The 72,089-nt window shown below is 37.2% G+C and overlaps 3 protein-coding genes across 5 annotated transcripts; 2 read left to right on the top strand and 1 right to left on the bottom strand.

The window, feature by feature from the left end:
* The first annotated feature begins 15,284 nt into the window (after positions 1 to 15,284).
* Positions 15,285 to 24,280, top strand: C4H2orf69 (chromosome 4 C2orf69 homolog). Its single transcript, XM_048345017.1, has 2 exons — positions 15,285 to 15,721; positions 21,201 to 24,280. The coding sequence occupies exons 1-2, from the start codon at positions 15,386 to 15,388 to the stop codon at positions 22,020 to 22,022; spliced, it is 1,158 nt and encodes a 385-aa protein (XP_048200974.1). The 5' UTR covers positions 15,285 to 15,385; the 3' UTR covers positions 22,023 to 24,280.
* Positions 24,281 to 26,554: 2,274 nt separating this feature from the next.
* Positions 26,555 to 49,688, bottom strand: Tyw5 (tRNA-yW synthesizing protein 5). Of its 3 annotated transcripts, none has more exons than XM_048345018.1 (8): positions 49,473 to 49,688; positions 43,205 to 43,359; positions 38,209 to 38,278; positions 35,106 to 35,150; positions 33,738 to 33,875; positions 31,765 to 31,852; positions 31,037 to 31,153; positions 26,555 to 27,794 (listed from the first exon to the last, which is right to left on the bottom strand). In XM_048345018.1, the coding sequence occupies exons 1-8, from the start codon at positions 49,548 to 49,550 to the stop codon at positions 27,538 to 27,540; spliced, it is 948 nt and encodes a 315-aa protein (XP_048200975.1). In that variant the 5' UTR covers positions 49,551 to 49,688; the 3' UTR covers positions 26,555 to 27,537. The 3 variants fall into 3 exon arrangements, with proteins under 3 accessions (XP_048200975.1, XP_048200977.1, XP_048200976.1); XM_048345020.1 differs by having other exon boundaries at positions 43,267 to 43,359; positions 49,473 to 49,489; XM_048345019.1 differs by lacking the exon at positions 49,473 to 49,688 and having other exon boundaries at positions 43,224 to 43,358.
* A 53-nt stretch (positions 49,689 to 49,741) lies between these two features.
* On the top strand, positions 49,742 to 58,652 carry Maip1 (matrix AAA peptidase interacting protein 1). Its single transcript, XM_048345021.1, has 5 exons — positions 49,742 to 50,341; positions 54,034 to 54,105; positions 54,468 to 54,594; positions 56,660 to 56,807; positions 58,397 to 58,652. Exons 1-5 carry the CDS (start codon positions 49,892 to 49,894, stop codon positions 58,473 to 58,475), a joined length of 876 nt encoding a protein of 291 aa, XP_048200978.1. The 5' UTR covers positions 49,742 to 49,891; the 3' UTR covers positions 58,476 to 58,652.
* Positions 58,653 to 72,089: the final 13,437 nt, after the last annotated feature.

Here is a 72,089-nt window from a genome sequence, read left to right as displayed (position 1 = left end):
ATCAACTAAATCACTATGATACAGAACAAGTTTACAAACATACCAGTTGTCAAAAAACGGTGTAAAATATCTCTAATTCAACCAACAGGCCTAGAGTCTGGCAATAATATGAAGAAGTATGTCGATATAATACAGTCTATGTAGATATAATGCAGTTTTCCACTGAAATGTAACGCATATTTTTATCATTTTTTTTCCAGTCCTGGGCCTTGAACTCAGGGCCTGAGCACTGTCCCTGGCCTCTTTTTGCTCAAGGCTAGCACTCTGTCACTTGAGCCACAATGCCACTTCTGGCCATTTTCTATATATGTGATGCTGAGGAATCGAACTCAGTGCTTCATGTACACGAAGCAAGCACTCTTGCTGCTAGGCCATATTCCCAGCCCCCTCATTCTTGACATATATTTTATCAACATGCATCAAAATAGCCAAATAAAATTTAATCATTTTATAAGCATATTTAAAAAATAACAGTGCTTACTAGTTGAAATTGAATACTTTGAAAACTATAGGAATATGTTTGAAATATGAAAGTTAGAAATATGGTAGTATTATTCCATCCTCCTTTGATGTTCCTACATCATTCTCCACTTGGATGTCTTGACGAACCATGAAATCTAAAAGTTAGTTGGAAGTAAAGAGGAAAGTCATATGTTCTGTACAGAAAGAATAAACTGATCTACACACCAAATTTCGGGAGAACATAGATTTATAATATAACATTTTCACAGAAGGTGTTCCATATATTTTATGTAGTGCATTTAAAGTATGAAAAATTTTATTAAATTTCATATTCAATATAAGACAAAGAAAACTCAAGTTTGCTTTATATGATTATGACACTAGCAAGTAGCATTGTTTTGACATTTAGAAAAGCCTGATTGGGCCTAAATAATAGTAGATACAGTAACAGTGCTTTATTTTTTTTTCATCTGTGAGACTGAGAGCACAGAATGAGAGTATATTATTGACTGCCTTGCTACAGGGAAATTAGCTTTATATAGAGAAAACAAATTAAATATCAGTTTGTAACCCATATTCTAAATTGTATATATTTTAATAAAATATATCATTACAATCTACCAGACTCACTTGCTTGAGTTAAATAATTTTTGTTTCCTAATTTGTAATACATTTTGTGATGAATGTAATCCCATATATAGTAGTGCTTATTATAGCTAATTTCTATTCCTGCTAATATTTAAAACATTTGCCATGACATAGTTCTTAAAATCCAGGATGGTAAAAGTCAGATTGATACTCTTTCAAACCGTCTCTTCTAGTAACTAACTCAGTGATCCCGGAAAGTTTCCTTACTCAAACTTCATTTTTTCTTCCATATGATATATAAAGAGCCTATACCAATGGATTTTTTTTGTTTGTTTTTTGCCAGTCCTAGGGCTTGAACTCGGGGCCTGAGCACAATCCCTGGCTTCTTTTGCTCAAGGCAAGCACTTTACCACTTGAGTCACCCAATGGATTTTTATAGAATAAAATCAACTAACCATGTACATGTCAGAGTAAAATAGAGCACTTTTTGTGTATATACATAGTTAATTTACCACAAACACACAAAAAAGATCAATTCCTTCACTATCTTAGAAAGCAGAGTTAGACTGTGACTTTCCATTCTTTACTGTCCCTGTGAATAACTTTGGAAACTGTTTTAAGAAATGAGGATTCCTTTGTCTCATCTCCTAAATCTGTAAGTCCATGGGTCTGGAATAGCAAAGTGCTAAGATACCCTCTGACATGGATGGTCCTTGGATCCTTATTCAAAAACAGCTGGCCTAGGTGATGAGGCACTATGCTCTGGCAGACACAAGGCTGGTAGTTCTCTGCTCTAGTTTGCCTATCTAATGGATGTTTTCAGGCTTTGTTACTTTGTATATCTTTGTTGGCCAACTGTAAAATGTGAATAATAATTAACTCTTTCTTACCATTAAATACTAAATGAGAATGCGGACAGCAAGTCGACTGTCTTTCCCAAGTGACATTTTCGTAACAGATGATCAAAAGAAAAAAATAATAAAATGCAGAGCCAAAGTTTAAAAAGAAAACTAAGAAAGAATGTGACTGGCAAGAAGCATAAAGTTATGTTCAGAATAAGTTGGAAGGTACTAGAGACAGGAAAGCAAAGGTGCAGCAGAAATATAGGGCAGAAAGTCAGACAAATACAAAATGTCATGTTTATTTCAGGAACTAGATGATGAATAATAGTTTACACTCAGAAAAGGGAAAGAGTTAAAAGAAAGAGGACTTGAGAGTAAAAGCCAGAAGAGCAACACCGTTAAATTCAGGAAAAGGAAGGCAAACACAAAGTTCTGGAATTTGTATCTTACCTAATGGCTCCCTTAAGATCCACAAGCAATCTAAGCAAAACTAAGTAGAATTTCTGAAGGAAAAGCAGCAAACCCAGAACCTAAGGAGCAATTTGTACTCGGGAGATTTTTCTTTTAAGGCAGAAAATACAGAAGGATTTTGTTAAGAGAAATTTGATTATAGAGTCACTCAGGATGATTGAAGACTTTTTCTTTGACTCAGATACCAGGATGAAAGATTGATTATCAGGAATAAACCAATTCAAAACAAGCTTTAAACAAATATATATGAGGGAAGAAAGTGTTCTATTAGTGCTATTAAAATAGAGCACGAAGTTTTAAGATGAACATATATTTATAGTGAACTAATAAAAAGACATCATGTAAGCTAAGAAAACTCCGAAAAAGTTGAATATGGAAAGAAAATTTATAAAACTATAAGAAAATAAGTACAGTAGGCTAGTTTCTGCTGTTTCCCCCTATTTCCCCGTATATTTCTCTCCCACCATTTCAATCAGGCAGTCAGACTTTGAATTCTATTAGTTAAGTCATGTACCTTACATAACATAAAAGTAAAAGTTGCTTTCACTCCACAAATTCTTTTTGCAAAAGCCAGAATTCATCAGACATATTATAGTAGGAGCCCCTAGTGGGGAAAGGAGGAAGGCCATCCAGAAAGAGGTATCCATTATGTCAGTTTTCAGATTTGTTCTTTTCCTTGTGCTGGTCCTGGGAGCTGTTTTCTTGCTTAAGGTTATCAGTCTATCACTTGACCCACAGCTCCACTTCTGGCTTTTTATAGTTTACTGGAGATAAGAGTCTCACAAACTTTCCTGCTCAGTCTGTCTTCAAATAGTGATCTTCAGATCCCAGCCTCCTGAGTAGCTAGGATTATAAGCATGAACCATCATTGCCCAGCTCAGTTGTTCTTTTTTTTTTTTTTGGCCAGTCCTGGGGCTTGGACTCAGGGCCTGAGCACTGTCCCTGGCTTCCTTTTGCTCAAGGCTAGCACTCTGCCACATGAGCCACAGCGCCACTTCTGGCCATTTTCTGTATATGTGGTGCTGGGGAATCGAACCCAGGGCCTCATGTATATGAGGCAGGCACTCTTGCCACTAGGCCATATCCCCAGCCTGAGGCTCAGTTGTTCTTAAAGGCTTGCAAAGGTAAAAAGTAGTGCCTGTAGTTTTAATAACATCTTATTTATTCAAGTTGTAAATGTCGAATTGATTTTTTTCCTTAAGCCATTAAACATCATTTCAAAATGCAATAAATCTATTTGTTTTATTATAGATTTTTTAAATTATAAAAAAATTCACACTTATAAAAGAATATTTGCTTTGTATTACACACACATACATATATACATATTAATTATATGTATAAAGCTGGGTGCTGGTGGCTCAGGAGGCTAAGATATGAATATTGTAGTTAAAAGACAGCTTGGGGGCTGGGAATATGGCCTAGTGGCAAGAGTGCTTGCCTCATATACATGAGGCCCTAGGTTCGATTCCCCAGCACCACATATATAGAAAATGGCCAGAAGTGGCGCTGTGGCTCAAGTGGCTGAGTGCTAGCCTTGAGCAGGAAGAAGCCAGGGATGGTGCTCAGGCCCTGAGTCCAAGGCCCAGGACTGGCAACACACACACACACACACACACACACACACACACACACACACACACACACACACACACGAAAAGACAGCTTGGCCAGAAAAGTCTGTGAAACTTTCCAATTAACAAACAAACAAAAAAAAAAACCACAACAGTTGTAGGCTGGGATGTAGCTCACTGGCCAAGAGCTTGCCTATTAAGTTCAACACCTTGGGTTTGATCACAGTACCAAAAAAAAAAAAAAAAGACAAAACAGTTGTAAATGGAGCTCTGGGTGAGAGTGGAAGAGCCATAGCCTTGAGCATAAAAGCTCAGGGACAGCTCCCAGTCTCTGAGTTCAAGCCCCAGGACTGAAATGATGTATGTAACTATTGGATTCAAAGAAAAATTGAAACAAAGAGAAACTGGGAAAAGAAATAATGTGTTTATGTGTTCAGTTAGGAAGACAGAGAAGTGTTGTTTACATCTAGCAGGACAGACACCATTGGTAACTGATAAGAGCAATGGCCATGGAATGATGAGTATAGTAATAGGTATTTGACTAGAATGAGTCAAAGAATTAATAAGTGAGAGACATGTTAACTATTTATGAGCTTTGTTGGGAAAAGATTCAGGCAAACAATGGTAGAAGATATGTGGTTGTGGAAACGAGAGAACAGGGAAGTTCTAACTGAGAAGGTTTAGTCCTTAAGAAAGAGAAACACAACCCAAGGCCTGACATATGAAACTGTAACCTCTCTGTACATCATCACTTTGACAATAAATAAGAAACAAAAAGAAAGAGAAACACAGAAGATAATTGGTGGGGAGAACACAAATAATGTAAGTATTAGGGGAGGGAAAGAAAAATGACATATGTGATTAGGTTTACAAATTAGTGGTGTGAAAATAAGGGTACTTCTATCTTATGAATTACATTTTCTCTAATGACATATGAGATATTGTCATCTATTGAGAGGGAAGGAAGGCAGGAAACAAGTGATTAAGAAACTAAACTTGTAGTTTAAAATAATACTAACCAGGACTATTTCCAAGACAAGCAACAGATTGCCTCAACTGAATGTTGTATTTATGCATTTAATATGAAAAATTATTATTCCTTAGTTACACTTACATAATCAGAGATATTATATATAATAATTGCAACTGTATATTGTTTGTATTATCCAGTGGCAGAAAACCAAGATGTTCAGTAATAAAGGGGTAATTACATCTTAAAAGCACAATTAAAAAATTAAATACTATGTATCTATTAAAAGAACTAAGTCAATCTATAGGGGATATGGAAAAAATGCTAAGTATTATTGAGTGAGAAGAATAAGGAGCATAAAATGCAACTAATATTGTTCATTTTATAATAACCATAGAGAGGATAGTGGATAGAAATTCATAATTTTTTAGATCTTTAAGGAAACCAAACAGATTGGTATTTTCTTACTTGTTAGTTTAGAATGGAGAAATAAGAAGCCAAATTATCACCTTGATTAAGCTGATATAGAAATAGCTGCACTTTATATGAGTAGATAATCTCCTAACCTTGAATCCCACATTCACCTGTCCACTGTGTGGCACTAGGATAGATAATAGGGAAGTGTGTACTCTAGAATTCGATTCTGAGAAGTTTGGGAAGTGGCTAAAGGAGTGTGCCTAGAATGCAATGGGGAAAATGGTGTCAGAGGTGAGAGAAGATCAGGAACTGAAAACACAGGTATAGAATAGGTTACCCACATGGAGAACAAAACTTGAAGGATAGTGAACAACTAGTAGGAAAAAAACCACCTGTAAATCTTCAGTATATGGGAGAGGAGAAAGGATGCTAAATATTAGCAATGAGGGGAGAAAAAAGGGACTTGTTATCTGGTAAAACAAACATATTACCTTTGTACATGGGTTCAAAAATCTATGTTTTAAATACAGAGAGAAGCCATTAAAGAAATGTGAAATGGTATGAAAGCAGAGACAGGACACAACTATATTCCACCATTTAGCCCTGAAGTATTTTGAGCACGAGAAGGGGAAAAGAACACAAATTAATCTAACTTCCACCGGGAAAGGCTATAAGAAAAGCAAGGCTACTAAAGCACAGGTAGATTTCAGTTAATGTAAGGAGCCATTTAGAAAACAGGTTTAGGTCATAGGGCAATTTGCCAGTCACTAAATGAGGCATTCTGGGGGATGTTTTGAAATGATTGTGAAAAGAGTTGGAAGCTAGCAAGGGGGTAAACAGGGAATCACTCACCTGTACCGTATGTCTATGTCTCCCAGCAATCTAATGACTTTTAAGAGCAGTTCATACAGAAGGCACAGAGAGCTCCTTTGGGTTCCTCAACATGAGAGCCCTAGAGGCAGTAATCAGAGTAAAATGAGCATGGGAATTTTAGAGAAGCTTGTCCCAAACAGATAAACAGGAAAAACAAAATGCAAGATATTAGAGAACTATTCTGTAGAGTCTCTTAAGGAAGAGATGAATTTTGATTCTAATTTTAAGTTTTCATTATGTTGGTTTGTGGACAAGATAACTGGGGAAAACAGTTACCCTGACCTTTTCAAGGTCTTTGTCAAGAAGTACTAAGTCCTGAGATTTGGAGTTGAGGGTGTAGCTTAGCGACTGAATACTTGCCCAGCATGCTTAATACCCTGGATTTGATCCCAGCACTGCAAAATAAAAAGTCTTGAAAACTCTTTAGGTTTTCATTATTTAGTTAATTGTCTCCTCCTCCTCTTCACTACTAATACGTCTGTTCTAGACAGATCTTCTTTTCCCTAGGCTTTTGCAGAAAGCTGACATCATCAGTTCTGCAACCTACTACACCCCTCTTTTCCATTTACAGGGCATCTTCTACCCTTCCCAAACTTTCTCATCTTCACATATCTTTGTACATGGTCCCTGCTTCTGCATTATCATGTTGACCAGGTCATAACTAATCTTATGCATCTAAGTCTCAATTTGACTGCCATTTTTAAATGTCTTTAATGACAATCTCAACTGTTTTTGGCTTCACAAACATTACAGTACAACAATTTATTGCTCTGATTAGGCCAAGAGTTATTTTTTATACATGTGTCTCCATAGTGCTCTGTAAACATAAAGTTCTCACAAAGAGTATGTTGAATGAAAGATGTAATATATCAAATGACAAGTGCATCTGTATATATTTTTTATCAAGAAAGTATCTCTCCATTTTCCTCTTATTACTATATGAAAGGAATATAGTCCTCCAATTTCGTCCCATGATCCCTCACAAAGCTCTTATAAGTTTCAAGATGTTTTACCCATGCAAGGGACTTTATCATTTCCTTATTTATCTCATTTTCTCTTGTCCACTGTTTCAATCCTTCTGCTATCCAGTAAATTCAGGTTTTAAGTACTCATCCCCTACCTCACCACCTTGAAACTGCTGCTCCTTGTAGACACTTGATAATTTGTGCAAGGCCTCACATCAACCATCAACATGAGATACAAAAGTATCTTGTTCTGATTTAAGAGGTAAACAGGTGGCACAGATACATGCATGCATATGTGTACACACACACACACACACACACAAACAGAAAAAAGCCTTTCAAAAGGAAAGCATATATATACATATATGTATATATATTAACATTTCTTGATTTTGCAAGATAACCACATCAATCACAGTCCACAGTTAAGAAATTACCACTTGTTTGGGCCCTCTTATATTTTAATCAAAGGTAATTTTCCTTCTCAAGCTGTGATTTGTAGCAAGTTTTCATTCTTCCAGTCACATTGTTGATATGCAGAACATATAGTTGTTAATTTTTTAATAATAATCTTTGAAAAACTGGTGAAAAGTAAATGATCCCTTATTGTAGAGAAGTGCACATTGTCACTTTTGCTTAATTTCAAAGGCTGGTGTATCATAAGGCCCAATCAAGGATTAGAATTTTTAAGTCTTCCAATTTAAAATTTTAGCTATTTTTAGAAGTGGCTTAAAGAATTACTCTATGCTGGTACATATTCTAATTTTCCTTAAATAAAAACTGATTGTATATTTTTTCAGAAACAATATTCTATAGGATATGTTTAGAGAATCTTGTAAAATAAATCTATTATGTGGCAAATTTATCAAAAAATTACTTACATTGGATTGGAAATTATTATGACACAAGACACTCAGTTTTCTCATCTGCAGAATGGAGTAATTAATATTAATCACTCATTATGCTGTGTAGATAAATACTTGCAAAACTGTTATGAATGGTGAATTTTCTATGACCCCTCTGGGTAGCCTGTTATTGAAGTTGTCATTTTCTTCCTTACTTGTGAAGCAGAAATAATGCCACAGCTGTTTCTTCAGCTATTTTGTTTTCTGGGAGAGAACACCTGCTTAGAATGTACCTAAGGAGTTATTTCTTTGTTTTTTGATAATTAAGGCCCTGTTATGGTGATGGCTGACATCTGGATTTACTTTTAAAGACTTCACTGTGTTTTTCTGGCTCCTGGGAGGCTCGTGAAGTCTAATGCATTCGATGGAAATCTGGTGATGTGCTTCACTTTACAATAGCAATTTTACTTCTGCTTTGTTTTTTCCCCCATAGCTATGAGTAAGAGCTGCCACTCTGTAGCCACGGCTAGGAGATTAGGGGAGTTGAGTTGAGCTCAAGAAATTTAATAGGCCATACAATGCTTGATTAATTTTGATGCTGGCTTTGACTTGAATGCACAAAACTCACTAGGGACTGCTGTGAAGAATCAATATCCAGGGACTAAACTTTATTTTTTAAAACCAGTTTAAAAAACCAGTTTCATGGGCTCTGTGAATGTCTCGAGTCTCTTAATTATTTCTAATATTAAAAGAAGAAGAGAAACTTGGAAATGCATTCTAATATTACACATAATTTCCTTAGAAGCTATATCCCTCTGTTTGCACTTGGTAACAGCTCACTAAACATTCATAAAGTGTGCTTTCCAGCATGATGTCCCTTTGTTTAGGCTGGTTTTTCTTAGTCTGTTATAGGTACCAAGCAATATATAAAAGAGCCTGGTTCTGTGTGAGCCGAAATTTATTTAAACAACATGAGAAAACTCAAGAGAATACCTAGAAGTCTAGAGACGACAGGCAAGGGACCAAGACTCCAGGAACAAAGTTTAAAACTAAAAGCTTTAAAAGACACTGTCACTACTCATTACTTACTACTACTGAATAACTGCTACTCTAAGGGTAACAGCTGTTACTCCTGATGCTCAGCAAGGCCACCATCACACTGGAGATTTAATATTCTAAGTACTGCTACTGACAATGTTAGATGCCTTTATTTGCAACGGCTTCCTTTTCCCAGCTACTAACTTCCAAATCCACATCATCTGTTCAAAGTGGAATGTAGGTCACAGGTCTGTGCCTTTGCTTTGAATGTCTGGAAACATTTGCAGAGTTTACACTGGAGAACCAGTACTTACTGTGTAAAATTGGAAATTCCCTAAACAAAGCAAATATATTTTAAAATTTCCCAGGCTAGTAGCAAATATGAAAATGCTTTTTATAGGAAAGAATTGGTTTTGGTTAATAGTGTTAAACGCTGGTGATTTACACTAGATTATTGGCTCCCTGCCAAAATAGATATTTTAACTACTTTAATGAGAAATAGAAATAAGAGAACACAGATTTGTATTCAGACCCCCATTCTAAAAGATCAAACAAAAAAAACAAATGTAATTACCCTTAAGTTTTACATGACACAGAAATGTTCAGAAATGAAGATTTGGAGAAAAGGCATAAACCTGTATTATGCTGCCTGATGAAGTGGAGAGTAGTGGGAAAGTATTATTAGACAAGATAAGTGTAATATAGTAGTAACAAACTGGAAAACTTAACTTTTCTGTTCAGGTACTACTCTGTGACTGTGTCTTTAGAGCTAAGGATATTCTTTTTGTCTTTTTGTCCGGGAATCGAGGGTATATTTTGTATAAAGGATTTGCTTTAGGGTATTACGGTAGTCTTCAGGGAGAAGAAGAATCAAGGAAAAGCAGGAAAAGTCAGAGTGGTCTTCTTTGCTTCTGCTGTTGTATCAAATGCCAAGGTGCCATGTTGGGGTGTGTCCAAAACTTCATTATTAAGGAAAATGGGAGTAATTGCAGTCAGGTGGGTTATAATAATTATTCACATGGCCATAATTCCCTATGCTAGTCTTTATTTGTATACTTTGCAATTTGATGCTTCAGTTTCTCCCATTAAAAGGTATAATCTAATTCTATATGCCCTGAATTGGGCTGACTTTTGTTTCTGCTCTAGCTTATAGAATGGCCAAAGTGATAACAGGCAACTCCAACCCTAGGCCTTACTTTCCCTGACTCTCTTAGGTATGTCACAAAGTTAACAAGCCCAGGTCTCCGTGTGATAAGAGAAATACATCATATCCTCAACCGGATTACTTTAAGTAATAGCCAGTCACCAGACATGAAAATGAAGCTATAAATGAGCCAGGCTCTACTTCCAGATAAATAAAGGAATGGGTAAAGATAAGTTGACATTGGCCAAGATCAGCTAACTGCCCAGAAAACCGACAGACTTATGGGGGTAATGATAAACCCCTAGTTTATCATTATTTTAGTGTTTTTTTTAAACAGTATTTTTGGGATAATAGATATTTATGGAGTAGTAAAACATGCTCACTGGCTTTGCTTGATCCTGTTTCTGCTCTCTTTAACTCTCTTCTCCATACTATTATAACAATTCTATTTCTAGAGAGAAAATATGATTGTTTCTTTATTTAAAATTATTCAGTGGCTCCACCATTCTTCTAGGATAAGGGTCAATTCATACAATAATTTAGACTTAGACAAGCTTACTTCACCTCTTATTTTATTTGCCTTATTTATCTATTGATCAGTGGATGGTCGTGGATTATTTATACTTTGAGGACATGAATAACAATAAGCAATTTGCTGCACTGATTTGTTTTCATTCTCAAATGTATACCTAGTAGATAACATTTTAAGGCTTTTAGTATATCATTTCATCATCTTTCACTAAATTTATTCCTGCTATTGCAAATGCTGTTTTTTTCTTAATTTTTTTGGATTACTCATTGACAGCTTGCAGAAATATAATTTATTGGTATATATTGTTTTGTATCTTCCAACTTGCCAAAATAATTTATTATATCTAATAGTTTTTGAGTAGATACCTCAAGATTTTCTAAACACATTATGCTATTGTCTGCAATGGTTTTACCTTTTCCTGTCCAATCTGGATGTCTTTTGCCCTAGAACCTCTTTTACAATGTTGAGTAGAATTGGCAAATAGACATCTTTATCTTGTTCCCATTTTAGGAAAAAAAGTTCTGTCTTCTAACCACTAAAAATGATGTCAAATGTAGATTAATTCCATCTATTAGACTGAGGGCTTTTTTTCCTATCACTAGTTTGTTTAGAGTTTTTACCAGGAAAGGATGCTAGATCTTATCAGATTTTTTTCCCCTGTGTCTTTTCAAGTGATTAAACTACTTTTAGTTTTTATGTTCTTGGTATGGCATATAATATTAGATGATTTTTAGATGTAAAAATCAATCACATACCTTGAAAAGCAAGCTCCACTTGGTTACAGTAATGGTATATAATTTGTTTTATATGCTGCTACATTTGGCTTGCTACTATTTCACTGAGGATTAAATTTTTGTTTTTTTTGTTCATGGGGCTTGAAGTCAGGGTGTAGGGGCTGTCCCTGAGCTTTTTCTATCAAGGCTAGCACTATACAACTTTGACCCAAAGATCCACTTCCAGTGTTCTGTGGTGATTGGGAGAAGTATCACAGACTTTGCTGCCTGGGCCGGCTTCAAACCCTGATTCTCTGATCTCAGCCTCCTGATTAGCTAGGATCACAGGTGTGAGTCATTGGCACCCAGCAAGTTTTTAAACTCTGTTTTTCCTACACTTTAATAGCAAGTAAAGTAAAATGGATGCAAGAGCTCTTAATCATCACAGTTGAGGATTCACTGAATGCTAATGATAATCTATAATAACATTCAGGGAATTGTATTTTGCTAAAGTATGTGTTTAAATCACAGGGCACAAGAACAGTATAAAGGATATTATCTAGCTAGTGGAATTATCAAAAAAAAATCATCCTTCAAATCGTAATGGCTTTAATCTCTAATTTTTGTTTATCAAGCATGTTTGGGACAAAATTATATGCTAGATTTGCATACCTCTTTTGAGGTACACTTGTTCCTCCTAATGCTCAGTTTTAGAATAAAGGCCCATTAAACCACACACACACACACACACACACACACACACACACACACGTAAAAATCAGGAATCATCGAAGAATTAAAGTAGTTGGTGGAATCTCTTAGCAAATATCAACATGCAATTCAAATTCTCTGGAAGAACTTAAAACTAGATTCCCACAGTCTCTCACTTTACCTATGGTCATATGGAAAATTTGACTATTTATGATAAAGACTTGGATCTCTGTTAGTATTGGGATTTGTGGTTTTAATGTTGTCTTTTCCAGAATAAACGAGTCTTTCTCAGATTTCTTCCAAATTTGCAACTTTTTCTATCTATTATACTGAATAGCATCACAAAATGCAGCAGGAAACCCATGAGAACTGTCAAGAAGAAAGACATGAGCTGCAGCCTTTTGGAAAAGATAAACAATAAAATCAGTTCAGATATTCTAATCAGCAAAGAAAGGGAAAATTTCACTCAACTGGTTACAGAAACTTTGCACAGGTACGAAGCTTGTACACATACAAGTATATACATCTTGCTGGGATGGAAATTCTAGCTCTGCAAGAGGATAAAAGATATTCCATCTGTGCCCTTGTTCCTGGGAAAAGAGAGATTAAACAATACTGGTCTCATGGAAGAAGCCTGAGGAGACTGACAAATACCATACCTTGGTAATATCAAGTTTATCCATGAGAAAAAATTGCAGTGTCAATAACATACAGTATATAACACATCTCAAACGATGACAAGAGAGTGCTGTTACTCTGTGAAACACCTTCTCTAAAGTTGTACAAAATTTCGACTGGAGCAAAAATTCTTTACCAACTTATTAGTCTGTTTTTTATTGTTGTTTTGCTCTGCCCTTGAAATCTTTCCAAACACAAGAACTACCCCCCTCCTCAAAACAAAGAGATTTCATGAAAACAAGACCTGAAAACTCAAACGTTGCTTTAACAATATATGTACATGCTTGAACTTTTAGGACTCTTCTGCCTAATGAAGGAAAGTAACATGTACCAAAAACAAGTGAAAGCTGGTGGCTTAATGTGATTATATTCTCATTATTGTTCAATTATCTTTGATTTCTTTTTAGCCTGTTAATAAAGCAGCAGATCTACTTAGTAAAAGTAACTGAACAATTCTTATTGGTTACACTAGTATATCAGATGGAATTCAATAATTTAGATCAGAGCAGATTTGCATATTATGCATCTATGAATGCATTAAGAAAATATAGAAAGCAATTACATTTATTATTTGCTTATTTGCATTCCTTCTCAAAGTTGTTTATATTTATGTAAAGAAAACAGCATGTAGGACTAAATACTTATGAGTCACTGAATATAAAAGGCTTAGATTTGTAACCTGTAGTAAACGCTCAACCAATCTTGGCTTTAATTTTTCGAATTGTAATGTTTTCTCCCAAGAGTTTCTTACTAATGCCTTGTCTTTTAAAACTCTTAAGGTCAGAATAGTGGATCCTCCTTGCCTTCCCTCTCTGTAAAATATATTCTGTTCCTACATAACTAGTCAATAAGACAGTTCTTGAATATCTATTACTTTTCTATGCTGCTCACATTTGTTTTGGGAACCCTGAAATGGCCAATTCCATTGCTGCACACATCATGAAGAGCAAATGTGATGACAAGTTATGCCTTGCCCCATCTTTTCTGTCCTAGGTCATGTACTCTGCCAATCAGGGCCAACCATTACCTAACAAGAATATAGAAATCTGTACTTGTAATTGTTCTTGGGAAACTAAAGGTAAGAGAATCATGTAGAATATTTCTTATGGGTTTCTCTACAGAAAATAATCATTCATGTCTTTAGATGGGGGTAAGTAGAAAAATGAACCTACTTAAATGGAAATTCTCCTTGTACATTCAAAACTTTATTCAGTATGGGATAATTGTGAGGAAGAATAGCATGGGAAACAGGAGCCAGTTATTTAGGGACAAATGAGTGGGCTGATTAAAAACACTTAAAAAAACTTAATTCTCACACTCCTGCAACAATAATAAAAGAAAAAAGAGAGTAGCTCTCTTTTCTGAACTTGTCTGCTTGACTAAATAATCAATGTAATTTGGGAGGTGAACAAGAATAGCCAAAACAAAAAAAGTCATCTTTAAAATGTCTTGAAAAAATAACTACTAAAAAAAATATCTACTTTAGCATGAAAAGTATTTACAAATGAAAATATCTATCTCAAGGATTGACACCTATCCTTAAGGGAGTATCTGGAAAAGCCATCCTTTGTTTAAAGGTATGCTCAAACACCCACGTCACAATTACCCAGTTTGACCAACAGGAGTATCTCTGGGGCTCAATTGACAAAACAGTGTAGTCCGGTACTGGTGACTCATTCCTCTAATCCTAGCTACTCAGGAGATTGAGATAGGAGGGCTGAGGCTCCAAAGAAGCATAAAAACTCTTATCTCCAATTAACCAGCAAAAAACCAAGCCAGATATGGAGGCACAGCTTAAGTCGTAGAACACCAAGAAGTAGGATCGCCAACACACACACACACACGCACACACCAACAGAAAAATAAAAATTTCTTAGGAAAATTTGCATCCAAGCCCAGTCTTTATTCACCACAAATACTCTTCACAATTGTCGTAAGACCTGCCTGCACCCATTGATTATATATACGTATATATGTATATATGTAAATATATGTGCATGTGTGTATATATATTACCTTTTATCTTAACTCACTAAACATTCTTGGTCTTTACCTCAATATGTCTTAAAATTATTTTTCTGGCCACTTCACACATTCACTACTGAAGAGCCAAGTGGGGACCTCTTCCTTGGAGTATCGCAGACCCTAATCGTCGACTCCGCCAGGGCCAGCGTCATCAATTCTGCTAACAACCTGGCAGCCACATTGGGCTTGAACCACTTTCTCTACACGTGCGCCAAAATCTGCCACTCGTTTTGGACCGAGCCTTAGGTTCTTTCCCGGGCCTCTTCCCAGACTTCCTCTGTTCTAACTTCCCGGGCGTGTGTGAATCCACCAATCAGGAACGTTTCTCCTAGGCCCCGCCCCCCACCCGGAACCCGAGGGTGAGTGCGTGCTCCCCCTCCCTCTCCTTACGTACGCGGCGCGCAGACGTCGGTCCGTGGTGCGGCCGTCCCCGGGCGCCGGCTCCCGCCCGGGCCATTTCCGCGGGCCGTTGGGCTGCGGGCCCGAGTCCCGCCCTCCGCCCCTACCCTCTCCGAGCCGCTCTGGCTGCGGACACCCATGTGTGGCTTCGGTCTTCTGCGGTCCCCGCCGCTGCTGCTCCTGCTGCACCGGCTCGGGACCGGAAACACCTCGTTCTGCCTGCAAGCCCAAACCATGAACCCGGGGGGCAGCGGCGGGGCGGGGTGCGCCCCGACGGCGGAGGAACGCCGCCCGCGGTGCCTGCGGCTGTCCTCGGTGCCCGGATCGGACCCGCAGCGCGGCAACGACCTGCTGCTGCTGCCGCCGGCGGCGGGGGAGGGACCGGAGCCGCGGGGCCTCCTCGTGGACCTGGCCACCGAGGAGCTGCCTCCGGCGCCCCAGCATCACGTCCTCTATTTCCCCGGGGATGTGCAGGTAACCCGGGGCCTGCCTGGGCGCCGGGTCCCTCTAGGTGCTCACGCTAGATCCTCGCCCCGTTGAACACACCCACACGGCGCCCCTGGACTCCCACACAGTGCTCGTGGCTCCCTTTTCTCCATAGAAGCCCTCAGAGGTGTTTTGCCTGAAAAGAGCCAGCTGTCAAGCCAGGCGTGTAGGGTGGAGAATTGGAGACTTGGGGTGGGGTGTGAGGGGTAGGGGGCCGATGAGATGGCTTTCAGTCCCAAACATAGCAAACGCGGACAGTAATTTAATTTAAAAAAAAATCAAGGTATGATATTCTCAGTATCCTTAGAAAAACAGTGGTGCTGATGCTTGTGATTGCTAACCATGCCCATATTTTGATGCCCCACCCAATGTACTTTTTATGAGTTGGGAAGTTGTTTGTTGCTTTTTTTTAAATAGCTGCAGGTATATTATTAATAGCTGCAGGCAAATATCTATGATTATATTGTCCTGGAAGCTGGGTTTTCATCCACAACTGCACTGTGACGTGTTAGCCATTAGCCATATGAGACAATCTAAAGGAGTTAGAATTCAGGAATAGTAAAAATCCGGCTTCTCTGTTGTACAAGCTGTATTCCAAGTGTCCAGTCACTGAGATGGTGCATGTGAACACTCTTACTCTGACATCTTTCCTGGAAACATTTCTGTCCTCACAGGAAGTTCTGTTAGACAGTTAAACTATAACTCGTTCCCTCTGCATTCTCTTAGGTTTTTCAATATCTTTGTCTTGTCACACATTGTTTTCTGTCTTTGTCTTGTTTTTATGATTTCTATTAGTAATTTTATAGCTGAGGGAATATCTTATTCATTTCATAAACTGCAGAAAAATTGCCCTGGTCATGTTGTTGTGGAATTAGCCAGTTTATGTCATACTAGTTGCATAGCCAGTGTTAGTTACTAAGATGGCTGAGTATTACTGTTTTACTCAATTCCAGCCTCTTGAATTCAGGCATGTCAGGCACACTCCACCTCCAAAGCTTCGTGCAGTCTTCCTGTGGTCGTCACTGTTTATTGCTTTCCCTCTTTCCATCTTAAGACCTTGGATCTTTTCACACTAATCTATTTAACAATTATACATAAGCACAGCTTATCAACTTTTCTCTTTTCTCCTACATTTTTCTTAGCACATATCAATTACACAGTGTGAGGAGTTTCATTGTACTTTTTCTATACATGTATATAAGATGCCTCGATCATACTCACCTGCAACTTTTCTTTTATCCATTTGTCAATTTTTCATTTTGGATTTTGTCTGTTTTCTATACCTAAACTTGTAAGCACATGTCCATTCACTGATCTGTCTGCCATGCTGGGTGACTGACATGTTCAAAGTGTTCAGTAGATAATTTGCATAAATGAGCCCATGTAAGTTGCTTTAAACAATGCAGTTAAATGCTTGGCATGTGTTGACTATAATTTAAAATGCTTTCAGGCTCAGATTTCCTCATTTCTGTATTTGCATGTAATTCTTTTGAGCACATTGTTTATCCTGTTTTCCTATGAGATACAGTCCTGTCTTTTAAAATCTATTGATCGTTTTGTAACACTTAGATTTGTCTTATAAACTATTCTTTTTACAGCTTTAATTCTTAGTTTGAGTAAATGTTAAAATAGAATATGTGTAAACATTGGCTTATTATCTGGTATTAATCGGAACTGGTTGTCCAAACAATTTTAAATCCTTTTTCATTACTTTCCTGATACAGTCCTTTTGTAGTCATTTTCCAATATGTAGCCTTTTAAAATTCTGTGCATTTTCCTTTATCATTTAAATAAAAATAGAGGCCATCATAATCATACTTATTTAGATACCTCTTTAATGTACTAATGTCTCATCAGATTTTGGAGGGTGTAAAAGAATGTGTGTTTAAATCTTGCTTTTGAATTTTGAGTTAACTTTTAAAATCTTGGGGTGCAGAACTAACTCTTGGGTTTTTTTGTTTTTTGTTGTTGTTTTGGTTCAAGTCCTGGAGCTTGAACTTGGGGCCTTGGTGCGATCCCTGAACCTTTTTGCTCAAGGTTTAATTGGAGATAACAGTCTCATGGACTTTGCTGCCCAGGCTGGATTCAAACCACAATCAGATCTCAGCCTCCTGAGTAGCTAGGATTATATATAGGCATGAGCTATATGTACCCTGCTTAGAGCTTTTTTTTTTTTTAAGGTACAATTGGTGAGTTTTGACAGGTGTTAGATTTATGAAACCAATACCACTGTAGTCTTGACGTTTTAAAGCATCTCCATCATTCTGAGAGGAATTTTTTTTGCCCCTTTTGATCAACTCCCTTTTTCTAGTCCCATGCAACCATTGACTTACTTTCATTTACAATAGTTTTGCCTTTTCTAGAGTTTGACTAACCTGGAATTGTGTAGTCCTTTGTGTCTGACTTCTTTTATGTAGCATTCTTTTTAAATTTATCCATCCATGGCTAGTTTCTTTTTTATTCCCAAGTAATATCCTATGTATGGAGTAGTTCATAACATTTGCATCATTTCTAGTTTTAAAACTAAAAGATATATAGTTGATCCTGTCCTAAGTCAGATTCCTTAGGGATTTCTGTGCTCTTGTCAGGCAACTGTCTGGTCATTCTAGTCTGCTTACTTTAGATGTACAGTTTATGCTTAGGCAAAGATGTTCTCTGGTGTATTTTTGATGGAAGTGTAACTTACTCTATGTGGCTCTCCTCACTCTGCTCAGTGTTGGCCGCTTTATAATGAATGTTTCCAGATCCTGTTGATACATCCAGATTTCCTGAAAACCCTTTGGTCCTTACTTTAATAGCAGTATGCAATATGGAATGGGCCTGTACGTTTTTACAGGTCATCAGACAACTGAGATAAACACCTCTTAATTTCTCCAAGACATTCTCTTACCTGCCTTGCCAGGATGGGACTACAGGCCTACCTCCAACAACGATAGTAAGTGCATCATCATCCAGATAGGATGAAAACTCTTTTCACAATAAAAGGCTCTTTTTTTTTTTTTTAAGATTGCACATATGGAACAGTCTAGGTAGCAGACTGTGTGTGTGTGTGTGTGTGTGTGTACTAGGGCTTGTACTCGGATGCTTTTACTATCTTTTTATCTTTGAATATAGATGCCACCAGCATCCAACTTTTTTTAAAATAGGAAAATGCACATATTGCTAAAATTCAGTGTTTGAAGGTTGTACACTGAAGAACCGTTCACCCATTGTCTTGTCTATTATTTTACAAACACTATCAGTTGCCCCCTCTCTCTAAATATGTGTTTATGTGTATATACACACAAACACTATTCCCTCCACAGATACTCTATGCCTGTGAGGTTTTTTTTTTAAAGAAAAAAAAACATAATGGTAGCATACTTACACTATTTGTGCTATTCCTTTTTCTCCCATACTCCCATACTCTTCAGTCCATCAGCCAAGCTGAGAAGGTAGGTTGACTCTACCTCAAATATATTCAGAAGTCTGACTACTCCTTAGTTCCTTCACTTCCACTACTGCTCTGATCTAAACCACCTCTTATGGAGCTATTCCAGTTGCTCTTGTCTCCCTGCTTCAGCTTTTGTCCCTTTCCATATAGGACTAGAGTAATCACTTCAAAATTTAGAAGAATCATCCTCTGCTCCAAACCCTGTCAGAACAAAAGCCAAAGCTTTGAGTTGTCATAACAAGTTTGCTCAGCACCTCCTTTCCTCAGTAATCTCATCCTCCTTTGTGATCACTTTTGTTCCAGTTAACTCTGCTGAAGTAAACACTGGTCTCATTGCCAGATCTTGGTTATATCCAGCATGCTTCTATCTGAGGACCTTTTGTAATGGCTTCTGTTTGAGATATCCACATGGCCCACTTCCTCAGTTTCTTTAGGGTCACCTTATTTGGAAAAACCTTCCCTGACCATTCTTGTATTTTAACATTAATTTTCCACCTCTCCAAAGCCTTGTACTCCTTTCTCTTGTACTTACTACATTTGGAATGTCTTGTCCTATCCAGTATGGTAGCCACTAATCACTGTGGCTATTGACTACTTGAAATGTTATTCTAGTCAAGGACTAAACTTTTATACTTAGTTTCAGCTAATTTAAATGAAAAATTTTATACTCTTGTTACTGGGAAAGATAAGTATACTTGGAATGATCTGGGCATGTGAATCCACTTTTTCAACTATAAAATTTTATGAAATCTAAATTCAGATCAAGTATTTCTGGTGAAAAGTTCGCATCCAAATTGAGATGTGCTATGGGTGTGAAATGCACAGTACATTCCAGACTTAGTAAGATAAGGATGTAATAGTTTCCCAGTAATTATTTATATTGGTTGCATATTGAAATGATAGTGTTAGAAAAATGTGACACATTAAACTATATGGTTAAATTTTAATTTTACCTATTCACGTTTTATATTTTAATAAAGTTTCTAGAAATGCTCATATGTGGCTTACATATTTCTGATGGAAAGCAGTACATTCCACTTACTTTTAGAGTTGTTTAGTTTAATACTGTACTAGAATGTGTCTGTTGGCAAGGACTTAGTTCATTTTGTTTCTTGCCCAACCAGTAGGTATCCAATCAATTTTATGGAAAAAGGGATGTCTGAATGATTTGTTTCTATTAAAAACTATAATGAGTAAAAGTTAAAAGGAAAACAATTTCTATATAAGCTGTAAAACTTATTTAATATGTATCAAATGTCTTCAAAATAAGATCTCATGCAAAAGAAAAAAGCAAAAGATGTGGGAAGGATGACTACTGACTAATAAATGTGAACAAATTTTAACTTCATTCTAATTTTCACTAAGTTCAATTTGAATGAGTTATATTATGTCTGAGAAACTCAAGAATAAGGAAAATGTATACATTTCTCTGTGGAAGGCAACTTTGTAGTCTATTATCACCAACTTTATTTCTCACTTGGTTTTCTTGTATCTAGGAATTTACTTTTAATATTATCACAGATGGGCACAATGATTTTTCTGTGATTTCACCAAAATCAAAGTCAGTCCTAAGTTATAAACAAAAAAACAAATCAGCAGTCAAGGTTGCTAGACAGAGAGGGAAGGGTGCAAGCAAAATATGCTTAAAATTTGTCTTCGCTAAAAAGTATATGTAATGAACTGGATTTTCAGTTGATGTTTTTGGAAACTTGATCATATGTATGCTAATTAAAATATTTTAACATACATACACATACATTGTATGTAGTCCATTTAAAGGATGTACAAATTCTTAATATTCAATGTGATCTACTAATCTGTCTCAATATATTTGAGGCTTATTTTAGAGTGAAGACTGTTCTGTTCACAATCTTACAACTGGAAAGTAATGAGATGATTATTTTCATTTCTGTGGTACATTAGCTATTGGCCACAGTAGCTTCCTCTCTCCACAATCAAAATGGGAAACTATTTTTTGGAGATAATTTTATGTAAATATATTTTAATGCTTATTTCCTCTTCCTTACCTTTCAGAATTACCATGAAATTATGACTCATCATCCTGAGAATTATCAGTGGGAAAATTGGAGTCTAGAAAACGTTGCCACCATTTTAGCTCATCGGTTCCCCAATAGTTATATTTGGGTGATAAAGTGCTCCCGGATGCATTTGCACAAATTCAGCTGCTATGACAACTTTGTGAAAAGCAACATGTTTGGTGCCCCAGAACATAATACTGACTTTGGAGCTTTTAAGCACCTTTATATGTTGTTAGTTAATGCTTTTAACTTAAGTCAGAATGGTTTGTTGAAGAATGCGAATGTTTGGAATAAGGACTCCAAAGCATCTGACTATAGATCAAATTCTTCTAGTAATGGTTGCCAGGTAGAAAAAGAGAAGACCTGTAAAAGATTTGATGAGTCAACCACGAGTGATAGTGGTTCTACACCATCACTAAAAGGTGCATCTTTCACCCTGATTGGATTCAGTAAAGGTTGTGTTGTTTTGAATCAGTTGCTTTTTGAATTAAAAGAAGCCAAGAAAGACAAGAACATAGATGCTTTCATCAAAAGCATAAAAACAATGTATTGGTTGGATGGTGGTCATTCTGGAGGAAGCAATACTTGGGTTACATATCCAGAAGTCTTAAAAGAACTTGTACAAACCGGAATTACTGTTCACACCCATGTAACACCTTACCAAGTACGTGATCCAATGAGATCTTGGATTGGAAAAGAGCATAAAAAATTTGTTCAGATACTTAGAGATTTTGGTGTGCAGGTGACTAGCCAGATTCATTTTGCAAAGGAAGCTCCTTCCATAGAGAATCACTTCAGGGTTCATGAAGTATTTTAAGACTACAGCATATTACTGTACTTTGTTTAATGGGAGAGCATGAACACTTTGAGTGTTACAAATTCATATAACAAAATGTGTGATATAATTTGTAGTGCATTGTCAGTTTGGGGTGGGAGAAGCGCACATTCCTAAAATAACGTAATGTGTATTCCTTTCTTGTGAATATGAGCATTGGGCTAGGTTAGGATTAATTTGAGAACTATAAGGATGGTTTATGATAATCCTATGAGAAAATATGACCCTTAAAACTGAAAAAAAATAACAATATAGTCTTTAAAGGGCAAATAAAATTGTTGGAAATAGCTAACTTATTGAGTAACAATCTAAACTAATTTTGATGGCTTAACAGTAGTTACTTTGACATTCATGGATCTATTCTTGATGTGTTACCAACTGGTTTTTTTTTTCCTAGTCAAAGTATTTTACTTACAAATGCTCAAGAACAAGTAATAATACAAGATTGGTTTTAAAACATTACACTTAAGAACTATGGCTTCATTTTTGTCAGTTAATTGATTGTTGTTAGGCTTCTTGAATCTTGAGCATAAGCCAGTTTAAAAAAATTAGTTGATTATAATTATATATGGTGAATAAAAACATACTCAGAGCAATGTAGTTGTCTTTAAGAGGCCAACATAGGCAAAATAAATACATAATGATTTGTTAGTGCTCTACTGAAATGGAGACAATTCCACAGATGTAAAACAGTGTTTCTTCAGAAGATGATCTTTGTCTGCCAAAAGAAAATAGCTCTCTTTGGCCAAAATGCAAAGTGACATCACTATAAGAAAAGTTACAAAGGGAAAGTTTGGAGACACAAATGATTTAATGTTGGCTCAAAAGCTGAATTTGTTTAACACTGCTACATGATTTGGGTGAAGTTGCCTTCTGCCCATTTTTTTCTTGACCTAGATAAGTACATTTTGAGAAACCAAGATCTAATGGATTCCAACCAACCTTGAAACATAACTGTAGGAGTGTAAACAGGGATCAGTTGCTTTTTTGGTTAATTAATAATTAGCTTTGAAGGTCATGAAATAAGCTAGGAAGTAATGTGCTGCCTTAGGACTGAAAAAATAAGATGTCTTAAGATCGAGGACCTAAATTTATAAAACAATACAGAAAATGCAAATGTCTTGGTTTCTTCCCAGAATTATATTTTGATGACTATAAACACATTCCAAATATTCATACTCAGAATAAAGGATCCTTGCAGACCAGATGCTTAAAAATAAGTGCACAAAACTACAAGAGTAACTAAACTTTTAAAGGCAAAGCAATTTTATATCACTCCATTTTATTTATATATGTGCTCTTTTTTTTAAACTAAAACTTCCCATTGCAGAAACCAGTCACTTTGATAATATTTTAGCACTATGATTGGCTTGCTTTTGCTCAGTTTAATAATAGTTGGTTAAATTCCCATGTATCTCATATAAAATAGCTGAATTACTGAATGGTCAATGAGCAGGAAGAAAAGGCTGTGATTTTTACAGGACTAACTGAAATACTAAGGTAGGACTTGTAATAGAATTTACTTTTAAAATCTGAAATGTTTGTAAAAACCTGAGATGTTCAGTTTTGCAGTTATGTGAATGCTTGATTTCATTTGTTACAGATTGAATAGGTATTAAGAATTCACTGGGACCCTAAAAGTGCCATCATAGTGAGACAGTTATTGAAAAGTGAAAGTACTTGTCAGGACGAAAATATGTTCTGAGTCATCCATATTCAAATGTTTTAAGAATTCAGATGGGTCCTATTTCTACATTTGTTTGTTGATGTAAATGTTAGTGTGTCTTCTTGACTGTGCCTTTTAAATTGAGAAAATTAGTCCTACAAATAATGTGAAAGTTGTTGCCACCACAGCATGAATGTATAATTAAAATTAAGTCTACAGAAATGTGTTTGAATGTCCTTTATCATTGTTCATTCAGACTGTTATTTGAAAGGAGACTCTTCCTCTCATCCTTGCATTTTTGAGTTTCTGTTTTCATTAATCTCCATGTCTTTCAAATGAACAACTTTGAAAACCTGTTGTAGAAAAACATCTCTAGAAAAGCTATTGTTTCATTTAAGGGCCTTTAAAAAAAGAAACACTTTATACTTTTTATTTCTATTTTTTAATTTATACTTTATTAGAGCTAAAAAAAAACACTAGACAATTTATGACTCATGTTCCCCTTTACAAAAGTGCATGGTACTCAGCAGCAATCACACCAGTTAGTAGAGCCAGGCAGTCACTTAAGACGCTCACTTCAACATCCACTTATTTAAGACATCAAAACACTCATGGTTTGTGTGCTTGAAACAAGATAACCACAGAGATTTGTGAATGATCGTCAGTTTATATTAATTTACTTCCTTCTTGACCACCATTAGCACTGGAGGAAAAATCACTACAGCACAGTTCCAACTCTAGACTGCCTACCAACTTCTTGATTTTTCTACCCTGTTGAGATCCTTAGATTCAATTAAGTAGTTTGTTGACAACTTTTTATAGGTGAAAGTTACTAGTTTGTCACATGTTCACATAGCTGCTTCAAAAGGATGACAGAAACAAAAGCCTGTTCACTGTTTCCCTTGTTTTGATATTTCATCAAAGTAAATACTGAATAGAATTTCAGTGCATTCATAAAACAAGACAAATACTGTTAATATTCATGAAAGCTAACAATGAAGAACTGGAACATGGCTGTAGTGGTACATTGCCTGCTGGTGTGAAGCCTTAATATAATTCACTTTAAAAGTGTAAAACATTTTTAAAACAGATCTTTAGCTATCCAGTCATGTGAAAGCTTAATTTTAATTTATAAGTTGAGTGGATGGATATTAATTCACTGGGTGCTATCACATCATCGTGACAGGGGACTAAAAAGTAAAAATATTTTCTAAATGAAAATACATTCTAGTTAAGATCAGTTGGTCCTGTTTCCACATTTGTTTAAAAATGTCAATGTAAATGTTGGTACTGAAAAAACACCTCAGATTAAAAATGAAAAGATAACTACACTATTATTTTTAAAGTGTGTCTTCAGAGGACCAAAAATGAAATAATTCAAAACTGCAGCTTTGTCTTCCTAGTGATTCAGACACCTCTAAGTGACAACACTAATAGTGGTTTGTGTATCCTTGCAAAACCATGTAAATAAGTTTTCACAGAGCATACTTTCATTTTAACCAAATGGCAGCATAGCTTCAAGCTTTCTGCATAATTGGACAAGTTTTATGCCAGTACATATAACTCTCCCTCACTCTTGGCTATTTTTTTTTTTTGTTGTTCTGCCATGTACTCAATTTATTTTGAATCTTTGTGTATACTAGGGGGGGAAAAATCCCTTGTGTATCAGACCAAGTATCTATTCAGAAGGGAAAGTAATCACTAATACAGTCATCACTGCAATCCAGTTTTTAATCACAACCATCTTTGCAATCTGGGATGATTATATTATTGAATATTTCTTTCAGCAACAAAAGCAAAGATTTTGAATCCCTGAGGTGTTGCAGTTAATATTCATTTTCCCTTAGCATAGAAATAAAAGATAATATAATTAAAAATTATGACCAGGAAAATAATTTTAAAACTTCCCAAAGGATTCATGTCTAGCTTTCTAGATACAATGTCTTAAGTGGAGTTACCACAAATTTCTCAGCAAAGGAATATAATGGAATAGATTCACTAGCACTAGTCATCAACTATATACATACACTTAATTATATATATTCTTGTACTTTATTTGTAGTAGCCCTGTGATGTATGTATTGTGTTTTAAAGGAGAAAACACACTTCACAGGTTATTTAATTTGCTTAAGACCTAGTTTGTTTCCCATCAGTCAAAATATTCAGTAGACCAGTTTTGTTTTACTTCCAAGTTTTCTACATGACTTTGGGTTTATACTTTGCACTATTTCCTTTACTGCCTAAGGAAAAAAACAAGGAAAATTTATTAAAATTGACTATAAACAATGTGCAAAGGAAGAGGGATATTGTCTTTTTCCTTCCTGAAGTGAAAGGATCACTGAAGTCCTTTGCTTAGCCTAAGAAGCAACCAAAGATCAAAATACGAGAATTAGATTTTCCCACCTGTTGATCTCATTAACTTAGCATCTCTTAAGATGCTCAGAAAAGTCAGAATGTTTTATATACTTTTCCCTGTTTGTCTACTGTGGTTTACTTTTTATGCTTGAATTAATTCATCTCTAAATACAGGACATGAGTAAATAGATTATCTTCACTAGAGAAAATTATTCCATAATCTAGATGTACCAACTCAATGTATATAACTTTAGATGGGAACATTTATATTCAGTAAATATATTTGGTCTTTATTGACAGTGTAATACAATTACTAGGTGCAAAATAATAGTGGGTACAATGGGGCTCATTCTCTTCAATGACAATACTAAGATCTCTCTTTTAAAACATTTTATTTTTTCCTTTTATAGTACTGGAATTTGAATTCAGGGGTTTTGGCTAAGTATTTCTTTTATAAAGGGAAAAAGGTAGGTGATGATTTAGCAGAGAGAGCTTCAAACTAAAACCAGTTTACTTTCTAACATTCAAAACCAACAAGAAAACCAGGAAGAAACATGATCAGATTAAAACATGTTATGGACAAGTCAGAAAGAGTCATCTAAACCACTGTAATCAAATCTGATTCTCACTCCTAATTATGTATCAAAACACCCTGCAAGGTTTATTAGGTATCTAAACCAAACCCCAAATATGATTCAAAAATCTACCCAGAAGTTGACACCTAGGCATCCTAATCTAACAACATGTCTCAGACTCTGAATTCTTAGTGTCTACCTTTTTTCTTTTCATAACAGGACCCTGAGTTAAAAAATTAACCATTTGGCTCTATATGTGCTTCACATGCTTCAAAGGAAGATTCTATTTTCTTCCAGCTCTGATAGGCCTAACTGACCTAAGGGTTATTTCAGACCCTTTGCCAAGATGGGCTCAGGGATTTATGAATCCAAGCCCATTAGAATTCTGGGACAACTTCAGATTGACAGGGCCAGTGAAATCCAGCCAGATTCTCCCACTGCATGTAAATGAAGATGTACAAGGCCCCAATTGCTACTGGCAACTATCCATGACCACGAGGGTAGCTAGCCTCAGGATGATGCCAATGCTGTGGCTGAGAAGCAAGCAAAGGGAAAGAACAAAACAAAACAGGTTTTCGGTAACGTTACTGAATCAATGGGTTGGAAATACTGAAGCCTGTTTGATCAGAACATTTCATGCACCATGATTCAGTATAGAGTCTTATTGTTTAAGTGGTACTTGTATTATTTGCATCTTTAAAGCTAAAGTGTAATCTACTGCAATGTTGTTTAAACTTCTAACATTTTATATCAAGTAGAAACAATATAAACACCCCCCTTCATACTTAATCTGAGATTTCTTTCTTTTTAACAAACTGTTTTAAAAATTTATGAATGTTTTCCCAGTACTTGACCTAAATCTTATTGAAATGTTTATTTTCACCACATCCACTTCATTTTCTTATTCAAAGTTCTTGCTGTAGGCTCTGTCTTGGATTTGTAAGACCATTTGCCGTGCATAGAAGTCCCTGTATTCCTCTGGCAAATCAGCCAGTGTTTTTAAGGCTCTGTCCAAGATTTGTGCAGCTCTTGATGCTGCAACAGGATCTTTGTTGCCATAGGTATCTGTTTTATCATAGCATTCAGATGGAAGGTGCTTCCAAAAGACATTCACTCCCACTCCAAACTCTTCAGAAATTACATTATGGAACCATAAAGCTGGAGAAAGTTTTAAAAAACAAGTTAAAAATAAAACCTACAGTTGAAAAAAAAACCCTAAAATGTCACTGAAATATCACGAATTGCATATAGCCAATCTAAGAAATAATTCTTGTAACCAGATCCCTTCCTTAACACACTCTCAGCTTTTAACAGAATCATTTTAACTTTTATGAATTGCCAACCAATTTAAACTGTCAATAGCATAAATCCTTACTTTAAAAAACCTTTAGGAATAGTAATGTTTTTAACTTGAACAACATAAAGTTGTATTTGTTTTGGAGTTTTTTAATTTGAGGCAAGTTTTGGGGATACTTGTTTACGCTTCCTATGTCATAAAACCACATAAAATGTTTACTTATATACACAGAACATTTCAATTATTTAAGGAGTATGTTTGACCTTTTCTGATTCAGCACAGTACTTTTGTTTGTAAAGAATTCCTGTTCAAGCTGCAATTTACTTTCTTGACTGTAAGTGTGCATTCACGGTAGCTCCCTTGGTTTTGTGTTTCTAACACAATCACATCTATTATATGTTCCTTTCAGCTCCTTTACAATATGTACATAAAACTTCAACATATATTTTGATTGTGGAAATGCTTAAAGTTTATCATACACCTAATTATTTTTTATTTCCACTGGGAAGTTCACTTTGTTTTCAATTGAGTATAAACATTTGTAAAATGTAAGTGTTGGAGGAATATTAAGTAACACCACACTGTAACAGATGGAAGACTAATCGTCAAAAACATTTAATCTTGTGAAAGGAAGATTTAAGCTTCACAAACAGTCTAAGAATGCTTGAGGAAAAATGAGAGACTAAAAATATCTTGATTTGCAAAAGTAGTCTTTGGTTTTAATCTTAACTGCACTTTGTTTCAGAATCCTTTTCCCCAGGTTCAGTTTAATAGGTAGAAAAATCTAATTGCTTTGATAAATGTAAACATTAATCTTTTGCTTTTGTGTGGAAATAAAAATTCTTAGAATTCCTGTTTAATTTTCCTTTTTAATAAAAATTTATATAAAATGAGGGACTGGGAATTGTGGCCTAGTGGTAAAGTGCTTGCCTTGAGCAAAAAGGAAGCCAGGGACAGTGTTCAACCCCCAGGACTGGCAAAAACAAAACAAAAACAAAACCAAAAAAAAGAAATATATAAAATGAAAGGAAACTGCATAGCCCTTAACCATGTTGAAGATATGAAAAAATCTAAAAATTTAAATATAATTAAAAAAATAGCAGTGCCCTGAAGACTAAAGTAGTGGCTGTTTGCTACGAACACAAGAAACAACTGAATCCATCAAGTTATTATTAGGACCTTTAGGGATAGAAAGATTAACAAAAACAGTTCCTTGTCCTCAAGATATAATATAGGACCAAATTAGATCGCCATATTTTCATTCTTTATTGATACTTAAAAATTCTGTCACTAAAAAGAGGTATTCATGATTATTAGTATATTGAGCTATGGGAAATATAACTATGCAAATGAAAATTTTTTGTGCATTCCTTTACTCTTAGTTTTAATTATCAATTACAGATATTAATTTGATTATCACTGTGGTTGCTGACAACATGGACATTTTATACACATCCAAACTAATGCTTATTTCTTAAAGAAATTCCAAACATTAATTCTGTGTACAGAAAACTAATGTACACAACAGTATCACAGCTGTATATGTTGATATTTAATAAACTCTCTACAAAATGTTAATATTAAAATGTTACTATTAAGCGGTAATGCACTGTATAGTGATAGCGAATGTATTCTGAAAAATAGTTTTCTCACTGTGGAATTATCAAAAATAAACTCGCACACCTAATCCTAGGGCTCCATCATACAAACTTGTCTAGTAGGTACAATAATTATAGCACAATGGAAACTATATAAACAAATCTCAATACAGAAAAGCTACAATAAGATAAGTCCTAAAACATAAGAAAGGATACCCTGCATAGGGTACCTACCATGAATGGAGCCTTTGGGACTGCTGAGTAATGTAAAGGCATAGGAAGTCACTGTACACTACAATATGCTCCCTTTCTCCTCTCCCTTATCCTTTTTTCTTTTTCCTTTCCTTTACTTCCCCTTCCAATCTTCTCTCCCATCCCTTTTCCTTCCAACTCCCATAGACTTCACAATTACTGCATACTTACACTATACTTATGTCACTAAAATATTCCCCAATAATAACAATCTTAGTTTACTATAACCTTTTTCTTTATGAACTTCTGTATTTTTTAAAAAACCTTTTTGACTAATAGCAAGACTCCAACACTTTGCAACTATATGAATATATTTCTCTAAATCTTTTTTCTAAGCTTTTTTTTCTATTTTTAAATGGCTTTTTTTTCACCTTTTAAACATTTTTGTAAAAACTAAGATACATACAGGATGAGGATGACTGAGTTTCACTGCTCTTTCCTCTCCATCTTGTTCATCTAGCAGGTTTTCAGACACAGAAAGCAGACATCTGCTTTGATAACTAATAGCTTACAGAATACTTCCAGAATAACCCGTCTAGAAGACTGTTTTCCAGGTACTATAAAAACAAAAGAGCTGGGTACTGGTAGCTCATGCTTGGAATCCTAGCTACTCAAGATGCTGAGACCTGGAAGATGGCAGTTTGAAGCCATCCTAGGCAGAGAAGTTTCTGAGATTTAATTTCTTACTAAACAGCAAAATGCTCTAGTTGGAGGCATGGCTCAAGTGGTAGAGCTGTGATGAAGAAAGCTGAGCAAGAGCTGGAGGCCCAGAGTTCAAGCAACAGCACCAGCATATGTACACAAAAATGTAAGTACAAGCAATTGAAAATAACAAACATCTACTATAATAGATGCAGAAATTAATTATGTAGTTTATGGTCATTATCAAATGCTATATTCTATACACAGCTCTATGTGCTACACTTTTGTGACTGGCAGCTACTAAATTTAGTTATAGCAGTATCTCCACAAGCATATGAATAATGTTTTGTGCTATGTTATGATGGCTTATGTTATACAAAGTTTTCAGTTTCATTATCATCTTATGAGGATACTGTTATGTGATCTGTCATTGACTGTATCATTGTTAATACAGTGCACTACTGTAGTAAGTTGCTCTTGAAAAATAAGACTTAAGAACCAAGAACAGAATTATGTATAAAATCACATAAAAGATGAGTGATAGAATACAGATTTTATAAACGTATTTATGAAATGAAGCCTCATTTACAAATGAGGCCTAGAAATCTTACCAGGAATGAATAACACATCACCAGCTTCAAGGGAACATTCATACCTTCTGGCCTGGGAAAACAGTGGGTATTTAGCCAAGTCTGGGTTATCTATATTCAGCACTTTTGACTTAGAACCTAAGGAATTAAAAAAACAAAAAATTCTTAAAAAGTTTGAATTAATTTAGCATTAAAAAATTATAAATATAAACTTGAAAATTCATCCAATTTACTCACTTTTTGAGAACAAAGACTATTCTAAGATCCAGGACAGTTTTCAATAACCTACTCTTGAGGTTCTGGGTGATGTTTAACACTCATGTAAGTGAAATAACCTGAAAATCTCACTCTCCACAGAGTGCATATATATCACACATTCAATGAAAAACATACTTTTAACCAGGAGGAAATGGTTTAAGATGTTTGTTCCCTATGTGAATAAGCAGTCATCAAAAGGAGTAACTGAGCTGAGTGCTGGTGGTTCATACCTATAATCCTAGCTACTCAGGAGCCTGAGATCTGAGGAAAGTGAAGCAGGTCCTTGAGACTCTCATCTCCAATGAACCACCAAAAATGCAAGAAGTGGAGGTGCGGTTCAAGTGGGAGAGTGCTAGCCTTGAGCAAAAGAGCTTAGGGACAGTGCTCAGGCCCCGACTTCAAGCTCCAGGACTGCCACTAATAATAAAAATAATAATGAGTAACTCTAACTGAATAGGATTTAGAAATATAAACTTTAAAATAAGGCATACCTGATAAATATAAATACTGGGCATCTCGAGGACTGAATAATACAACACGCTTTTTCCCTGTCACTTGTATTAAGAAGTTATCCATTACCTAGAGACCGATAAAGCGTATGAGTAAGCAGTATCTACAAGTCAGACAAACAGCCAATAATACCTTAGTTAACTATAATCCTTTTCCCATCTTTGAGACATTGTCTATGTTACCCAAGTTGGCCTTGAACTCAAACTTTTTGTCTTAGCCTCTTGAGTAGCTAGGATTATAGATATGTGCCACTGTGCTCACCTTACACCCTATTCTTTCACAAAACTCAGCACTACCTAAAATTACTAGCTATGTTCTAATTTAATAATGAAAAATATGAAGTCCACATACAATTATGAGTTTATTAAAGTCGTTTTTGTAATGCTTTCTTAAAAAGGGAAGAACTGCTAAATAAAGAAAACTATTAACCCTTGCTCCACCACTCACTTAATGAAGTAAGGACAATTAAGATTACTTGAGGATCTCCTTCATAATATTTACATACTTAGCTATCAAGGAATTGAAAACCAACTCTAGAGAACTTATTAAAATACTGATCCAACTTCTGCTAAACTCTAATTCTATACCAATCATAACTTAATTATAGGTATTGTGATTATAAAATTATTTGTATAGGAATATGACCTGACAATATAATTTCTAATGGACTAATCTTAACTTATCCTGTGTATTCAAGAGTACAAGTTGTTGGTATAGATTGTAAAAAGTGTTAAAAGGAGAAGCTATGTTACTCTCAGCTAAAGAATTAAGATATACACTGGACAAGATATGATTATCCATAAATCATTATTTCTGGAGAATTACTCCTGTTAGCTCTGACCCTTGTATAAGCCATAGTTATATAATTATAACTAGTACACCTTTTACAGAAAAGCTCTATATCTTATTTTCTATTATAACTCAAGGTAAAGGGGAAACTAAAAATTTAAAACATAGTCATAAAATACAGTCTAAGATATACAAGTCAACACATAATTTTCTCATCCTACCATTCATGTAAGACCTAAAAAAGAAAAATTCCTCTTTTATTTAGTTACTGTAATAATAAAATCCTCTTGAGGTCTTTAAATAAATTATGAAACACACACACACACATACATATATACATACAACATATATAAAACCTAAGAATTTGAACCGGTTCATTAAAAAAATACTTTTAACTGGGGGCGGAGGAAAGGGATAGCACACCTTTTAATCTCAGCTCTTAGAAAGCTGAAGCAGGAGGATGACAAGTTCCAGGCCAGTATGGACTATACAATAAAAATCTGTCTCAAAAGAATAGCTATTAAAAATTTGAAAAATGTCTTTTATCTTTGAAAATCTGTTAAATTTATTTAGATTCCTATTTCTTTACCTCTCAACAGTAAACTATACATAACAATATTTACATCTATATATATTTTAGCCAAGAAAATTATAACCCCATATTCAAGATGGTAATTCTACACATTCTGCTGCTCTACAAATACAGAAGAATTTGATGTTCGCAAGACAGCCAAATACTCTCAAATTCTTCAAATTGGAAATAGTTCTTGATAAGCTTCTGCCTTTCTCCTAAGTTGAGGTGGCCAGAGTCCTGTGTATCACTTACACATGCTTTTATCACAAGCAAACACTCAATATTTTCCCTGTTCCATCTGTAGTTATTTATCATAAGCCAGAAACAACCACTTCACAAAATTCACATGATCATAAATCAAGAACAAGATTACAGAGGAACGTAAATGTGAGAAACTAAGAAGACTTTGCGATTAGCCAAATAATTTACTTGCCTACCACTGTTTTACTCAGTGCCTATTTTTAAAACTCAGTGTTTGAACAAATTATACATAAAAGATGTTCAAAGCAGCTTATTAAATTGAAACCATGAATGTTAAATCAACAAACATTAAGGATCTATTGATTCAGATTTATCAGTTATGTAGCCTACATCATAGTGCGTCCAAAGTTGTAATCCAGGTGAACTAATTCGAAAAACACTGGAAAAGAACTGCTCTTCTCTGAAGAACTTTGGAAACTTAATATCTCCTTCTAATGAAGGGAACTGCTTCCGCATATCTGCAACATCCTATATTAAAAGAAATAAAAATAAATAACTAGATAAAATATAAGATAGAGAAAGAATTTTAATATACTTAAAATTAGCATAATGCTTATTCTACCTATAGCTGCCAGACTAAATAATATTAAGGAAGAAAGGGCAAATATTTGTTCAGTACTTTAAGATACTCTGTGACCATCTATGAACACAGGATCTTTCCAATGCAGGAAGAGATAATAATCAGGTTACAGAGTCAACAGTAACATTTATAATCTCAATATACTTCATTACCAAAAAGTTCCCCTTACTTTAAGCAAGATTTATACAATTGTCAACCACTCTAGTGTAACCATATTTTGGCTCTGAATACATGTTAAAGATAAGATCGTGAATGATTTAGGAATTTTTCTTTTTACTTTTTTTGGCGGGGTGCCTGTCCTGGGGCTTGAACTCTGGGCCTAGGTCCTGTCCCTGACCTGTTTTGCCTAAGGCTAATGGTCTTCCACTTGCGCTACAGCTCCACTTTTGGCTTTTTTGGTAGTTTATTGGAAATAAGAGTCTCATGGACTTTCCTGCCTGGACTGGCTTTGAACTGTGATCCTTAGATCTCAGCCAGGATTCTGAGTAGCTAGGATTAAAATGTGAGCCCAGCACTCAGCATCATTCAGGATTTTTATTATATTTTTCTTATTAAATGAACATTTAAAAGTATATATATAACATATATGGTGGGATTTCTTATGTATTGTATGTATTATAAATATTATTGATGATGTGGGATTATATATATATGTATATATATATATATTATATCTACATGGGATATCTGAATGTATAAAACTTAAATGACCTGAAAACTAATAAGACTCCATAATCCTACCCAAGTGTAAGTAATTACTTTTCTATACTCACACTTCTTATAGAGGGGCACAAATCATTTGAGAAAAGAAGAGGAGTAGACCAGTGACGTACTAATCAGTGAGTATAAAACATTAAACTGAAGGCACACTCATTTAGTTTTAAATCCACAATTCTTTTTTTTTTTTTTTCGCCATTCCTAGGGCTTGGACTCAGGGCCTGAGCACTGTCCCTGGCTTCTTTTTGCTCATGGCTAGCACTCTACGTCTTGAGCCACAGTGCCACTTCCGTCCTTTTCTGTTTATGTGGTGCTGAGGAATCAAACCCAAGACTTCATGCATGCTAGGCAAGCACTCTACCACTAAACCACATTCCCAGCCCTAAATCCACAATTCTTACCTTTCTAGGATCTTCTCCAAGTGACCGTAAATAGTATTTCTCATCCTTAAACGAAAAATAAAAGCAGCATTTATTATTTAAATAAAATTTAAATGAATGTTAAAAAATTCATTAAAAAATATTAAGAGAGAATGAAGAAAGTAACTCTTAAAATCTGTCCTGCTAAAAGTCCTTTTCTAACTAGTACAGTTATTTTATCCTTTCTACTAATGCTCTCTGGTGGCCATAAGAAGTAATGTTTCTAAATGTTGCGTACCACAGACTGATTCCACAAAACATTAAGTAAAATAAAGTCTGAAGGCAACACTACACACATACCCGCATCTAAGGCCATGATGGTTAATTCAGCCTTATAGTCCAAATTATTGAGACACTTTTAACAATGTCTTAACACTTAATAAAAAGACTGCTTTTTGTCAACAATACACTTATGTATAGGAAAAGATAAATACAATGCCTCCACCTTTGAACAATGTTTTATAAACTTAGAGCACTATATTTTATTAGGTCAGCCTACCCTCAACAAAATAATTCTCAAGCCAAATCCTTAAGAATCAGTTTGTGTATGAATTAGAAATGCATCACTTCAATGCAGTAAAATTAAAATGAATACTCTTAAAAACTATCATTCGTACTTGACTGAGTAGCTAGCTAACAAGAGAACTGGTTTCTAGCACTGCAAAAATCAAAAGCATCCACTGTTGCCTGAATGTGCTTGAGAATTAGAGACCTAACATAGCAGAGAGAGGCCATTCCACTCCAGAATTCTGCCTCTTCGAAACCAATATGGGCTGTCTTAAACTTCAAAGTGTTTTACCTTAAAACATAATTTTGTCATCATCAACCTTACTGAACTCTCACTCTACATATTTGAGTACAATATTAGAGATATTATGTGTGTTTATTACTCTCTAAAAACAGGCCTTGATAGTTTACTATCAGCTTTAATGTTTCAGGATTTACAAAAACACATCTGTACACCGGATAGAGATGAACTGCTTAGATTCCCTTTCAAGGAAGGACTCATTGCTTAACTGAAGTGTGTGATTAACTGAAGGCTACCAGCTGTTCACTGTTCACTTTAAGTTCACCTTAGCATTTATACCAAGAGAAGTCCAACCAATGACTGACCAAAATAGTAAAGGGGATAGACATGGCCACCCAAGCAGAACTCCTCTGCCGAGTCTACCGAGGGATTCACAGTCAGCTGGAAGGACTGTCAGGTGCGCACTTGTGTCTCAGGGATTCCCCTAAGGAATTCTGCTTCCTCCTCTTTTCTTACACAGGCAGTACTCCCTAAAACACATTTCCAGATGACTGAGCTGACAATCCATGTATATCTTGTTTGTATACTTCTATGATTTTCAGATTTCATCCGATATCTAGCCTGTACTTTTTTTTGTTCTCCTTTTATTCTTTTTTTTCTATTTGTTTTGTTTTATGAGACAAGGTCTCATTACGCAGCCCAACCTAGACTAGAACTCATAAACCTCCTACTTTGGTTTTCAAGTGCTGGGATTACTGACATGTGTCTCCACTACTAGCCTGTTTGCTTGTTTATTTATGTATGTATTTATTTACTTAGTGCCTGTCCTGAGCCTTGAACTCAGGGCCTGGGTTCAGCTTCTTGAGCTTTTTTACTCACAGGCTAGCAGTCTGCCACTTGAACCACAACTCCACTTCTGGCTTTTTGGTGGTTAATTGGAGGTAAGAGTCTCATGGACTTTCCTGCCTGGATTGGCTTCAAACCAAATCTCTGCCTCCTGAGTAGCGAGGATTACAGACTTGAGCCACTAGCACCCAGGTGCTTTTTAACTTTATTTTTAAAAATTTTGGTGGTGCTGGGATCAAACCAAAATCCTTGTGCATGCTATACAAGTGCTTTATCACTGAGCTAGGTCTCCAGTCTTCTATCTTTTCTGCTTCATGATTATTTTACGCTGTGCCACTCATTACCCTCAGACAGAAAAATTCCGAAGGGCAACAATATACATATACAATATACAGAGGTTAAGAGTTCTCAGGTAAACCTCACCGGGATCAGTTTTAAAAGATATTACACTCATAATACAGAATTTCAGATCTCCAAAGTTTGTGAAGTTCTTGGCAGTAACGAAGTATAACCACTGGCTGAAACTAAAACTTAAATCAATCTGCACAGCTGGTTCAAATGCAGACAATAGCTTCATTCTAAGCTTTAGTTTGAAATATGGTTTTGAAACAAGACAGTGAATTTTTTAAAAAGACATAAATAAATTTCAATGCTTTATCTCTAGATACTTAAATTGAATCATTTAAAGCTGGACTATGACATTCTTTTTATTTAATCTTGAATCAATATTATAGCAAATACATAAAAGTTAATAACAAAATATGGAAAGAGATTAATTTAAGGAGGAAAATTTCCATCAATATTCAAATTTGGCATATTAGATAAAAATATTTTCAAAAGAAGTAGCATTAATAACACTTAATGTTTCTGTGTGTTAGACACACTGCTAAGCACTTCATAAATTTTATGCAGTCAATGCTCAAAAACCCTTATGATGTACTATTATTGTCTCCAATTCATAGATGAGTATTTTCAAAGCACAGAAAAGATAATATGGCCAAAGTGTGAGAGCTAGTAAATAGCAGAGCTGGATTCTATATTATATCAAACCAAATCTTAAGAATGGCCATCACAGGCTGAATTCTTGAGTATGCAAAGATCTTTTATAAGAAAATCCACTTATAGATATTAATGCTTTCTGGAAAAATGTAAACACAGGTGGACAGGCCTATAATCCTAGCTACTCGAGGGGCTGAACTGGAAGGATCACAGTTTGAGACCAGCCCAGGCAAAAAAGTATACAAGACACTATCTCAACCAATAAAATGCTAAGCATGGAGATATGTGTTTATAGTAACAACTATACAGGAATTATAAATAGGAAGATCACCGTCTAGACAAGCCCAGGCAAAATGTAAGACCCTATTTGAAAAATAACTAAAGCAGAAAGGGCTGGAGGTATGACTCAAGTGGTAGAACTCTTGCTCAGCAAGTACAAAGCCTTGAGTACAAACCCCAGTACAAACAATAACAAAAAAGCTAGAATGTTACCTCTGATATGAAGAATTCATCATGCTTTGCTTCAGCAGCCCTCTGAACTAACTTGTCAAAAGGTAAAGTTCTGAAATAAACATAAAAATTCTTACACTTGGCAACTGTAGATCAACTAATAATATAATCACTACACACACACACACACACACACACACACATACACACAGACTCATTGCAGCTGGGTTATCATCTGCATTACAATACTGATAGCTTTTCTTGTAACCTATGATGAGGAATTCTCAGTTTTTAAAGTCCATTTAAATAGTATGTCTATTTGACCTAAGTTATCTGAAATTTTTAAAGAATTTTAGATTAATGGTATAGATGGATCACTATAGGTCAATATCCTTCTATCCTGTTACTAACAGAAAAACGTTGCTAAGGCATCTGATTACCTTTGGAAATATACAAAATTCTAGGCTCTGCTACCTGTTTTCAAGTGTCATAAAGCAAATCATGTGATGAATTGAATATCTAGTGTTACACTGGAAAGGAAGTAGGCAAATGGTCCAATGAAGTCAAGCCCCAACCCTATAATTCCTACTTTCTGGCATGATACCGGAACACTGCACTCACATAGCCACACATTCTTGTTAAGACTTCTGAAAATAGCTTAAGAATTCTAGTAAAGTCATCAATTCTTATTCTGCCAAATTTCTGCTTCAAAGAAACCTATCTCCAAAGGCTAGACACTTCAGAAATTTCCTGTAGACCATATTCTTTTTTTTTTTTTTGGCCAGTCCTGGGCCTTGGACTTCCCGCTCAAGGCTAGCACTCTGCCACCTGAGCCACAGAGCCCCTTCTGGCCGTTTTCCATATATGTGGTGCTGGGGACTCGAACCGAGAGCTTCATGTGTAGGAGGCAAGCACTCTTGCCACTAGGCCATATTCCCAGCCCCTGTAGACCATATTCTTGAGAGTTATCTTTTCTCCAGTTCTTGTCCCATCTTTTCAACTTTCTAGACTCAGAAGTATTTCACAGTCTATGAAGACACCACCAAGGAAGTCCTCAAAAGCTTTTCCTCTGCTCCCTAACTGAACACCTGCAATTTTTGAGTCTTATTAGAAAATGTGAACTTTGTGTGAGGGAGATGGGAAGCAGACGGTCCTCTCTGAGATGACTTGGGATGAGCTTACTTTCTCCTGGCACTGGGTAAAAATAAACGTGTAAGCCTAGCTGTGATACCAGGCAACACTGTTCACAATAAAAGTACTTCCTGGTTAGTGAACTATATCTGCACAAGAAGTTATGTGAGTGGCCTAAAATAACAAGAGGATTATTAGGATTAAATATAGGAAGCAGAGAATGTAGCTTTCCAGTATGCTATATAACTCATAATTAAGATATGCTCCTTGGAGAAACCTAGAAACTGTGTTCATCAGCTGGGTTTTTTTAGGGGTGGGGGAGGGGCCAGTGGTAGGGCTTGAATTCAGGGTCTGGGCTCTGTCCCTGAGCAATTTTTGCTCAAGGCTAGCACTTTACCACTTTGTCCACAGTGCCACTTCCGTTTATCTGGTGGTTAATTGGAGCTAAGAGTCTCACAGACTTTCCTGCCAGGGCTGGCTTAGAACAATGACTCTCAGATCTCAGCCTCCTGAGAGTAGCAAGGATTACAGGTATGAGCCATCAGCACCTGGATCAAGGGCTATTTTAAAACAATTGATTGTTGGGGACCATTTATCTAAGCTCTGGTACATTTCAGAACTACCTCTATAGTCCTTGTCCCCTTACAAGTCATCAACTGGTAAATAAAAAAATGGCCCTTGGGCTTATATAAAGATTCCTAGTAAAATCAACCTGTTCATATACTACCTTATATTCTTCTGAAGAGTTAAGTGAATCTGATCAAGGTTATGGACTAATGGGCCCTAGTGTGAATGTCCATCTGAATCCAGAAGGTAGTGCTGAGGGAGAGTGAGCACTGCAGGAATTGAAAAGGGGAGTCTACAATCTATATACACTAACACAAAGATCCAAGTCTCCTACTCCAGTTTCTCACTGATTACACCAACAAATTACTTAACATCATCCAACTCAATATTTTCCATCTCAGGCATCATCATGTACACAACTTTCTTTCCTATCAAAGCATCTTTGAAGAGTGTGAACCAGTAGGAAGGCTTCTATATGGCCCAGAACTACATGTATAATTGGTATAACTGCCCAGGTTTACCTTATTTAGTAGGGAGGACACAGAAGTATTTCAAAATCTTAAAAAAAAAAAAAAAACTAGGGAAGAATATTAAGGATGCACAAGCAAATAAAGTAGGGCAGGCCAAAGAAGCAGAATTGGGATGTTGCTAGAAATCTCCCCTTAGGTAGTAGTACCATCATAGCTTCTATGAATCACTAGTCCCCAGGGAGGGCAGGAAATGAGGAATATAAGCTGGGAAGTTCCTTGGCTTAACTGTTATTAAAGAACCATGTGACTGGGTTAGCATACAGACCAAAGGAGTCAGTACTGAAAAAGGGTTATCATGGAGTCTGGAGAATCAGGCAAATTTGAGTATAAATCCTGGATTCTATGCCTTTAAATTGCATCTTTGGGTATATGACAATATTTTAAAAACTTTGCTTTCAAATCTGTAAAATCATAAAGCTACATCACAGACTGTCTTGTGTTTTAAATTAGAATGTTTGGCACAGTGCCTGATATACTGTAAGTGTTCAGGAAGGACAGATGTTGTGGTTAGTAACAATGATAACATACCCTCAGCAGCATATAAGCAATCGTCAACAGTATAAGAACATAAGAAGAAAGGCCTTTCAGTGTCCAGCTTCCCATTTTGGAATGACTTCTTTACAAAATCCAGATCAGGATTAATGATAGTGTTACAAATAAGGAGAGGAAGATGATGACAGAGTTGCATGATGTGATAGGTTAAAACAGAAAAGTAAAATTTATGTTTACAACTTTTATACTATGAATCTTATGATACTAACAGCATTCTTTCACTACCCAATTCTTTTGTTGATAGTATCCATTGGGCTTGAACCCAGAGCCTACACATTATCCCTGAGCTTTTGCACTCAAGGCTAGCATTCTACCACTTTGAAGCCATATAGCCACTTCCAGTCTTCTGGTGGTTAACTGGAGATAAAGAGTCTGGTGGGCTTTCCTGCCTGGGCTAGCTTCAAAAGGGATCTCAGCCTCCTCAGTAGTTAGCACTACAGGTGTGAGCCACTGGTGCCACAAGGGATCTCAGCCTCCTCAGTAGTTAGCACTACAGGTGTGAGCCACTGGTGCCACTGGCAGTTAATACTTTTTAATGCACTAAAGGGGAAAGAAGCTTCACACTGAAATGATTTAACAGTGTATGTGTCTGCAGAATTTACTTCCTAGTATCTCTGGTTTAATGACCTCCTCTTTCTGGTGGCTTACTAAATGCTATAAAGAATTAAACCAGAGGCTGGGAATATAGCCTAGTGGCAAGAGAGCTTGCCTCGTACACATGAAGCCCTGGTTCAATTCCCCTGCACCAGATATATGGAAAAGGCCAGAAGAGGCGCTGTGGCTCAAGTGGCAGAGTGCTGGCCTTGAGCAAAACGAAGCCAGGGACAGTGCTCAAGCCCCAGGATTGCCAAAAAAAAAAAGAATTAAACCTACTGTTTATGACAGCAGTAATTTTTCAGTTTTTTGTAGTGCCAGTGAAAGGTTTTGAGGGAGCTATCATAGAAGCTATAACACAATATATGTTTGAAAAGCTTAATACATAAGAAAACATCAAGGCAATTCAAGATTAAGTTTTATTATGGCATTAAATACTGGAAAATAAACATCATTAACTACAGCTGAAAAACACTCATCACTCCAACACTTTCTTCCACTTTTTTGACTTAATAAGAAGTGAAAAGTTCATATACTTGGAAAACCTTACAGCAATTATATTTAATTCATGGCCTATTAAAAACCCAAACTATGAGTATTCAGAGCACTGAAACTGAGAAGTGCTTTGGCAGCTGCTACAGAAACTTGGGAAATTCTAATGAGAAAGGAACAAACAGCTCTGGACACTGGAAACTGTTTAGCTCGTCTCTAAAGTGAAGCCTCTGGGTAACTGTGTGGTTTCTCAGTAGATTTAATTTGCTGGGAACTGGCATCTTGGAAGTTATTTGTTTTTCAATTTAACATTTTTAGCAAATATCATGGAAATAAATAGCATATGAAATCTGCAACATGAAGTTAAACTTTTCAAGTTTGGATATTCAGAAATTTTTGACTACCTCATACATTTGTATGAGATTCCACAATATAAAATAGCAAGTCTGAGAGAAATGAAAGGTATTCCACTATTATTTCAACAAGAGAAAATTACACACAATTAAGTCTTAAAAAGCTGTGCCTAATTTAATGAAAGATAGCTGGTCCTATATTTCTAGAAAGGGCAGATACATAAAACAAGTGCCTGTTAGAAAGTATTCTATACCAGGTAAGTTACTAATGGGATAGGATCAATCAATCAAGCACTGAATGAATATAGCACACCCAATCACAAATCTAATTCTAGTTCTTGAAGCTTTCTTTCATGGATCCAAAGATATTAGGCATAAATATATATATATATATATATATATATATATATGCCATTCCTGGGCCTTGGACTCAGGGCCTGAGCACTGTCCCTGGCTTCTTTTTGCTCAAGGCTAGCACTCTGCCACTTGACCCACAGGGCCACTTCTGGCCATTGTCTATATATGTGGTGCTGGGGAATCGAACTCAGGGCTTCATGTGTAGGAGGCAAGCACTCTTGCCACTAGGCCATATTCCCAGCCCCATAAAAATATTTTTTGGAAATGTCTTTGTACAATTATGTAAACTTGGAATTCTTGTCTTTTAAAAGCCATTCTCAGAAAAAGAAGTCAGTAAGCATGATTATATAAACTAGCCAAAAGTTGAAATGCCATATGGTCTTTGCATAATAATGTAAAAATATTTTTAAAGTTTTTAAAAAGTTATTTGCATCTCAAAAAGTAAACCTCAGAAGAAGATACCTATATACAAAGTTCTTACTAATGAAGTCCATCTGTGCAACTGTAGAAACATGAATTTTTACTTCTTTTGTCCCTCCAACTTGGCTTAGGTAATCCACTGTCCATTTGCTTGTGCATGACCCCAAATCAATTCCTTCCAACACAAGTGGTTTTCTCTGCAAAGAAAAAATAAACAACAACAAATTATGTGTGTGTGTGAAAAACAACACAACATTGGGAGTTGTATCTGGTAACAGGGATAAATTTTGATTCTTGATACCAAGATGTTCAAACTCAAAGCTTTTAACTAAAATGGGAAGAGGATCCATGTAATATACTTTGTACAAAATTTTATCACAGGAAAATAAGAACAGGAGTATCAATAGACAAGAAAAATCCAAATATTAAAATTATTTTCATCTTATCTACAATAAAAATCTAAAAGCTATATTCTAAGTCAAACATTTTTGTAATTTTATAGTAACAAAATAGTCTTAATACTATCCAGACTTCTAAAAACATTGCAAGAGCACTCCAAAGAATTTCTCTATCAGTTCTACTCTGATTTGCCAACTACTGGTATTTTATCCTATTTGCTTTATCATTTGCTTTCCTACAATTTTCAGCCAGGGAAATATTGCCAACATCATGCTCCTCTTTCTCTAAAGACTTGAGTGTACTTTCAGGAAACATTCTCTTCCATAACCACAGAGTGGTTATCAAAATGTTTCACATTGAGTTAAATACTATTATGCAATCTACAGTCCTCTTCAGATTTCATTAACTGCCCCAGTAATTTTCTTTAGTTATTTGTTCTCCAGGCCTAGAATTCAGACTAAGTGGCTACACTGCATTCAGTTATCATGTCGTGCTATTTTTTTTTGGGGGGGGGGTCCTGGGGGTTTCAACTCAGGGCCTGGGCACTGTCCCTGAGCCTCTTTGTGCTCAAGGCTAGCACTCTGCCACAGCACCACTTCTGGCTCTTTTAAGTAGTTTATATAAAAGTCTCATTGGGAACTTTTCTGCCCAGGCTAGCTTGAAACCATGATCCTCAGATCTCAGCCTCTAGAACAGCTAGGATTACAGGTGTGAGCCACCGGCCCACACATGGGCCTGGCCCATGTCTCTTTTAATCTGGTATTTTTCCTGTTTTTTGCCTCCCATATCTCACATTAAAAAAAAAAAAAAGTAGTTGCACAAAGAGGTTATAATTCTATATGTCAATGACATGAGAATTTTGAACCCCCAGGTCAGTTATTTTGATCAATGCTCTTCAAATTGAGTTTATCAGAACTTTCTTCATGATTAGACTCATGCTTAGATTCATTTTGCAGAAGGAATGTATTACAGAAAGAATGTAGTGGTCATCCTGGAGCACATCAGGTGGCAACTGGTATTATAGTCTACCATCTGAGATGCTGATGTTAACTATAACTCTGACCTGAAATAAGTGCTGCTATAGTGGTACAAGATACAGTGATTTTTTTAATTCTATTTTTTTGAACTTCTACATTTATTACTTGACACCATAATGTCAAAAGTTGACCTCTGAGGTCTCCATTCATTAATTTTATGCTTGAATTATTAAATCTAAGGATATGATTTTGCTTAAGACTCACTCCGCAGCCCAAGCTAGCCTCCAACTCCCTATCCTTTTGTTCCTGCCTTCTTAGTTCTAGGCTTACAGATGTGTACCACTATGTTCATCCTTAATAATGCAATTTTTTTTTTCGGCCAGTCCTGGGGCTTGGACTCAGGGCCTGAGCACTGTCCCTGGCTTTTTTTTGCTCAAAGCTAGCACTCTGCCACTTAAGCCACAGTGCCACTTCTGGCTGTTTTCTGTATATGTGGTGCTGGGGAATCGAACCCAGGGCCTCATGTATACGAGGCAGGCACTCTTGCCACTAGGCCATATCCCCAGCCCTAATAATGCAATTTTGATGTTCTAATTATCTCATATTTAGTTAGCCAGGTACCGTTAGGTTGATTGCTTTTTTAAACTTTAGCCTTTTTAAACTGAATACCCTCTTACTTTACAGTGAAATAACAGAATCTGGTATTCTTCTGTATTTTCTCTGCTTTAAGTAGCTCTAATTTCCTCTAAATGGGGAATGTGTGACTGAATATCATTACTTCTACTTATTCAGCAGTCAGATCTAAGAAATTCATGTGTGCACAACCTTAAACAAAACACAGCCATGTATGCATACACATATGTACAAATATTTAATGCATGAGTCATATTTCAATGTGAACTCTAGTTTTATTATTATATATTTGTATTTTTTCTCCAATAGTGAGAACCCTAATTCCCACCATCCTCAATATTTAATAATCTGAAAAGTCCAAGAATAAACAAAGTATTTTCAGAATTGTCAGATCATGCCACTGTAAAAAGTAACTCTAACCAGGCAATGGTGGCTCATATCTATAATCGTAGCTATTTAGGAAGCTGAGTTTGGAAGCTGTAGTTTGAAGCCAGATAGGGAAAGAACTCTTATCTCTAATTAACCAGAAAAAAAAGCCAGAAGTGGGGTTGTGATAAGACCACTAACATTGAGCAAAAACGTTCACGGACAGTGCCCGGGCCCTGAGTTCAAGCCCTAGAACCGATACTTGTATATGTATGCATGCGTGCGCACGCACGTGCACACACACAGAGCAACTCCTCCACTAACTGGTATTCAGTCAGTCTGCCGTCCACCCCCTCCCCTGCCCCCATACCTTTATTCTGGTGCCAGCCCTGGGGCTTGAATTTTTGGCTTGGGCACTGTTGCTGAAGTTTTTGTGATAAAGGCTACCACTTTATCACTTGAGCCACAGCTACACTTCTGGCCTTTTTGGTAGTTAATTGGAGATTTCTTACAAGCTTTACTGCCTGGGCTGGCTTCAAGCCACAATCCTCAGATCTCAGCCTCCTACTTAGCTAGGATTACAGGCATAAACCACCAGTAGTTCAGGATATACAATCAATCAAAGTGCTATGTTAAAATAGTGTATTAGGTTGCTGCTTCCCCTCCTCTTAATATAGTTTCATTTGTTACTTTGTTTTCTAATTTAAGGTTTTATTATTTAAAATTCTCATGTTTGTTGATTATTTATTCAGGCATAGAAATAACCATTGTTACATATTTAAGTTTCTTAACCTGTGTTTCTTGCCTGCTATGTGCTCAAAAACGTATTATCCCGCCCTTTCATGTAAAAAGTGGCTTGCTTTATTTTCTTCGATAACTTGTTTCTTGTAAAGTACAAAAATATGCTTTAGAAATTCCTACTATCAGGTCAGATATCTCCTTTATTCTTTTCTTTTTTAACTGCTGTTTAATATAGTGTAAGAAGGCAATTATGTATTCAATCACTCTGCTATGTAGTTAGTTATTCAGGTTATTTCAATAATTCTAAGTTCAACATTTTTGGAGAAATACTTTCAGAGATAACTGTGAAATGAAATTTGCTAAGTCATAAACTAAATATACGACGTACTTTTATTCATTTCTGCCAAAAGATTTAAATCACTCGGCATAAAACATTAAAACAGCAGCTTCTCCATAGCTTCACCAATAGCTTATCTTCAAAGCTTCATAACTTTTGCCAATATGTGAGGTAAGAAACAGTATCTGTGTGGCTTTAGTGTCTCCTAAAGGTGATTATCCTTTTCAAACAATTAAATGTTCCCCCCCCCCTCCAATTAATACTCGGGTTTGGCCTTTTCCCTGCCCCTACTCCCTCCTTTTAAAAGTTCTTTGTAAGACAAGGACTTTTTACAATCCTTTATGAGATCTACATTGCAAATACTTTCCTCCCATTTGTTATTTCAACTTTGTTTACATTGTTGTCATGCAAAATTTTCAGATACTCAGAATGCAACTTTTTACAATACCTGAAGTTTGAGTCATGGTTAGAAAGGTTTCCAATAGACCTAGATTATAGAAGAATTTACTGTTCAAATACTTGCGTGATTTCATTTTCTTACATTTTTAATATACTTGTTCATTGCTGTATATGGCATATATATTTTCTAAATGTCAAGAAAGCACCATTAAAGCAGTGAAACTACTTTGTGTGACAATGTAAGTGTCTACGCAAAATGAACTTTCTAAGTCCACAGAAAATGCACAACACCAATAGTGAACTCTGAACTATCCGACTGAGTAAAAATTGTGTCAATGTAGGCTCATCGATTTTGAAATATATGCCATTCTTATGAGAAAATGGTAATAAAGGAGACTATATATTTGTGAAGAGAGAAAGTATATGAGAAATCCCTACCATCTGCTCAATTTTGGTGTGAAGCCAGAATTATTAAAACAATAGAACATATTAAAATCTTTTTTTTTTTTTTTTTGCCAGTCCTGGGCCTTGGACTCAGGGCCTGAGCACTGTCCCTGGCTTCCTTTTGCTCAAGGCTAGCACTGGGCCACTTGAGCCCCAGCGCCACTTGTGGCCGTTTTCCATACATGTGGTACTGGGGAACTGAACCCAGGGCTTCATGTATAGGAGGCAAGCTCTCTTGCCACTGGGCCATATTCCCAGCCCTAAAATCATATTTTTGACCCAATGATTTTTGAAATGTCATGTTCACACATATTCAATCTCCATCCTGAAAAAAAAAAGAGAGTGTCATTTTTGGACTTGGGTTTTTTGGGTTTTTTTGCCAGTCCTGGGCTTGAACTCTGGGCCTGGATGCTGTACCTGAGCTCCTTCTACCACCTGAGCTACAGAGCCACTTTGGGCTTTTTCTAGTGTCTGGAGATAAAAGTTTCATGGACTTCCCTACATAGGCTGGCTTCTAATGATCCTCAGATCTCAGCCTTCTGAGTAGCTAGGATTACAGGTGTGAGCCACCAGCACCTCGAAGTGTTAAACTTATTAATAAAGTTTTTGTTGTTGTTGTTGTTATAGAAAATGGAGTTTAGCTCAAGTGGTAGAGCACTATTAACCTTGAACAAAATAGCCAAGCGAGGGCACAAGGCCCAGAGTTCAAGCCCCAGTACTGGCACCAACAAGGGAAAGAAAAATTTTAAAAGACTTTTACTAAAAATAGTACAGACATATAAAATGTTAGAACAAAAGAGCATTAAGTAAAAAGTAAAGTTCTGCTGTCTTTATGCTGTCTCCAAAGATATGCCTAAGGTATGAACAAGTTCTTTTATATATTTCAGACACTGGAATATTGAATATGAAACATATGTACCAGTGCTGCCAGACTTTTTACTTTTTATTTCTCTGATTTGTCTATTCATGCATATCTATCATACTTAGAATTAATGATACAATTTGTAGAACAGGTTAAAAACCAAACAGGTATTTCTTTTCTCTTTCCTTCCATTTTGTTATTAATTTTTGGTCTTACTATAAGCACAAAATGTTGTAATTTCACACTTTACAAAATTTAGCAACACTTCCACATATATTATGTCTGAACAGAGAAGACTAAGTTACAAAATGCCATTGCTGTGCATCTTACAAAACACATCCATGTGTAGAATTCAGTCTTCTCAACACTGTCCTGTAGCGCTGATACTGCATCACTATCATTCCTGAAATGGGACTTGAGAGCCAAAGCAACCCATCTAGGACTAGTACTGAAAACAAGCGAAGGTTTGAATCATCTCCAGCGGGTTTTGTAACAAAAGAAAAATATGCTCATCGCTGGCTTGTAATCCTCAGACCACTCTTACAGATGTGTACATCAACAAAGAAAACCGCTTATTTTCTTTTTTGGTCGTCGTTTGTCTGCTTGCTTTTCGTCCGTTAGTTTAACCTTACAGTTTTTTCCCCTTTAAATGCCTGCTTCTTACTCTTTTTCCCTGAAGTGGTTTAAAACACAAAGTTCTCCTCTGGGTTTCCGTGAGTTTTCTTATTAAAAAAAAAAAACCTAAAATATTCTAAAGTCTGAACTCAGGCAAGGTTAGAATCCAAGATCAACGAAGTTTTGGGGGAGATTTCCACACAGGTGGACTGCGGGGAGGAGGGGTGGGGGCTCCCGCACTCAACTTCAGAAAACCCTGCAGAAAAGAAGCCGGCGGGGCTCTTGACAGAGTTCCCAGCAAGGCTGTTTTTAGGAGTACAGTGCTTACTTAGGACAAAACGCTTCCCGCACTCATCCAGCTGCCAGCAACGTGGAGCATTTCTCCAGGACTTCAGGACCTATCCGTCACCTGCCGCTGGCTCTCCCCACCCGCTTCTCAACCCAGGTCTCAGGAAACCCCGTTCCGAGCCGCCGGAAAGCGGTGCCAGCGGCCGTCCTCCTGCCTCTCGCGGCGGTGAGGCCCGCGAAGAGCCTCACCTGTGGATACAGATGCTGCAAGAACTGCTCCCGCGAAACATCCCGCAGCCGGGGTACGGGGCGGCGCTCGCCCGCCATGGCCGCGCTCGCTCAGGCTTCCTCGGAAGGCTTCGGACCTTCGGCGCCTGCGCGTTCGTCTGCGACCGCTCCGTTCAGCAACACGATCCCGGGAAGAAAAGGTCCGCGCGGTCCGGGAACGCTAGAGGGCAGCTGGTTCCGATGGCGAGGCGGGGCAGCCCTGAGCCTCGGCTCGGTCCTCACACCGCTGAGCAGGCATGGGGCGGGCTCAGTACAGGTGGCCGCCACCGGGCAGCCTGCCTCCAGATGAGTTCCTTTTCTCCCAATCAAGTGGTTTCCCTCCGGCTTCCTATTGCTACTGCACAAGCAAGCGGGGGGAGGGGGGGTGAAAGGTCACAAACATGGCGCTGGCCGCCCGGCTGTTTTCCCGGCCCCTGTTCTCCGGGTCACTGCCTGGCGTGGTCGCCCAGCAGCGAGCTCCCGGTGGGACCGAGGTGAGATTGTCGTGGGCCGGATTTTGCTGCTTGTGCCACCGCCGGCTCGGCTCAGGAGCGGCTCCGATTCCTCGCTGTGCGTGGACCTCGGCGGCCCCAGCGCCTCTGGTCCGGGGTCCCCGGCGGCCCCTGCTCAGCCCCCCTGCATTCCCCGCAGCCCTCGCCTCTTTTCCCGCTTGCCCCTCGCGCAGCTACAGCACTGAGGAGCAGCCCCAGCCACGCCAGAAAACCAAGATGATCATTCTGGGATTCTCCAACCCCATCAACTGGGTCCGGACTCGAATTTACGCCTTCCTTATCTGGGCCTATTTCGACAAGGAATTCACGATCGCCGAGTTCTCGGAGGGGGCGAAGCAGGTTTGTTCGCTTCCCTAGTTGACCTGACTTTCCCTTCGGCATTCAGTTTATGACAGAAGTGTTGTACGGGTGACCCAAGTCACCAAAAGCGTTGACAGTTGCCCAGATATCGTGTCCTCCAAGTCACTTCTAAAAGCAAGCCTCTGCGTTTGTTTTGCACCGTCGTTGCCTACTGAGGGGTCCGTTGAGACGTCGGAGTGAAGCACCCGGTTGTGCTGTTCACATTAGTCAGGCAGAAAGGGATTCGTTTCTGCTACTTTAAAGCCGTTTTCCTTTTTTTTTTTTTTTTTTTTTTGGCCGGGATTTCCCAAAACTGCAAAATGGGAGAGAAAAATGACTGGTGCATAGTCGGCACTTCTTAATATTTGTTGAACAAATTGAGTGGATGTGGCTGGGGTAAGGTTAATTTTGTCGGATAAAATTATGATGAGAACTGATATAACATTTTCAAAGTACTATAAAGTCGCTTATGGTTGGATGTTAGAACTTCCTGCCAGCTATTTGATCAAGCTTCATTGCCCTTCTCTACGTTCCTTAAAGGATAACCAATGATAAGGAAGTTTTTGCCCTTTCAGAGAGTTTATGGAGAGTCCCCAAACCCCGTTGCGCAGTACCCAGCACCATCAAGTAGACTTTGATGATTGGTAGCCCTGGCTTTTTTGTCCTTGTTGTTATGACCCTGTCTGAATGGCTGGTATCTTATCCTTGCCATTTGAAATCCTAAGATTATTTGCGGATTTTTCATGTACGTGTGTTTTTCTATGATGGATGAAAGACCATCTGAGTCTCCCCGGGTTTTCTTAGTTTGTCATCCCCAAATTTGCAAAACTATTGTTAAACAATACCAACATAACCCTCTTAATCATACCATCAAGTGTAATCATTTTACAGTACTGGTCACATGCTCTTGCAGCGGTTTTTACTTCTCATTTCTTTTAGGTTATTTCTATAATCACAATCCTGTAAGTTATAAATGGAGTGTTTTCAACTGTATGTAATCAGTGTCAATATTCACTGCTTCCAAGTCAACTCTTAACTGCTTTATCTGTTTTTAAAAAAGTTAGATCACAAACACCCAAGTTTCATTAATATGCCTTATTCAGTTAATTATAATGGAGAGATAAACCTCTATACATATTAATTATCCATGTCAGTTATACATGCAGAGGTAAATTGGTATGACCCAACCATTCTCCTACAATGCCCTCTAATGACCATGTCAAGTCTGTCCACCTCATAATGCATATGTAAGTACCAGCTCATGTGTGTGTATGGAATGAAAATCATCTTTCTATCATGAGCAGGAATCTGAACACACAAGAGGAAATTTGAACACTTTTGGATCACTTTGATTGTAGCTGCCAATGGTTAGGTTCCTTGTACTCCAACTATATTTCTACTCCATCATCCAGTTTGTGTTCCCTTTTGCTCTAAGTCAATTTTTTTCAATTAACCAATTTTTTGTTCAGCTAACCATTCTGACTTCCAAAAAGGAATGTCTAGATCAGCTATGGAAAATATTTAATAATTTCTTTAAACCCATAGTTATTGAACATACCAGTCAGATCAAGCAAAACAGTTCTCCTACACCCAAAACAACATGAGTGTTTTCATAAAAGGACATAGTAAAGAACAGGTCTCTGACAACTATACCTTCAAATCCTAGGGTTTGAGAATAATCATAAAACAATTGTTTGCTTTCTTGCGTCTTTTTTTGTACCTTTTTAAAAACCTTTTCTATGAAGGAGGCTATTTTCTAGAAGACTTTAGAAATCACACGTCATCAAGGTCTTATAAAGACAGCCTTATAATTGTTCATTATTACCTTTAGAATAATTTGTCTAGGTGTAATCTTGATCACAAAAATTAGAGTCTAATGTTTAAGTTTCAACATGGCAGGCATAGTCATTTCTTTTGCCCAAATTATTGCCTATCGTTCACATGAGAGCTTATCAAAATACAGTATTCTGGACCCTGAATGCCTCTAAAGTATTTTCAAAGAATCCTTAAAAGCATTTGTAGGTATGTTTTTTCTCTGCTACTGTGTTGGTTGCTAGGTCTGTTATAGTAGAGTACTATACACTGGTTGGCTTAAACAACAAAAATCCAGAGGTCTGGTTTTCCCCAAGGCTTATCGCCTTGCCTTGCAGATGAATGTATTCTCTGCCTTTGCATGGTCTTCCCTTCACATTTATTAGAGTCCCTGGTATCTCTATGTCTGTTCACACTTCTTCCTCTCATAAGGACATAGGTTGCATTAAGGTGCCTACAAACTTCATTTTAACCTAATCACTTCTTAGATGACCCTGTCTCCAAATATAACACATCCTATGATAGTGCTTTAACATATGAGTGAAATGGAACACAGGATAGCTCATAACAGTTACACAATGTCCTCTGTCTCACATACCTGTCTAGTTCCTTTCTCCTGCTAGTTCTTCAGATTTCAGGAAGCTGTTTTTTGTTTTTTCTTTTTTCTTTTTAGGAGACCCTCTCTGGCTCTACCAGATTAGATGGCTCCTTTCTATCTTTCCAAATTATTCTCCTCTTTTTACCCTGTCAAACTTCTTGAACTTGTCTCTTGTCTCTTTCCCAAAGTACACTGAAAATCCATGAGAGGAAAAAAAAGTCTTAATTTTAAGTTTCATTTCTCATTACTAGGAATGCGGAGAATTGTACTGTTTCTTCAAGTTTCAAATCCATTGTTTTAGTCTATAAACTTGTTCTCTTTTCTCCCACTTTCTGAAACCCACCATATCTCCATTAATGAAGTTTAAACTGCAATGCAGAACACTCTCCCACACTCCCAGAACAGTTTAAAGTGTCCTCCTGCTTTCCAATTGTTGTCTATGTGTGATTAAGAGGTATCTTGTAGGCCAAGTGCTGATGGCTTATACCTGTAATCCTAGCTACTCAGGAGGCTGAGATCTGAGGATCACAGTTCAAAGCCAGCCTGGGCAGGAACATCCATGAAACTCTTACCTCAAATTACCAAAAAAGCTGGAAGAGGCACTGTGGTTCCAGTGGTAGAGTGCTAGCTTTGAGCACAGAAGCTCAGGGACAGGCTGGGAATTTGGCTTAGAGGTACAGTGCTTGCCTAACATGCATGAAGCCCAGGGTTCAATTCCTCCATACCACATAAACAGAAAGAGCCTGAAGTGGCACGGTGGCTCAAGTGGTAGAATGCTAGCCTTGAGCCAAAGAAGCTCAGGAAGTATCCAGGCCCTAAGTTCAAGCCCCAAGACTGGCAAAAAACAACAACAACAACAACATAAGAAGGTCAGGGACAGCATCCAGGCTGAGAGTACAAGCCCCAGGACCAGCTTGAAAAAACAAAAAAAGTGGCTTGTATAATTGCCAAATGGCTATTTACTTTATCATTATTAGAATACATATGTATATATGTACATATGTCAAGTATACACACTCACACATACACACATGAGAATTTTTTTCTGAGGCATGCACTAATATGTCTTGGGTCTTGAGTGTGATGTATAAGCTGTTGTATATCCCTACTATATAGGTAGGAATGCCATCTAAGAAAAGTCAACCAACTTTTGGAGGTGCCATGCCTAACATTGTTGAATTAATATTTGACATTATTACCACCTTTAATATGGAATAGTCTATTATATAGCAATGTACATTATACTCTGAAATAATAATTGTTACTCTGCTATTTTTTTAAGGCTTTTGCACATGTATCCAAGTTGTTATCACAGTGTAAGTTTGATCTACTGGAAGAACTTGTTACCAAAGAGGTATGCTTTGAATTATCTTACGCATAAATGCAAGATTATCTTGTAATAGAATGATACACATTATGTGTGTGCCAGCATCAAAGTAGATTCTATCTTTATGTAAAAGCTGGAATCATTCCTGCTGCTGAAGGGCATAAATAAGTAATTATGGTGCCTTTCAGTTGCTGTTTTTATAATGTTCTGTTAGGAATTACCTACTTGAATATTTAGATGACTTTAATTAAACACCTTGCTTTTGAGGATTAATAGACATAGTATTTAATTTGAAAACAGAAAAATTCATCCCACAGTGAAGATCACTTTTGAAAATACTTTGCAAAATTTTATTGGTGAACTAATGGTTTGCTTTTTTCCAAACTTAGGTGTTACAGGTACTGAAAGAAAAGGTTACCTCACTACCTGACAACCATAAAAATGCTCTTGCTGCTGACATAGATGAAATTGTTTATACATCAACAGGAGACATTTCTATTTACTATGATGAGAAAGGTAATGCTGGAGCATAAGCAACTTTAAATAATACATAATTGTCCAGATAAACTAAAGTAGTGACCAAAAAATAGTAGAGTTTTGGGCTGGGGATATTGCCTAGTGGCAAGAGTGCCTGCCTCGGATACACGAGGCCCTAGGTTCGATTCCCCAGCACCACATATACAGAAAACGGCCAGAAGCGGCTCTGTGGCTCAAGTGGCACAGAGTGCTAGCCTTGAGCGGGAAGAAGCCAGGGACAGTGCTCAGGCCCTGAGTCCAAGGCCCAGGACTGGCCAAAAAAAAAAAAAAATAGTAGAGTTTTGTCTACACAAGTGGATATCAATGAACAGACTTTCATTGTTCTCAGAGTTGAGATATGGTAATATTTCTAATACCTTCCTATTTAGATATTTTGGTACTACTATAATATGTAGCAGAGAAAATCATCACTTAGATCCACAAAATGGTCTGTTTAGGACAAATCAAAAGTAGGTAGTCTCAAAACTGATAGGAAAAGCAGATTAACTGTAGAACTCCAGACTGGGAATAGTGAAAACTGTTGGAAAGAAGTTTAGTGGTAATATGGTTCTTTTCTTTATCCAATCTGTACATTTTCCAAGTAGCAGTTCTGACAATTCATTGATGAATTAATTATTTTACATATTTGGGTACACAGGAAATCTAACCTTAATCCATAAACTTTCCAAGGTAGTGTAGAGGAATTATGTGTACATTATAAAATATTTGTAGAAGTATTTTTGGTGATAAATACTTTCTTCTCTGGTATTCCATATTTCATGTTAGCAGCGTGGTTACTAACTTATTTTATGCACGATATTGTGAAAATTGCCAACCATGGTAGAAAAAATTAGGGTAAAAAAGGTGATGCCTAGACCCTTACAGTGGCTCAAACCTATAATTCTAGCTACTTGAGAGGTGGAGGAAACTCAGTCTGAGACCAGCCTTGGGCATGAAAGTTTGCTAGACTCTTAGCTAAACCATTGCCTGGCACAATGGTGTATCTGCTAGCCTAGCTACAGGAGATGCCCAGTGGCTGGTAGAGTGTCATGTCTGTCATCCCTGAGACGTGGAGAAACGGGAATAGGATGATCACAGCCCAGATGGCCTGGGCATAAAGTGAGACCCTACTTTGAAAATTAACCCCAAAAGAAGCTGGAGGCATGGCTCAGGTGGTAGAGTGCTTACCCAACAAGCTCTGAGTTCAATCCCTGAGAGACAAAGGATAAAAAGACAACTGACTCCAAAAGCAATACTTATAAAACCATTTGGTGTAAACCAACTGAACAACTCATGAGGGGAGGGAGGCGGGGGGATGGGGGAGATATGAGGGAGGAAGTAATAAATTGTACAAGAAATGTACCCACTGCCTTACATATGAAACTGTAACTCCTCTGTACATCACTTTGACAATAAGTAATTATTCAGGGGGAAAAAAAAAGAAAAAGAAGAAAGAACCTTAATTCTTTAAGGCAGTTAATTACTTAGCAGCCTCCCCCCCATTTTTATATTGACAACAGATATCTGCCATAAAACTGCTATAATTTTAAAAAATGCTATAAATTAAAAATAATCCATATAGTATACTTCGTAAAATATATACTCAAATACAGTAACTTTATTCTAGCGGGATATAGGGAGGAGGACATAAGTCCTAAGACTTTTCTAAAAGTAATGAGCATTCATATTAGTTTATTTTTATTATTATTATTATTATTTTTGCCAGTCCTGGGGCTTGAACTCAGGGTCTGAGCACTGTCCCTGGCTTATTTTTGCTCAAGGCTAGCACTTCACCACTTGAGCAACAGTGCCATTTCCAGCTTTTTCTGTATATATGGTGCTGAGGAATCGACCCAGAGCTTCATGTATACGAGGCAAGCACTTTAGCACTAGGCCATATTCTCAGCCCAATATTAGTTTATTATTTTATTAGTTTTTAAAAATTAATATTAGTTTTACCAGGGCATGTACAGTTCGATGTATATTATTGTTGTTTTGTTTTGGATATATGGATAATAGATTATCATGATTTGTATATGTGTATGTGTGTGTGTTTTTCTCTAAGGAAGGAAGTTTGTTAACATCCTGATGTGCTTTTGGTATCTAACAAGTGCCAAAATCCCCAGTGAAACTTTAAGTGGAGCCAGTGTATTCCAGGTTAAGTTGGGAGATCAGAATGTGGAAACAAAACAACTCCTTAGTGCAAGCTATGAGTAAGTGTGTGATCATGCATCGTTCTTTCCTTTCTCAGGAATGTAGAGGGCAATGTGAAAGTATAAGTTTGGGGAAGAGAAGTATTAAAATTTGACACGCTTGAAAAGACATAAAAGGCATAAAGACACTTTGGATGTGAAATACATTTAAGAGGAATATTTTTTTAAAATTAGAATTAATACTGCTGAGTTTAATTAAACAGTGTTTCAGCTATCTACTCTATGAAGCCACAAGTGGCTTCCAACAGACCTCTATTTTACCTGTGATTTCACTGCTAAGGAATTGTGGAAAGCTCACCTGTGGGTTTTTCTGTTTCACTTGCCATCTGGTGTGGTGACAGATGGGAGGATTGTTTCCACAGTGTCTTCTCATGTGTGGCACCTTGGTGTTTCTTGGCATCACCACAAGCTATCATTCTTCAGGACTCTTTTTGTGCTTTGTGATTCTAATTGGTTTTTTGTTTGGCTTTGTTTCCTTTAAGTGATTGGATTCTATGCCCCGACAGTTAAGTATCATTTCCATCATAGTAGTCATAGGACCTGTCAAATTGAAAGGCTGTGAAGAGACCCACCACTTTTTGGAGCAACAGCCAGCATGGCCAGAAGAGCACATGAGATGGGCATAATGTTTGCAGCCATCTTTGGAAAATAAAATCAGCTAAAATTATCATGTTTAACTACTCATTACTAGATATTTATCAGTCACCTATGCTAAGTACAGAGTCAAAGCTGAAGGAATTCCTCCCTTAAGGGGATAATTTCCGGTAGGAAATTAGCAAAATATTTAAAGCCAACATATTATTATGTATGTTTTTGTACTAATAAAATGTAGAACAGCAGATGACTGGAACAAATTAATAGAAGCATAGTTAATACTTTAAAGACAGTGTTGATATTTTTCCCAAGTTACACAAATTTGCTTTCAAATAAGTAGATTCTAAATATGCTCAAAGAAAAAAATGTATTCTGTTTCAGTACATTATATGTGAATTGTATGTATGATTTTTCACTTCTCTTAAAAAGTATTTTTCAGTGCTTGATTATTATCCAGAACATTCTATATATTTACTTAAATCTTTAGGCATCTTTAAAGATCCCTATCACCAATACTAAACTGTTGTCTGAGATTTCTTACAAGAAGCCTAAAAACACTTGCATACTGAAGATTGATTTATTAGCATATAAACCAAACTTCATTTGTTCAGTCCTAAATTGGTAACTGTATTTTCCTATGGTATATATTTTTTTATTTGAATTAGTTTTTCGCATCACCAGGATCTAGTTTGTTTCTGTTTGTACTAGACACGTGTTTGGCATATATAGATAGAATAATAACCTAGCTTTTTCCCAGAGCTGGCACATGTTGAGTATAAATCAACATCTTATTTTAGTGCTTACTTTAGTTGGAGCTGTACTTCAGTTTTTAAGGTACAGTTTTTGTGATTGAATTGGCAGGTTAAATTTGGTTTTTATTTATTGTCAGTATTGACCTTGTTAAAAACAGCTTGTAGTACACATTTACAATTATATAGTTATTGAAGAAGTACCTAAGCAGATGTAAATGTATATTTTTATAATATCTTTCCTAGATTTCAGAGGGAATTTACACAAGGAGTAAAGCCTGATTGGACCATTGCACGGATTGAACATTCAAAGTTACTAGAATAATCTTTCTTGGAAAAACATCAGCTTATGGACTTTTAGCAGTTGCTGTGAAAAACTAAGGAAGAAAAACTTTTGGATCATTTGATCTTCACTTAATCAAGTCTGTGGATTACTTTTGTATTATTTTGAAGTAACTCCTTGTAGTACATTGGGCATGGCACAATAAAGCATTTTTCCACAGATTATTAGTGTTCTTTAAAAGAGATCCAAACAAAAAAACAAAAACCTACCACCACATTGTTGTCATATTTATTATCTTCTCCAGTGTTTTGTGTATACATACAAACTAAGTTTATAGACATCATAAAATACTGAAACTACTTGTATATCTCTAAGTTAATAGTTTTAAAATATGTTATCATGACCAACACAATGATATAATTAATCTAAGAATATGTAAATTTTATTTATAAAAGTCACAACATCTTGGCACTTGTTGGTCAACAGCTAGAAGAAATGGATGGAATAATAATAGATTAACCTCTGCAAAACTAAAGATTAATGGACACAAATAAGGGAAAAATAACTTTCAAATCCCCAAAACAACAATGTCTCAGTTCCTACAAGAAGGTACTTTGAATTCTAGAACTTGGAGTAGGAAAGCAAATGTAAGTTAAAAAAAAAAAATAGCCAGATTTTGGGCTGGGAATGTGGCTTAGTGTTAAGAGTGCTTGCCTTGTATGCATGAAGCCCTAGGTTCGATTCCTCAGTACTGCATATATACAAAAGGCCAGAAGTGGTGCTGTGGCTCAAGTGGCAGAGTGCTAGCCTTGAGCAAAATAGAAGCCAGGGACAGTGCTCAGGCCCTGAGTTCAAGCCCCAGGACTGGCAAAAAATTAAAAATAGCCAGATTTTTTTCTAATCAATGAAACTTCTAACCTCAAAGATTCACAAAATTTAACAAGCATGGTTACACATTAAGATCTCATCAACATACATCATAATGAAATTTGTGGAAATAGATTAATTGTAAACACAGCTGAAATGGAAACAACAAGCAAGCATTCCATACAGAGGAACCAAGATAAGCCATTTTCCCAAATTGCAAGTATGAGAACCTGGCATAACATCTTAAAATACAGAAGGAAAAATATGCAACTTATTGACCTCGATTTCTATCTTCAAAAAAAAATTATCTTCAAAACTGAAAGTGGCAGATGGTCAGGAAATAAGAATCTATTACTAAGAGACATGTTTCATGAGAATTGCTAAAGACAAATGTAGAGGATGAAGTTCACAATTTACCCATGCAGATGTAGACAATTGATTTTTGATGAAGGAACAAAGATTCAATGAGGAAAAAGTAGCCTTTTTTGACAAATTGATTAGCTTTATATAGGACACTAACTTCAACTCTTGTCCCATACCATAAATTTAGGATAAAGCTAGAAATTCTATAAGGAAGCAGGCAAAATTATTTGCCAATGGGCAGAGTTTCTTAGGACATGGAAAGCACGAACCATGAAAGAAATTGTTGAACTAGAACTTGTTAAAATTGCTCTTTCAAACACCAATAAAAAAAACAGTTCATAGGTTGTAAGTGAATATAATATGTTTATAAGTTACATATCTGACAAAGGACTGGCAAAAGATGTGAATAGATACTCTTATCAAAGGTAAGTTGTGTTGGCAAGTATGCCCAACAGCCCTAACCATTAGAAAACCAAGCAAAAACACAAGATAACACTGTAAACCCCCTGGGATGGCTTAAATTATGACAGTAACAACTGCTGCATTGGTCTATTTTCTGTTGCTTGTAAGACAACAGGCTGGGTGAATTGTCAAGAAAAAGAGGTTCATTTTGGCTCAGCTCTGGAGGTCCAAGGCTGAGTGGCTACCACTGGTGATGAGCTCTTTGGTAGGATGCCATGTGCCAAGAGACAGCACTGAGTGTATGTGTGTATCTAATCACTTACAAAGCCATCAGGATTTAATCACAGGGATCTACCCTAATGACTTCATCCACGGCCCCCTTTTCAGATACTATAGGCTCCTACCCTCTTAGTATCTCACAATGAAGATTAAATTTCAACATCCAAAGCCTTGGAGGATATACAAGTCCATATACTAATCAGCGCTAGTGCCAATTCCAAGTGTTGGTAAAGATACTGACAACTGGCACTTACAATGTTGGTAGAGGTGCAAAATTGTTCCATTATTCTATAGTTAAATATGTATTTACCATAGATTCCAGCAATTTTATTCCTAGGTATTTGGAAGAAAACATCCACATGATTGTGGATAGAATGTACATTCTTAGCAGCATTTTTCTTAATAACTGGAAAGCCCTGAGATTTTTCCGTGGATGAAAAGGTCTACAAGTGAATGACAAAGCCATACAGAAGATTACATACTTCACTGCATGATTTTAGTTCTGCAAATTTTTAAGAAAAGTTAAAACTAGTTTACAAAGACAAAATTAATGAATGGGAGGAAAGGAGGAAAGGTGGGGGACAATGGGCATGAAGTCAGAAGGTCTGACTTTCAACATGCACAAATGAGGTTTAAAGGGTAATAGGAATTGTACATACCTTGGCCAGTGGTAGTTAACATATCTCTATACAATTGTGACTCATCATTTTGTAGACTTATAATAGCGTTTTGCTATTTTAATTATTTTGTGTTATATGTAAAGTTTGTGGCAAGAAGGTGTTTTGCAAGAAAATAGCTGCAGAATAGCTGAAATGCTTCTATTTTTATAGATTACAAAAAAGCTAATCTAGTCCATGTAAAATCAAATAATGTTCATGTGATTTCATCTAATGTTAAGTGAGATACATCTTAGATGAACTCTATAATATGCTACATATACTGTATTACTAAAAACATGAACATAGCTGGACTAGAGACTTGGCTCAGGTTGTAGAGTGCTTGCTTATTAGCAAACATGAAGTCCTGGGTTTGGTTGCCACCAAAAAAAGGAAAAAGCGCCAACTAAATTACCACTTGATATGAATTTTAAGATGTATCACCAAAGATGTTTTAATTATGGTTTAGTATGATGGATTTTTTATTTGTCTAATATACTTCAGTTAAGCTGTGAGGAAGAAATATCAGATGCCCACATTGCAGGGTTTTTGTGTGACATTTTTCAATAAAAGGAGCCAGTCTTAGGAATTAATTGCAGGTATGTGCAGAAAGTAATAAGCAAGATTAGTCTGAGAGACATTCTTGGTTGAGAAATGCTCAATGTTAAAAGGACAAAAACCAACTTGAAAGGACTTCCATTGCATAAGATTGGTCAATGTGAGTAAGAGTAAAGTCCTTAGTTTTTGTGAAACTTATTATATTTTGGAGTACTATTGGAAGTCATTTTGGTAAAAACTCACTCCAAAAATAGATAAGGGTTAAAATTGAGTATTTATCATGTCTTGTATGTCTAAAAGTCACTTACTGCAGCATAACAACCTCAAAATTTCATAATTTAGAAATCATTTGTTTCACAAATGAATCTTGGGAATTGGGAAAGAGCATTGACTTATGTTGCAATGTGATCCATTTGAGGTTTCTGTCAAGCTTTGTTAGGGTCTATCAAGAGTAGCTTTTACCATGTAGAGTACCATTAAGAAGGAATATTATTTATGGGGTTTCTATTGGATGTAATAAGTGATCAAACAGGACAAGACTGCTTGAGAGGAAACTGAGATAAACCTGCCCAGTTTCTGGGAACTGTTCAGATAAAAAATGTTGGTCACTCTTGCCTACTTTCTGGAGACTCCTATATATTTCAACTCTAAAAATTTTAACACATGTTTCCAAGAAATAAGGCTATTATCCTATATAATTATAAGAAAAGTAACCATAAATCCGTAATATGTAACATTAATCCATACTTAAATTTCCAACAATTGTCTTTAAAGAGTCATTCAAAGCCAGGCACTAGTGGTTCATGTCTATAATCCTAACTACACAGGAGGCTGAGATCTGAGGATCATGGTTTGAAGCCAGCCCTGGGCAGGAAAGTCTATGAGACTTTTATCTCCAATTAAGCACAAGAAAGAAAGAGAAAGAGAATGAAGGAAGGAAGGAAGGAAGGAAGGAAGGAAGGAAGGGAGGAAGGAAGGAAGGAAGGAAAGGAAGGAAGGAAGGAAGGAAAGAAGGAAGGGAGGAAGGAAGGAAGGAAAGGAAGGAAGGAAGGAAGGAAAGGAAGGAAGGAAGGAAGGAAGGAAGGAAGGAAGGAAGGAAGGAAGGAAAGAAGGAAGGAAGGCAAGCAAGCAAATGGGAAGGGAGGAAGGGAAGGAAGGCAGGCAGGCAGAAATAGAGCTGTGACTCAAGTGGTAGAGCACTAGCCTTGAGCATAAAAGTCTTGGCCCTTAGTTCAAACCCCCCCAAACCCGCACACACATGCGCGTGCACACATGTGCACGAGTCATTCAATTTTTGTATTACATTTATGATTATGTCTCTAGGCCTTTTTTAAGAATTAGAACATTTCTCATTCTTTCTAAGTAACTACATTTGAGGTGTCCAGGGTAGTATGGTAGACATACAGCAAGCCCTGCCTCTTGAATGTGCTTCATTATTTTATCACAGCTTCATTTCTAGGAGCTGCAAGTTGAGGGTTAAAGCTGTCTTGATTAGATTCAGCTTACAATTTTTGGACACATATATTTGTGTACCTCAAGTGATATTAAAATGGGTAGTAACTTTGGTGTAATCAGTGTCAATTACAGTTATACTTGTTGATGCTTAAATACCTTCCTTTACCTCCCAGTTCTGTCAGTGAGAGCCCCTGTAACATGTCCACACAACAAACTACAGACTAACATAGCCTGATGTTGATCTTTTGACAGCTCTTATGTTCTCTGGCATAAAAATACATCTCTTCATCTTCTTGCCCATTTCCTGTCACAAACTTGGAATTGGCTATTTCTCCCATGAATTCTGGTTTCTTTTAGGTGTAATTAAGTTACAAACCAAGATTTATACATGATTTTTTATGAGATTTCTTATTTAAGTGTCTAAGAAAATGCTCATTTGAGGGGATTAAAATGTGGACTGTTGTTGATCTTTCTACCAACCTTTTTAAAAATAATCTTCCATCACTTTGCCCTAGCCATATATTTTGTTTATGACACTCATCACTGTTTGACATTGTGGTATGTATGAAGCAGGAGCTTGTTTTTCTTATTTACTACTATATGTCCAAAAGCAAGAACAATATCTGATATATATCATGAAGCTAAGTAAATGTTGATAAAATAAATAGGTAAATCAGTGAGCTTTACTTCCATTGAATATCCTAGTTTCCTCTTGGTTTGATTTGACGCCCAAAGAAGCAGGTGTGCTTTTAAAAAAATTATGTGCAACTCACTTCTGAAAGAATACATGATATTATTGAACAAATGACTTTCGTTTTATGAGCCTGTAATAAATGTTATTCATCTCATGTACCACATGGTGGAGCTAATTGTATAGAATTTGAATCGTCAGCATTAGCAGTAAGTTTGACAGGATCTGAAGCCACTAAGGAATTGGAGGATGCTTTGCTTACTGATAGAGTTTTGTAGTTAGATACGTAATAAGAAATTGCTTTGGGACTGAGATTGTGGCTTAGTGGTAGAGTGCTTGCATGAGGCCCTGGGTTTGATTCCTCAGTATCACATAAACAGAAAAAGCCAGAAGTGGTACTGTGGTTCAAGTGGTGGAGCACTATCCTTGAGCCCAGAGAGGCTCAGAGACAGAGCCCAGGCCCTGAGTTCAAGCCTGAGGACTAGCAAAAAGAAAAGAAAAGAAATTGCCTCACAGAAAGGTTCTATAAATACATATATATATATTATTATTATTATAAAAGGTATTCATGAATGGGTCTAGATGATGGACATTTAACCACAGCTCCTCTGGCTGCTGGAACCAAAGATGATATCATTCAGTGGCTGTGCTTCCTCATATACTCAGAAGGCTTTTTTGGCTCATGTAATATATTTGCCAGGATAACAGAGATTATGCTCAATAACATCCTTTGGTTATCCTCATAGCACAAAATGAATAGTAGAGCTTCAGCTATCATATCTACTTTTTTTTGTCAGTCATGAGACTTGAACTCAGGGCCTGGTTACTATCCCTGAGTTCTTTTGCTCAAGGCTAGGGCCTTGAGCCACAGTGCTACTTCCGGTTTTGAAGGGTTAATTGGAGCTTAGTCTCATGAGGACTGTTCTGCCTGGGCTGACTTTGAACTGTGATCCTCAGACCTCAGCCTTCTGAGTAGCTAGGATTACAGGCATGAGCCACCAGCTCATGTCCAAATTTCAAGCAGTAAAAAATAAAAATGGAAAAGGATATATATGTCAGCTACCTTTTAAGATGTTGTCCTAGAAGTTATCCAAAAAACATACACTTAATTTCACTCACCAAGAATTGCTCAAATGGCCACACATAATTTGGGTAGGCATGAATAATTTAACCTTTTTATATCGTGTTGCCCCAAAGAAAACTAAAAATGGAAGAGAAAGTTGGCTATTGGATATAAACAACTAGCGATTTTCCCTAGTTGGATTACTTGAATCATGGAGCAGTGGCCTGTCTAGATTCACTCAGAATGGCTTTTTTGAGATCCTTTAATGGTAGGTAACTGGACTCTTGGAATAGTTCTAAATATTTCATTCAAAGAAAACCCTTTGATTCCGGAGCTATGTAAGGCTTGCCCCAAGTGACATGTCCAGATCTGGTCAGTCACATCCTGCACACACCTTGCTTCCATGACTACAACTGACCCTTCTTTCTATTCTATTCTTGCTAAGGATGTCCCTATCTTGACCCCACTGCAACAGCTGTTCACCCTGCCAGCTATAACCTTTGCTCAGACCCTCAAAAACCGGGCATGGCCTACTGTTTGATTCAGGTTAACTCACCTCCTCTTGGCTGGGCACTGGTGGCTCACACCTGTAATCCTAGCTATTCAGGAGGCTCAGATCTAAGGATTGTGTTTCAAAGCCAACTCTGGCAGGAAAGTCTATGAGACTCTTATCTCCAATTAGCCCACCAAAAAGCTGGAAGTGGAATGGTGGCTCAAGTGATAGATCACTAGTCTTGAGCAATGAAGCTCAGGGACAGTGCGCAGGCTGCGGGTTCTAGCCCAAGTACCAGCACAAAATAAATAATTAACTAATATCACCTTCTCTGAGAAAACTGTCCTGACCACTCAATCTAAAGCAATCCTAGCTCATCACTCAGTCCTGCTGCATTTTAAAATTTTTACTACCCATTTATAATCATATGACTGTTCTTGTTTGTTTATTTTATTCCTCCTTTCCATTCGAATTCCAATTTAGCACCTCAGCATATTGGTAATCATATTCTCTATATCAGTATTGTTCCACTTAGGGTAGAGTTTCTTTGATCTCTAACTATTAACACTCAGGATCACAACATTTTTTCTCTGTGGGGGATGTATCTGTGCAGTATAGAATATGTAATAATATCTCTGGCCTCTACCCATTAGATGCATAGCAAGGTATTTGCTACAGCCAACTGCAGGTAGTGCCAAAAGTCTCCTGTGGAAGAACATTGCATGAGGTTGAGAAGCACTGGTGGACTCTTGGCTGCTGGCGTGGACTCTTTCTTTTTATTAATTAAATTTTGTTGACAAGGTGTTGTGCAAAAGGGGTGCAGTTACATAATAAGGCAGTGAGTACATTTCTTGTGATATCTTACACCCTCGTTTTTCTTTCCCTTCCCTAGATCAGGTAGGCATATATAAAATACCCAGTGTACCAAAATCATATACAGCAGCCACGTGGCGTAGGCCAAAGGAAATTCACCTAGAACTTTAAATATAAGTCAACAATAGAATTTGCTTATCCTTGTCTTATATGATCATACATACATAGCTGTTGAGCTATTGTGATCCACTGAGAGGTCTATTTTAGACCTTTTTATGTTTAGTAGTTGTTTGGTTTTAGATACATAATGTAAGGTCGCTGACCCAAACCTGTGGAAATACCATTTGACAAGAAGTTTTTTGTTTTCACAGACCTGGTCTCTACGGTTTCGCCCCACCCCCCACAGTAATATATATCAAGGAGACCATGCCCCTTTGTTCTGTGTGTTCTAGGCTTGTTTCGCTCAACATTATTTGTTCAACTTCTGACCATTTCCCTGAGAATACCAATATTTTATCATTTCTAATCGTTATGTAATATTCCATTGTGTATAGGTACCACATTGTTTGGATCCATTCATCTGTAGAGGGGCATCTGGGTTGTTTCCATATTTTGGCTATTGTGAATTGTGCAGCAATAAACATGGATGTGCAGATGTCTTTTTGATATCCTGAGACCTGTTGTTCAGGATAGATGCCTAGGAGTGGTATGGCTGGGTCATAGGGTAGGTCTATGCTGAGCTTTTTGAGGAACCCCCATACTGTTCTCCAAAGTGGTTGTACTAATTTGCACTCCCACCAACAGTGGAGAAGGGTTCTTCTTTCCCCACATTCCCCCCAGCATTTGTTGTTGCCTGAGTTCAGAGTATAGGCCATTCTAACTGGAGTAAGGTGGTATCTCAGGGTTGTTTTTATTTGCATTTCCTTTACTGCCAGGGATGTTGAACATTTCCTCATATGTTTCTTTGCCATTTTTATCTCTTCTCCTGTGAAGTCTCTCTTTAGCTCCTTTGCCCATTTAATAATTGGTTTACTGGGCTTGGAGGGGGTTAGTTTTTTGAGTTCTCTGTAGATGATGGATATTAGGCCTTTGTCTGTTGCTGTGCTAGTGAAGATCCTTTCCCATATGGTTGGCTGTCTTTCTCATTTGGTGGCTATGTCTTCAGCTGTGCAGAAACTTTTTATTTTGTAGTAGTCCAATTTGTCGAGTCTCTCCCCTATCTGTTGTGCCCCTGGGACTACATTCAGGAGGTTCCTTCCTGTGCCTATAAGTTCTAGCGTCTTTCCTACTCTGTCCTTCAGTAGTTTCAAAGATTCAGGTCTGATGTTGAGGTCCTTGATCCATTTTGAGTTGATCTTGGTGCATGGTGATAGGCTAGGGTCTACTTTGAGTTTCCTACATATGGCTGCCCAGTTTTCCCAGCACCAGTAGTTGAAGAGGCTATGTTTTGCCCATTGTATGTCTTTAGCTCCTTTGTCAAATATCAGCTGACTGTAAGAATGCGGTTTTATTTCTGGGTCTTCTATTCTATTCCATTGGTCTTCAGGTCTGTTTTTATAACAATACCAGGCTGTTTTTGTTATGATGGCTCTATACTAGAGCTTGAAATCTGGTATTGTGATACCTCCTGCACTGCTTCTTTTGCCTAGAATTGCTTTGGCTATTCGAGATCTTTTGCTGTTCCATATGAATTTATGGGTTGCTTTCTCTGTTTCAGTGAAGAATGTAGCTGGGATCTTGATGGGGATTGCATTGAATTTGTATAACATTTTGGGCAATATGGTCATTTTCACTATATTGATTCTGCCTACCCATGAACATGGAAGGTCTTTCCATCTTCTTGTGTCCTCTTTGTGGACTCTTAATGTGGTTTGCAGGAGGCAATGCCACCTTAGAGCAGAGGAGTCCCACTTAACTGAATTCCTGCAGCTACCAGGTACTGTTCTAGGGACTTTGCATTTAATATGTCCAGCAACTCTTACAATGGGTCATATTATTATTATTATCTTTTTCCTGATAAGGAAACTGAGGCACAGGATGATGGACAAACTTGTGTAAAGTTTTTTTTTCTATTGCTCAGTGTAACCTGGGATTCAAACCAGATAATAGGCTCCAGAATTCTATACTAACAGGAGCAGGTGGTGCTGTGGGGATTTTTGCTTGGCAGAGATTGAGCAATAAAAGGACCATCTCCCTCATCCCAGCCCATAACCATGAGCAAATGACAACTTTCTTTTCTAAGCCTTAGTTATCTCTCCCAAACACCAATCTTAACAATAACAGAATTGCCTTAGGAATGAAATGCAATAACACATGTGGAAATACTTAGCTGGATTCTGGAATCCACGAACTTTTGAATTCGTTTCCTCCTCACCTCTTTTACATTTGGCTCCAAGCTTCAAACACAGAAAGCACATCCTAAAGACCTTGGTTGCACAAGCCCTCTGGGAAATCTAACCTGTAAGCAATCTGCAGCATTTCGCTGTTACTGACCAAACCTTGGGGAAGCTGTCCCCTTAGAAACAGCCTGCCAGGCTGGCATCTTATCCTCCTTTGCTAATAACCAGCAGCATTGCCATCAGCATTTTCCCAGTAAGCCAAAAGGGACTTTTAAATTTGTACTGATTAGATGCCATGGGGCCTGCTTGTCAAGTAGCCTCCTGCTCCATTTCTTGATGTGAGTCAGAGAATTAATTGCCTGACCTATTGTTTTCTAACAGGGCCAATTAAGTGAGTTTAGGGGTGAGATCATGAGAGTCTTTTGGCCAGCAGGGGGCATTCATTGCAAACATAACTGAATTGATGCTCAGGTTTCCAGGCAGAGTCTTACCAAACATTAGGTAACAAGTCCTAAATCTGGGGCCTGCAAATCTCCATGGACAGAATTCTGAGGACTGGGATGGGGAAAATACCATGTGTTTATTTTCCCCATTCTTCAGGTGAAATTTAGCATTTTATTCAATTATGAATATAAGCAACAAATCACAGATGTTTGCAGATCCCACCACAGTCCCAACAGATATTTTGAAATATTGTCTACATCCCTCATTGCTTTAAAACTCCAGTAGCTATAAAACCTGCTGCTGGCTATTGTTATTTAGCACATTAATATTTTTTATGAGCACATATAGAATCATACCACAAATTAGTTGTTTTTGTTGTTGCCATTTTAATAACTGCCTTGATATAATTAGTTTTCATCGTGTCCTTTGTACTTCATATTATTTCATTTAAAAACATATTTTGTTTAGAATAGAACTCTAAGGAACCTATGGCTGTCACCACACTGGTTCATGATACCAAAAATATAAAAATAAAAAAGCTCTGAAACCACCTGACTGAGCAGATATGGGGTGGTTTCTGGAGGAAAGAAGTTAGTTTTCTGACTAAAAGGAATCTTTGTGCTCAATAATATTTAGTTATGACTCAACTCTTGCCCTACCATTTTTTCCAGTGACATAACCATGTGCCACACCTATATCAAAACTATTTGCCATGCTGCTTGGCAGAGTTCTGTGAACCTCAGGATAAAATCTGTGTCTTAAGCAGTGAGCTGACTGAGGAAACATCAGCGTGTCCAGGACACTTGCCCTCCTGGTTTGGGGAAGGAAGATCCCCAGTGCTCCCAGCTGCTTTTATATTTTCTTACGTCTGATTGATGCTTAAGGCTCAGGAATCTTTTGAAACCACTGTGGTTTGCTTACTCTCCTGTGAGGGGAGGACTACCCGGACTCTGGTAGTGTTGCTTCCAGAATTGACTCTTCTTCCAGTTCCATAACAGCATATAAAATAATAGTTATCAAAATCAATTCCAAGAAATGGAAACAAGAGATGTCCCCCACTTTGTTACTGTTTTTGTTTTCTTTTTGTCTTATTTGTAAGTTTATTAGTCTTTGGGAAGGTCATGGGGGGCACATAAATGGAGGGACAAAGGGTGAACAAATGCAGCATTAGTACTCACTGGACACTATGTTGAAAATGAACTATGTAACTTGAAGGTGGGGGTGGGAGGGAAAACCTGGGAAGAGAGAGAGGGAAAAGAGACAGTGTATAAAAGAAATACACTCATTACCTGACTTATGTAACCACAACCCCTCTGTACATCACCTTTACCATGACAATATATATTAAAAAAGGAATACTTTCAAAAGGAGCAGAGGAAGAAAAGGGAGCTTCAGCAATTGATTTCCCACATTCTTCTGTTTCTTTTGTCTGAGGGAGTAAGACCACACAAGAGGAGCAGGTCAAGGCTGGGCCAGCTGAGTCGAGTTCTCTGCTTTTCCTGACCAACTCCACCAGTTTATCTGGGCCTTTGGAGTCCACTGGAAAATTCTCACTTGAGCATTTTCTTCTCCCCTTTGGGAACCTTCTCCTTCCTCTTAGAAGGGATTTATGCTGACCTCTGCCAGGACTCCTCAAGCCTGCCTTTCCAGCCCCAGATCAGACACTTTCCTCCCATTCCTTAAGAAAAACAATCATGACTGCAGCAGCAGTAGTGACAAAACGAGACCGCCAATTAATTCATTAAAGATGTAGAATGCACAAGGACTGCCAATTAATTCATTAAAGATGTAGAATGCACAAGGACTGCGTGAAGTGCTCTAGCCGTACCATTTCATCTATCCCCAATGAGCCAGTGTGTATTGCTAGAGCCCCACCCCATTCATGTCCACTTAGAACCCCAGAATCTGGCCGTATTTGGGTCTATCCACACGCAATTACTTAAAGATCAAGACGAGACCATTCTGAATTAGGATGAACTCTGGTGTCCTTTTCATAAAAGTTGAGGACCCAGAGGCCACAGGAAGGCAAACAGGGACGGGAGTGGTGCTGCTGCTGCAAGCCATGGATACCCAAGTATTATTATCTTGATTTGCTACTGAACAAACCTAAGCAAAAATTTGCAAAGCCGATGGTGTCCTGGGATTTGAACTCTCATCTGAGTGAACCCAAGGCCTTACCCTTTTCCTTAGTGTTGAATTTAATTAAAGATTGATCTTCAGATCTGAGGGGTGGGGGGTTGTCATTGGACACAACCTGTGGGAGCTCTGTTTTAAAAAGGCAGAGCAATTCCCAGTGGAGGCAAGTGTTGGAACAGGGGTGGGGGGCTCCACCCAGTTTTTTAATTCCCCTGGTAGTGACAATAGACTTCAGCCTCCCAGTGCCAGACGGCTCTGGAAGCCCCACAGATGTTGAAGATGAAGAGTTAAGCTCCTTCTCAGAGGCAGGCCTCTTATCACAGCAAGCCCTCCATTTCCCAGCAGATTCTGTTAGGAACATTTTTATAAACTCAAATGGCTCTAGGAAAGGCCTGACTACAGCTGTCTGCTAGTGGCAAAGGCAGAGGATTGCTTTTGACCCAGTGCAGAATCCCCTCCACTACCCCTAGAGACATTTCCAACAAAAGGAATCTGTCTTTATGACTTTGTTCCAAGTCCTGCAGGCTCACGCAGGTCCTTTCTTGTCCCACAGGCTTAGATCTTCAGGGCCCTGTGTAGGTCCTGGGGTCACCTGACACCTGTGGACCTCACGTGGTGTTAGAATGCAGGGCGCTGTCAGGGACTCAGTAATGTCAGGTCAGTTGGCAGACTGGCTGGCATTTTGTCAATGTCTTGTCAAGAGTTACCAGGTTACATACTGTCAAGAGACTTCTCATTAGAAAAATAAATGTGGGTTGAGGGGAGGGATTCCTAAGATCAGATCAATTTTAGTCCTGGCAATCCTGGTACTGTCAGTTTAGGTAAAGCTCAACACTAGTTCAAATCCCAGATCTTACCAAGTAGGTGTCCTCAGGCAAATTCTTGAGCTTCTCTGTGATCTGGATCTTTCCTCGGTGGTAGTATTAACTCATCTCAAAGGCTTATAGTAGACTGAAAATTGAAGTCAAATAGGAAATAAATCAAAGCAATAAAAATGTTTTATCCCCTCCCCAATGTAATATAAAGAATGATAGTCATACATGGAAACGGCTAGAGAGGTACTTGCCAAAAGCAAGCAGCAGCAGATTTTGTTAAAT

The sequence above is a fragment of the Perognathus longimembris genome, chromosome 4 (assembly GCF_023159225.1).
Source record: "Perognathus longimembris pacificus isolate PPM17 chromosome 4, ASM2315922v1, whole genome shotgun sequence".
Lineage (NCBI taxonomy): Eukaryota > Metazoa > Chordata > Mammalia > Rodentia > Heteromyidae > Perognathus > Perognathus longimembris.
The sequence above is the reverse complement of the archived record's forward strand: the minus strand, read 5'-3'. Positions and strand labels throughout refer to the sequence as shown.

Coding starts and splice junctions, on each gene's coding strand:
- C4H2orf69 (XM_048345017.1), top strand. CDS start 15,386: ATGTGTGGCTTCGGTCTTCTGCGGTCCCCGCCGCTGCTGCTCCTGCTG. Junction 15,722..21,200: donor ATTTCCCCGGGGATGTGCAG/GTAACCCGGGGC, acceptor CTTACCTTTCAG/AATTACCATGAAATTATGAC.
- Tyw5 (XM_048345018.1), bottom strand. CDS start 49,550: ATGGCGGGCGAGCGCCGCCCCGTACCCCGGCTGCGGGATGTTTCGCGG. Junction 33,876..35,105: donor TTGGAGAAGATCCTAGAAAG/GTAAGAATTGTG, acceptor CTTTTAATATAG/GATGTTGCAGATATGCGGAA. Junction 31,154..31,764: donor CCAGTATTTATATTTATCAG/GTATGCCTTATT, acceptor TTAATTCCTTAG/GTTCTAAGTCAAAAGTGCTG.
- Maip1 (XM_048345021.1), top strand. CDS start 49,892: ATGGCGCTGGCCGCCCGGCTGTTTTCCCGGCCCCTGTTCTCCGGGTCA. Junction 50,342..54,033: donor TCTCGGAGGGGGCGAAGCAG/GTTTGTTCGCTT, acceptor TATTTTTTTAAG/GCTTTTGCACATGTATCCAA. Junction 54,106..54,467: donor AAGAACTTGTTACCAAAGAG/GTATGCTTTGAA, acceptor TTCCAAACTTAG/GTGTTACAGGTACTGAAAGA.